Here is a 72,089-nt window from a genome sequence, read left to right as displayed (position 1 = left end):
CACTCTCAAATATTCAGAACTGAAAAAAAATTCCAGAGAAATCTTAAAACCAGAATTAAAGTCATTCTAGATGTTTTCTGTAGTAAAGTCAGAAGTGAGGATAGACCTCCAAATCTCTCCCTACCACAGTAGAAAACAGAAATACCACTTCCTGGATGATAGTAACTAGGTGTTGTGACACAGGCATGCAAAGAATGGGGGAGCACAAATCTTGGCCCATTCTTCCAACATTAAAGCCAGCAGAGAACCATCTTTATCTGACTCTGCTGCCCTCTGCCTCCCTCTATTTTCATCTACTTTAGTCACATGGTCTTCTTTTCTGTGTCAAATCTGTCTCCCCCATACAAGGAGACCTGTGATTTCATTTAGTGCACACTCAGGTAATACAGGATAATCTCTCCTTAAGATCCTTAACTTAATCACATCTGATAAGTCTCTTTTTGCCATATAAGGTAACATTCACAGTTTGTAGGGATTAGGATCTCAATATATTGGGGAGGGGGCATTATTCAAACTCTCACACTGTTCAAGACACTTTTAGAATTATTAGCCAATGTTTAAGCCAATAGCAAGTTAAGTTTGAGTCAGTTCTTCAGTTCTCATAATAATGCCAATCCAAGTAGTCTGAGATGATCAAAATTAACATATTTCATGAATCTCTTAGATGATCCTAAATCTGATTTATTTATTTTTCAAAAAAGTTCTATTTACTTCAACTATCACTTACTTAAGTATCCTGCAGTTCATGTCTTAAACCGGTGACTTGAACTGATCCATCTTTAGGAAAGCAAAAAAAAAAAGCTTGTTAATAATTTTTCTACATTCTAGAAAGAAATTAGCAGTCATGGTTACATTCATTAACCAAGTGGTAAAATAATACTGGAGAAAATATTACCAGCTTTCCCTCCTTTATCATTTGAACACTTTTTGCTGATTTAATACCTTTTAGAATAGCCATTGACATGTCTTAATTAGCAATGTGGAGAGAAATTTACAAAATGAATATGAAGTTATGTTAAACATAAATCAAACTGCTACCAGCTGTGTAATCACCCTCAAATATGCTACATAACATGTAAATATATTATAAAGAAGACATCTACATGCATAGGCTCAAGAATTTTAACTTCCTGGAGTACAGAGCCTTGTATAATCTAGATACTATGACTGTAATAGTGGTTGGTACTGTGTTGAACATGGCGTTACAAAGTAAATTGCTGCGGCAAAGTGCCTTGCTATAGAAGATAGACAGACAATACTCTTTTTAATTAAAAAAAAATTCCCTTTGCTTCCAAGAGCTTGTTAAAATTCCCATAGGGCAATTACCGCAAATCATCTTACCTAGGAAAGAACATACATAAATTTTATTTCACAAAATTATCTATCCTTTTTGAAAGTAGCCTGGGAATGAATTGAATCATTTTGTATCATTATCCATTCTCTATTATAGAAATCTGAGATCTGGAGTCACAAGTTTTTTCTTATTCAGTGTCTCTACTATATTTATAATAAATGTATATGTGGTAATAACATTTTAATAGAAGTACAACATATCACAAATTCTGGAGAACAAATATTTTCTCAGTTAAGCATCATATGAAAATAAATTTGCTCTGAGGCAAAATAGTGCAATGGGAAGAACTAATATATATATGTATATATGTATGAGGTTTTAGTACTGATACCTCCAATTAGGAGTTATTTCAGCTTTGGGAAAATACTTGAAAATTCTCACAAATATCTAGAAGGGGAAAGGCACATTTGTGCCCAGGTCAGGACTATCTGTGCTACAAGCACCAGTTATTGGAGGCAATTTGCATTTGTTCATTCATTTATTGAATATATGGTTTCGTATTTATTAAATTACTTCTATGAACCAAACATTGTTCTAGGAACTGAGAATACTTCCATAAAAAACATACAAACAGGGCTTCCCTGGTGGCACAGTGGTTGAGAGTCAGCCTGCCGATGCAGGGGATGCAGGTTTGTGACCCGGTCCGGGAAGATCCCACATGCCGCGGAGCGGCTAGGCCTGTGAGCCATGGCCGCTGAGCCTGCGCGTCCAGAGCCTGTGCTCCACAATGGGAGAGGCCACAACAATGAGAGGCCCACGTACTGCAAAAAACCCCAAAAAAACAAAAAGAAAAAAACATACAAACATACAAAAATTCCAGACAATGGTAGCTAGAGCTCACGTTCTATCCTGTATCTGAGAGGATAGGGGAGAATAGTAGATAAATTAAATAAAGAAAAGAATAGTATATTAGAAAGTATAACTGTTATGGAGGAAAATACAGCAGAACAGGAAGACAAGGAGATAGGAAACCCAAGTGTAGGGAGGAGTAGTGCAATATTTCAAAAGGAGAAAGAGCAGGCCTTAAGGATATAACACTTTCGTCAAGTCTTACAGAAGGAAAAGGAGCAACCTATATAGATATCTGGGGAAAGTGCATTCAGTTCAAAGGGTATCAAGTAGACCACATAGGAGCAAATAAAGATAAAGGAATGATGATAAGATTTTACCAGGTTGGAGCCAAAAGAAAGTGAGAAAGGCACAAAAGAATTGAAAGCATGTGCAAGGAAGTGATTACAATGTTTGTGATTTCCTGCAAAATTTATCTTGACAAGGAGGAGTTAAATACCTGAGGAGGCTGAAGGAGCATGAAATATTGGTAAGGTTAATGGATTGGCAGTCCCTGTGGGGCTGAACGATTGTTAGAATCTTGTGCCAGAAGTGATTAGCTTAATAAGAAAGGACATGGTGGTCAGAGAGCAGGATAATTGAATTTGAGTGCATGGAGAGGTAATGGTACATATTGGTAATGGGGCATATTCAGTGAGTGACTGGCTGAGGTAGGTGGTAAGACAATAATAAACACAAGAATAGGGAAAGAAGTTCAAGGGAATATAGGCCAGGCTGTTGGTGTGATCCTAACTCTAGATATAGAAATCATCAGGAATTAGGACAGGAGTAGTGTTGAGGAATATGATAGTATGACAGGAGTTAAAACCTTGAATAAGTGAGAGAGATAACCTGTGTGTGTGTAGATGACTAAAAAAAAAAAAAACAAACAAAAGCTCGTATTATCTTAGCAACAAAGAGTCAGTGCTGGGAGTATTTGTACAAGAGGGAAGAAGAGTAGTTTGGAAGAGGAAACATGAAGCAAGAAAGACTCCTAGCTCACTTTAAGGCTCATGGCTGGAGGAGAAAAAAATCACCACAATTTTAAAAGGCTACAGGGGAATCAGTATGCTTAAAGGAGATCAGAGCTTGGTCTTAAGAAAGTTAAAAAAAAAAAAAAGAAGAAAAAAAAACCCAAACAACAACAACAAAAAAAACTTCCAGAGAAGAGAATGAGGATATACTTTCTGCTGTTGTCAGACTATTTGCTTGAAAGGCAAGAGGGGCTTCTAGAAATGTTATGAAAGATGGGGACAGAATAAAGGATAAAAAGAGCCAGAAGGAAATTAGAATGCAAGGTATGAATTCTAAGATTCATAATCTAAGATGAGAATCCTAGGAATGTGTGGCTTCTTCTAGGGAGTGGCAAAATTAGGAATGAAGGAGATAGAAAAATTATCTGTTAATTTCAAGGTAGATAGTATCAGCATAGCTCTGAGTGTTAGAGATAGAGATAGAGGGGTGCCTGGAGCCTTCACTTCTAATTTAAGAGCTGTGTGAGTACTACTGGGACTTAGAGTATGTAGGGTTCTATCTAGTTCACTAGAGATAGAGGTCTAAGGTCTGGGAAATGAGGGTCCAATCTGAGTACACAGTCATCCTCTCGTCAGTAGGTAATACGTAGTGGAGGCACCTCATAAAATATTAAACAGTTAAAAGCAACAGATAAGACACATGCAGAGTAATATTAGTAGGTACTAAAATTAGAGTATTTAGTGAAAATAGTAAGAAATCAAATTAAACATTAAATAATACCATTTCTACAAATTAAAAACACCTAAAACAAAATAACAATACAGAGAAATAAACATAGGATAATTTTTTCAAACAAAGAGATCTTAGACATGAAACACATGAAAATAATAAATTAGGCTTCACAAAAATTGAAATCTCTACTTTTTAAAAAAACATTGGTAAGAAACTGAAAAAGTAAACTAATTTATTGGAAATATACACATGTGATATGGGACTAGCATACAGAAAAAGAGCTATTACATCTCAATAAGAAAACAAGTAATTTATTAAAAACTGACAAAAGATGAATAGAGATGTCACAAAAGAAGATATGCTTATAAGTACATGAAAGATGGTCAACATCAAAGTCATCTGGTAAATATAAATTAAGAAAAATAAGATACCACTAACTACCCATCAGAATGGCTAAATTAAAAAAAAAACCAAAAAACTGAAATACAAATGTATGGAATTCTCACACATTGCTGGTGATTCAGTCACTTTGGAAACTGTTGATATTTTCTTAGAAAGTTAAAAAACACTGTATGACACAAGAATTACACTCCTAAACATTTACCTGAAATAAATGAAAATATTTTTACACGTTAAAACTTCTACATGAATGTTTATAGAAGGTTTACTCACGATACTTACACCCTGGAAAGAACCTAAAAGTCCAACAGGTGAGTGGATAAAGAAATTTTGGCCTATTCATATAATGAAATACTGCTCAGCAGTAAGAAGTGAAAAGAAAAACAAAAACTAAAATAAAAGCCTACTAATACAGACAACAAGATGAATGAATCTTAAAAGCATTATGTTAATCAAAGGAAGCCCAAAATAAACACATTATAATGCCACTTATTTGATATTCTGGAATAGGCAAAACCAGTCTATAGTGACAGAAAAATGGTTGCCCAGGGTAAGAGGCATATTTCTCAAAAGGGCAAAAAAGAACTTCCTGGAGTGAATGAAATGTTCTACAACTGAATTTTTTAATAAATTTATTTATTTTTATTTTATTTATTTTATTTTTGGCTGCGTTGGGTTTTTGTTGCTGCGCATGGGCTTTTCCCTGGTTGCAGCGAGCAGGGGTTACGCTTCCTTGCAGTGCATGGGCTTCTCATTGTGGTGGATTCTCTTGTTGTGGAGCACGGACCCTAGGCATGTGGGCTTCAGTAGTTGTGGCCCACGGGCTCTAGAGCACAGGCTCAGTAGCTGTGGCGCATGGGCTTTGTTGCTCCGCGGCATGTGGGATCTTCCCGGACCAGGGCTCGAACCCATGTCCCCTGCATTGGCAGGCGGATTCTTAACCACTGTGCCACCAGGGAAACCCCTACAACTGGATTTTTGTGGTGATTATGTGTTTTATAAAAATTTATTCACTGTGCATTAAAAATGGATTCCTCTTATTATAAGTCAATTATATCTTGAGAGAATTGATTTTAAAAAACCTAACCCTTCAGAATAGCAAAGCAAACATATGAAATATATAGATATATAAATGGGAAAAAAATATTTGCAACCTATATTAAAAGGACTAATCTTTTTTTAAAATTTATTTATTTTATTTATTTTTATTTTTTGCTGTGTTGGGTCTTTGTTGCTGAGCGTGGGCTTTGTCTAGTTGCAGCAAGTGGGGACTACTCTTTGTTGTGGTGCGTGGGCTTCTCATTGTGGTGGCTTCTCTTGTTACAGAGCATAGGCTCTAGGTGTGCAGGCTTCAGTAGTTGTGGCTCGCGGGCTCTAGAGAACAGGCTCAGTAGCTGTGGGGCACAGGCTTAATTGCTCTGCAGTATGTGGGATCTTCCTGGACCAGGGCTCAAACCCATGTCCCCTGCACTGGCAGGCAGAGTCTTAACCACTGCGCCACAAGAGAAGCCCAAAAGGACTAATCTTTTTAATGTATGAGTCCCACTAGGAATTGTAAAGAAAAAAAATCCAACAAGGAAAGCAAAAAATGGGCAAAGAAAATGAATGGATAATTCACACACACACACACACACACACACACACACACAAAATGTGTGGTTGGGAATGGAATGAGAATAGAATTAGCTTTTAAAATTTTAAAAAGTGTTCTTTATCATTCATAAATAGAAAAATGTATGTTTAAGGTATCCAGATGTAACACTATTTATCAAATTGTCACAAATCCAAGTTAGAAAACACTTTGTCAATAGATAGCTAGTGGAATGCAGCCTCGCAGCACAGGGAGATCAGCCCGGTGCTTTGTAAACACCTAGAGGGGTGGGATAGGGAGGGTGGGAGGGAGACGCAAGAGGGAGGAGATATAGGAATATATGTATATGTATAGCCGATTCACTTTGTTATAAAGCAGAAACTAACACACAATTGTAAAGCAATTTTACTCCAATAAAGATGTTAAAAAAAAAAAAAGAAAACACTTTGTCTAGGGAAACTGTGGAGAAAGTAGATAATCTCATACATTGCCAATGGGAGTGTAAATGGTATGCTAGTTTTGTAACAATTTGAAAATATCTACCAGAAATAAAAATATCTTTTGAACCAGAATTCCCAATCTAGGGACTTTTTCTTGGAGATATATTCATACACATGGGAAATAATATGTACAAGATTATTATTAACATTAATCATAATAGCATAGAACATTAATATAGGACATTAAGATTAATCAATAGAGCACTGCTTATGTAAGTTTTGGTACATCTATAAAATATTCAAAGAAAATCAGGAAACCCTCATGCTCCATTGAAATTGGAAATATACACTGACAGGAATAAAAGACAGCTATGTTAACAATATGTTTAGTATCCTTGTCCTATAGTCAGATGGAAAGAAAACACTGGGAAGATAAGAGATAGAGGGAGACAGAGGAATACTATTCACAATATAACTTTCTCATGCTTTTCATTTTTTGATCCATAGATATGTTGAACCACTGTAAAAAGTAAGCATATTCATTTTAAATTAATTGTCAAAATGACTATTTTTTCTATCTGAATTATTTTTACAGATAGACAAAATCAATTGTACTTTATCTCATATCTTACTTCAGTGAAATATTTATATAATGTGCTTGACAGTCATTAAAGATTTGCTCATCTCCCCATTTAACTGAGATATGACATTTATGTGTGCTTTGGTTTTTCATAGATTGCAAGAGTATTTTTAGCACAGATTTCAGATAATGTATGTAGCCAATTTCACAAAAATATTGTAAGGATTAGTACAAGGAAAAATTGTGAAAAAGGTATAATTTTATTTCATTATCGAACAATTGAAAAAAAATAAAACAATAGTAAAATAAAGTTATAGACACGGTACCATCCAAGGTCAATAAAAACATGTTAAACAAATATTATTTCATCAAAGTATGAAGATATTTCTGCCTACGTTGTTACTGTTCATTTCCCCTGCTGATAGCTGGTCTTAGTATTCTGAAATACTGTATTGTGAAAACCACAAGCTAAGACATCAGCAATCAGCTAATGATATAAACAGGGTTCTTTTTTATTAATTTTAATATTATTTTGGATAAAATAATTGACTTACAACATTGTGTTAGTTTCAGGTGTACAGAAAAGTGATTTAGTTATACATATATCTATTCTTTTTCAGATTTTTTCCCATATATGTTATTACAAAGTATTGAGTAGATTTCCCTGTGCTGTATAGCAGGTCTTTGTTGATTATCTATTTTATATCTAGTAGTGTGTATGTTAATCCCAACCTCCTAATTTATCCTTCCCCCTACCTTTCCCCTTTGGTAACCAGAAGTTTGTTTCCTAAGTCCGTGAGTCTGTTTCTGATAAACTGTTTTCTTCTGATTGGTATCAATCTGCACTTGAAAGCCAGAGTGATTTGTTCCCTTCAGTCCACCTTAATATTTGGGGTTTTAAATTCATCTCTTGTGGTGCATTTGTAACAGGACATTTGTAACAGTAAAAGACTGGGGAGGAATTATCAACGAGCAGGACTATGTTTATCTGTGAATTAAAAAAATTTTTTTTCAGTCTCTCTTTCAAAAGTACTAACCGAGTTAATGTTCATCAAGCTGCTGCAGCAGAAACTAGTTGAGAAGAATAGGCCTTATTCAGCCCTATTCTTTCCACCCATTCAATCAGTCTCCTACTGATGTTTTTCCCCCTCTCTTTCTTGCTTACTTGCCCTCTGAAAATGATTGCCCTCTAGCTAAAGTTGTTCTATGCACCTGATGTTTACTTTTCCAAAACAACACTCCTTAACACTCCTTTCCTTTGTAAGCATTCTTCATCCCAGAAGGGTCATGGAACAATAACCTCGAGGACCACCAGAACCTATTCCGGAACCACCTGACTCCAGCCCTAATGATCTCAATGCCTCCAGGAGGAAAGAAGAATGCAAGACTACACGGCCCTGATCCTTATCTATAGCCCTGTTTTCCGCTCTGAAACTATAAGACCCTTCCATTTCCCAGGAAGGGGGGCACAGTCTTGAGAGTGTTAGCTTGCTGTGGCCCCCTTTGCCTGGCAAAGCTACTCCTTCCTTCTCCTCCAAAGTTCTGTCTCCGCATTTCTGTTCAGCACCGGTGGACAGAGGCTGGGTGTTTCGGCAACAAGTCATCCTTGCTAGAGACTAATGATTGTTTCGCACAAGAAGAGTAGTTAAAACTTACAAATTAATTGCCTATAACCTAAATTCATATTTTGTCCCAGCAGGCATGATAAACAAAGCATTTTCAAACAATTTTTTTTAACCTCTGTAATAGTTAGACTTACTGTTATTGATTTAAAATAGGTCAGTGTTGCCAAGTACTGTATGCTATCTATCACAGTGGAAAAGAATGACCTACTATATAGCAGTCACCCAAACAATGCAGAAGCTTGTATATTTATATCATTGGCTCCTAAAACACAATTAATTTGTGCATGTTTTCCTAGCAGCAATTAGTAGCAGGCAGGAGTTTTAATGAAATAAAGTTGAGATTCCCACAGGGACTATTTATAATGAACATTACAAAACAAGAGCTTCAAACTATTTATGTTAAGAATCGATTAATAACAAAGCCATTAAGCTACATATTTGGTTACATATTGTGCCAATTTAAGGAATACTGCTAATTAAGTAATCATAATCATTTGCATGTGCCATATCTAATTAACTTTTTATATCTCTTTAAGTTTTTTCTTTAGGACCAACAGCATTCAAGTGGCATTAGCAAAAGGAACATTTAAGCCATTTCTTGTAATATTGTTTTCCAATAAAGTAGATTTCTATGAAAACACTAAGAGAGTTTAATCAGAGTAAGTGGCTTCTCATAACAATTACTTTGGGCTGCACCAAGTTTACTCTTGAGGGAATGAATTAACATTAGGTTAAGTGAGATTTTAAAATGTTACTATGTAAATTAAGTTTGGAAAGTAGTTTTAAAAATTCTGAAAAAGTTTATCACTAGAGTGTTAATGCCTAAAAGGATTATACTGATCTGTTTTCTATGTGTATTATTTAAAGAATGCTATATATGCATCCAGGAAGAGTCCTAAAGATTTTTGATCTTGGTATTAAGGGAAGGTTTAGACTTTTCTTCAGTATCTGCGTCATAGAAAATTATACCTTCAAAATAGTTCCACCTTTACAAATACATTTTAGGATCTGTCTCTATTCAAACTAATTTCAAACTAATTTTAAAGTATTATTCATCATCAAACAATAGCTTCTAGAATTAGTTTAATTTTCAACATCCTCAAAATTTTATAAGATATTACTGGTTCTTAAACTTATTAATCATATAAAATTTTACACTGAATGACACAATCCAGAATATTGTTCACAATTAAGTAGAATGGTAGATTTGATTGTTGACATTATCAAATCAATTAAAAGTTAAAACTAAATTTGTTGTTCTTGATGGTGCATTCTTCTCATAACTATGTTAGGGGAAACACTGATTGAAACCTCATACCCTGGCCGGCACCACAGTAACCATTTGCATGAGTTATTTTATGACAGGAGGTTCTGGTAAGGAACACAGAACGAAGGAGCACAGAACTAACAAGCCACCACCAACCAGAAGGATTCCGGAAAGGTCAAAAGGAGACGCCAGTCCGTATGTCCTACCAACCTCCCAGAATCCTCCTTGCTGGAATCCATCTTGGCTGAGTGATGAGCAAGCCACCAGGAAGGACCCTGAGTCAGAGTGATTGGCCTGAGACAATCCCACCATAAAGCCCTAGACTGTGAGCCACGTGGCAGAGCAGTCCTCCTGGGTTCCCTTACCCTCCTGCTCTCCACCCTTCCCAATAAAACCTCTTGCTTTGTCAGCACGTGTGTCTCCTTGGACAATTAATTTCTGAGTATTAGACAACAGCCCACTTTCAGGCCCTGGAAGGGGTCCCCCTTCCTGCAACAGCTACACTTCTGCATTGAATTGCCCGGAATTTTACTACCAACCTACCAGAAGTTCAACTATAATAACTGTGCAAGACATTGAATGCTTACTATGTTCAAAGTACTATGCTATGTCTTAATACAGATTAATATAGCTAATACTTAATCTTGTAAGTAGGTTTTAACATCATCATTTTGCAGATGAGAAACTGAGTGAAATGTTAAGTAACTTTTCTAACTCAAAGAACTAGCAAATGGCAGATCCAGTGTAGGGGGGAAAATTTGCCCCACCAAAATGTCTCTTTGGCATGTGGATTATTTTGAACAATCAAGGCCCAAAAGACTCAGGAAGAACCTTTGACCTTCTCCCTAGGTGCCTAAAGAATGTAGATGGAGAACCCATTCAAGGAAGGCAGCCATCACCATAGATAACTATTGTATGAATTAGGTGCTATTGACAGGGAGGAACCTCGCAAAGATCTTTTATTAAAATTCCTTTCTGTCCCATTGTCTCTGCATGGCTCAGCCAACATTTGTTTACCAAACATTTGTTTTTCCATCTCCATGTCAATTGCCTTCCTCCTCTTTGAGTTTCCAAACCACTACCCCCCAATATCCTCTTTTGTCTTTAGTGGAAGATGATATTTAAAGTGAGGGGTTTCAGCCATTTTGGCGAGTTACTCAGTTTTCCTAGGTCTCTCCCGTGTATACATGTTACTAAGTTTTGTTGGATTTTCTCCTGTTGGTCTGTTTTATGCCAATTTAATTCTTAGACTGGTCAGGAAAACTTTGCAGGGTAGAAGAAAATGTCTTCTTCCCAACACCAGGATATCAACCCAGACCTGTTTAGCTCCAAAGCCTCATCAAACATTACCTTCTCCAGGTAATCTATCTTTTCAGTTCTCAAATCTTCAACAAACTGCAGCCACAGTTTTCCTATTTACAATAGTGAAAATTCTTCTGAATATGTTATTGAAACCCTATCTTTTCTATGTGAATGTTGTGGCTGATTAAAAATGTTCATAAAATTATTTGACACTCATTTTGAACTTGAGTGTGCCCTCTTTTGGCCAATAGAATATGACAGAAACAACACTGTACCAGTTTCTGGGACCACTTTCTATCCTTTGGAACCTCTCTTTGGGAGTTATGGACTGACTTATAAGAATTCCAAATACCCTGAGATCACCATGCTGAATAGGTCATGACAAGGCATACCATCAACAGTTCCAACTGAGCCCAGACTTCCTGATATTACTATCACAGCTTCAGACCTTCACTGAACCTGTTTTGGACCCTCCATATCAGTTCATCTAAATGTAGAATTCCACCAAGTGACCTCAGTTCAAGCTCAGTGGAGTAGAAAAACCACCTAACTGGGACTTCTCTGGTGGTGCAGTGGTTAAGAATCTACCTGCCAATGCAGGGTACATGGGTTTGAGCCCTGGTCCAGGAAGGTCCCACATGCTGCAGAGCAACTAAGCCCGTGTGCCACAACTATTGAGCCTGCACTCTAGAGCCCATGAGCCACAACTACTGAAACCCGCGTACCTAGAGCCCATGCTCTGTAACAAGAGAAGCCACTGCAATGAGAAGCCTGTGAATGGCAACGAAGACCCAATGCAGCCAATAAATAAATGAAGTTAATTAATTCATTAATTAATTTTAAAAAAGAGAGAAAAACCACCTAAGCTCTGTCCAAATTCCTGACTTACACAACTGTGAAATAGCATAAACTCAACTTGATTTGGTTGAGAAGATCTGAGCTCTATGGTATAGCAGTATAATATTGTACTTTTGAAAGCATCCTTGGGGATAGTTTATTTTGCATGGGGAAGGAGAGCAATTTACTGAAAGGATCCATTAATAAAGGCTCTTAATAAGAATTTTTTATATTTCTTTATCATTCAAAAAGTAGTGATTAGTGATGTCACAATACTCCCATAGGGTTAACGAAGACCGCTAGGAAACTGAGGTTTTTCATTTTGTTTCATTTTTTGATTTTTATTTTGTTTTGGTTTGTTTTTAATACATTTAAACTCTTGGAAAAGGCTCATATATGTAGACATCAATTGCATAATAACTCTGAAATTTCTTGGAGGAGACAGTCAAGGCAAAAGAACAGAGAGGAAGAAAAATGAAGCAAAACAATCTACAGTGGGATATTTCCCACATTTTGTGATAACTTTCTGCATTTCTTTACAATAAGGTAATTTACATTAAATCATGTCATTGGTGACCAAAATATAGTCATAGATACAAGTAGTGAGAAATAAATATCTAAAACCATAGCTTGTTCAAAATTTTGTGTATTGCATGCGATCTTCAACAACAACAAAAAAATTTATTATTTGACTTTAACTTCTTTATGAAAAACATTCAATAACACTCAATCATATTAATTTTAGCATAAAATTCATATTGAAATTTTGTTTTTAAATAATATTTTCAAGATTGGAAGTATTTGTTTCTTCATGTTGAAAATATAGTAGGAAAAACTTTTATTAACATACTGCCATTGTTTTTGCAGACTTATTCTTAAATTTTATTTCATGCATGTAAAAGAAGTCAAGAAAAACTGAGAAAAAGTCATAAGCATCAGAATTTCCATGCATGCTAAAATATTTAGAATGTCAGTTGTAATGAGTCAAAGTAATTAAGTACAAATGGAGTAAATCATAAAACTACTCATTATCAGTATGTTACTTCCCACCCAAACCTTCTCATATCTTTAGATCTGTTTTAAATTTTCTATTTATATGTAGTTGATGAAATTGTGATTTCTGATTGCTCACTTTTCATTAGATACATATTCGGGTGCACAATTATTACATTTAAAAAGAATTTCTGCAAAATATATTAAAATGCAAGAGGATGTTTAAACAGGTCTGGCATCAATTCCAATGTTCCCGGGGGTGTGGGGCTATGGGGGGTTTCCCCACACCAAAAAGCAATTCTTGGGATAGCAGCTGGGAGTCCTACAGTTCACCTCAATTCTGACACTATTGTAAGCTTCAATTAAATAGAATTGGGAGACCAGAAAGGGGAAGTTCTTAGGCCCTGGAGCAGTAGCAGAACGGAAGAGGAAGAAGAAAGACTCTGCTTCTTTCCTGGCAAGGACTTGGCCAATGAAAGCCATGGATTCTTTGTTTACTGTAGCCCTCTCAACCTCCTTTTCTCCTCCATAAAGGTGTTCTTCTTCCCTTGCCATGCAGGAACTTGAAAATTGCAATTCTATGCTGATTCCAAATAAACCCATCTTTGCTGGAGAAATATCTGGCAGTCTATTGGTTTCAGAACAACATTTTGGTGGCATGTAAAGGGACCAGAGAAGACTCCTGAGGACTCCAGCTCTGCTGAGGTACCCATAATCCAGCCCTGTGTTGCCCACCACTTTTCTCATGGAAGCTGGAGTTTGAAGGTATGTCTTTCTCCTGGATCTGAACTTGCAGCCTCTTTCCATTTGAAGCTCTCCAGGCTTTATTTTGGATCTTTTTAAAGGTTTTGTCTTTCTGGTTAAGGCCTTGTTCTATATGCAAGTACTCATTTGGCACTAGTGTTGGATTTGGGATCAGACTGTTTCACCAAAACTGGCTAGCTTTTGGCCTATTCCCTTTGGGACAGGGACTACTTCTCCTGAAGCTCGCTAGCCTTTGACCCATTCTTTCAGGAATGGGGTTGTTTCTCTGAAGCAGTGCCACCTGTCTCCTGGAGGCTGGCTAAAAGAAAAAAAAACGTCAGCCTATTTCCTCTGGGACCAAGCTGCCTCTTTAAGACTGGTTGGGATTGGCTTGCAAACTATTTGAATTTAGCCATCAGGGCAATAAACTATTTAAGCTGCTTAAAAATTGTTTTTCTCTAGAGGAAAAATCTCTAGAGAATGGAATCCCAGTTATCTAAGTACTTTGAGGGTGCCCCACCATTACAGGGACTCCAGCCAACTTTAAAAACCACTGCACTTCCTCTTGTGTATTTCTAACTAAATGGACTGACCTGACCAAAGGCAGTTTAGAACATTAATGGCCATTATGGGGAATTTTTGAAGTCTCCAAATTTAATCTCTTTAAAACTGAATTGCATTATAATAGCTCAAAATTTTCTAGGACTGAGTAGAATGCTTATTTTAATTGGTATTTTAAGGCTAACAAATGTTATCAGGAGTCTAAAATTGCCCCTCTGCAAAATAAGATTTTAAGATTAGCTGGGGCAAACAGATGATTAATGGTAGATAAAATGGCATCAAAGCCTTAAGTTCTTCCTTGGCTTCTTTGCCTCAGGCTCCACCTCTGGTGCCATCTTGTCTCTGTCCCTGGGCTCCTTGAGGCCAGACTCTATCTCCAATACCATCTGCTCCCTTCCCTTCTATGCTGCCTACACCTCCACCCTCCCCTCAAATCCCCCATACTAAGTCTCTCACCAAACTTTCCCTTTTCTCTCAAACTCTTCCCATGTACTTTTCCTCTGAGCTTGTCAGAACTTTTCTCTTTAAAATTAAGATTTCTGAGGATTCAGAAGCTAAACCCTTAATTTCTTATACTCCCTGGACTAAAGCTGAGCTATGAGCCATAGTCAAAATTTTTCCCAAAATAACAAAAGACCCTCACAGACTTGCTGAGGTATTTAATATAATCATTCAAACTTAACCTGGTTTCTCTGACTTATAGTTCATATGCTTATCGGTGAAGGTCAGTCTGAGCACTGGATGAAAATTGTCAATTGGGAAAGTCCTGAAAACTTTCTAGAATTACAGCTCAGAGAGCAACCCACTAACTTATTATATGATTGGGCTTGGGCAATTGTTAGGCAAATTCATTGAGCAATTTCTAGGGTTTCTCCAAAGCCTGCTGATTGGAACAAAATTCAGGCTTGCACACAACAATCTGATGAACCTGTTCATGAATACTACTTCAATATTTTAAAAAAAAATTCTGCTTTTCCTTCAGTTGTTGATTCCACCCAAGTAGCTTTTAACTCTATGTTTATTAATGGGCTACACCGGGACATTTCCTTTCTAGTAAAAAGGATCAGAATGAAACGGGAAACTATGTCCACACCAGATTTAGTTAATCTGGCAAACAAGCTCTCTCATACTGTAGATGAGCCACCCCCAAGGAAGACCGCCAAAATTCTTAATCTTCAACTCCAGCAATTGAAGCCTCCTTATCAATGCACTCCATTGATTTATGCGGTGCATTCTTTGGTATTCCACTTGATGAAGCTAGCCAATAGCTCTTTACCTTCACTTAAGAAGAAAAACAATTCACCTGGACTGTAATGTCTCAAGATTATATTGAGAGTCCTTCTTATTTCTCATAAATCCTGAAGGTTGATCTGGATGACATAAAGTTCCCTAGAGATTCTCCTCTTACGTCAGCTTGTACTTTAGACAAGAACAAAACTACAAGTATTTATATTGATAGTAGATAAGATTTTGGAGTAGCTTCTGGTTTTGGAATGCTGTGGAAGCAACTTGGCTTCCTTATTTTCAGTGGAGATAAAGTTAAAAATGGTCCCTATGCTGAGGAATTATTGAATGCAATACTTTTACATGCCACTTCAGCTATTATTAAGATTCTGGGCATTCTGAACTTGACTCTCTGAAAGGGGAAATCACCTTGCTGATAATTCTGCAAGGAATGCTGCCCTTAAAGGGACCAACGGCAGCCAATTTGCTAGAGTTGCTCACAGAACTCAGAGAATCATTTTATTACTAGATTACTAGTTTATTATAAAAGGATATAACTCAGGAACAGCCAGACGGAGGACATGCATAGGGTAAGGTATGGGGGAAGGACACAGAGCTTCCAGGCCCTCTCCAGGAGCACCACTCTTCCAGCTCCTCTGTGTGTTCATCAACCTGGGAGCTCTCAGCACCCTGTCCCTTTGGGTTTTTATGGAGACTTCATTACTTGTCTTTATTAATTAAATCATTGGCCATTGTTGATTTATTCAACCTCCATCCCCCTCTGGGTGGGTAGGGTACTGAAAGCATCAACCCTATAATCAAGAAGTTGGTTCCCCTGGCAACAAGTCCCCATCCTTAAGTTACCTAAAGGCTTTCTAAAAGTCACCATATTAACATAAAAAAAAAACACCTTTATAGCTTTTATAACAGGAAATTCCAAGGGTTTTAGGTACTCTTAAGTCAAGAAAGGGATAGAAGACCAAATATATATTTCTCTTTATAAATCACAATATTACAAATTTTCATTATAATTAGATAATGGGTTGTAAATCATATTTCCATTAAGTCAGAAAAGTGCAGCAATAGACCTTTGGTAAAATGCCTATAGTTACAATAGGTTGTGAAGTGGGTAGATAAGGTAATTAATTTCAAACTTTCTCCTGATCTTATGATAAACTGTGTTCCTACACAAACTCCAGAGAAAAAAAAGAGTTGACTTTAGGGAAAACAGAAACATAAAAAAATGACTTTGTAGAAACTAGTTACTGATGGGATTATGTATATTTTTAGATTTATGGTATGTATTTTTTGTTGTACAATTACATTTTCAGGAAATGCCCAATTATAATTTACTAGTGGAAAAGCAGGATGGGAGAGATCTAAGTTGTCTGTCATTGTAGAAAAAATATTTGGAAGGCCACATACTATTGTTTTGTTTTATATAGTATACTGTTAAAGAGAAAAACCACAGACCCAAAATGCCATCACTTCTGCTATAGCCCATGATGCTCCTGGTGAATTTGAGGTTCTTGCTTCGTCATGAAAGAATTCAGAGAGGAAGTGATAGGTAAGACGTGGCTTTATTTAGAGAGAAACACTCTCCACAGACAGAGTGTGGGCCATCCCAGAAAGCAAAAGGCAAGAGGCCTCAAAATATGGTATGGTTAATTTCTATGGGCTGGTAATTTTGTAGGCTAATGGGTGGGAGGATTATTCCAACTATTTCGGGGAAAGGGTGTGGATTTCCAGGAATTGGGCAACCGCTCACTTTTTGACCTCTTGTGGTTGGCCTCAGAACTGTCATGGCGCTGGTGGGTGTGTCATTTAGCACATGCTAATACATCTAGCATGCTAATGTATTACAATGAGTGTATAATGAGGCTCAAGGTCTACTGGAAGTGGAATCTTCCGCCATTTGGACCCAGATGGTTCTAACAAGTCTTTGTAATGTTCTATGGCTAAAACATTCTTTTAAAGGTTACGCCCCGCCCCCTTCCCTCCTGTTTCAATGATATCAAACCTAGATTTAATACTTAACCTAACTGCAGTTTGACTTTGCCCAGAAATAATATTAATCAATTATTTTGGGAATTTTAAAGGGAGGCAATCTGCATGATAAAACTCATGCCATCTCATTATTTTTAGGTCAGGACCCCCAAAAATGTCCTGACCTAAAAATAATCCTTTTTTTCTTTTGCTAATAGAAAGCTTCCCCTACCCTTCTCCCTATAAAAACCATCCATTTTGTATAACCCCTCAGAGGGTTCTTTCAGTTGCTAGAAGAGATGCTGCCTTATTTATGAATCATTGAATAAAGCCAATTAGATCTTCAAATTTACTTGGTTGAATTTTGTTTTTTAGCAATATAATAATTTGAAGATTATATACTTTACAAGAGCATTTTGTTTCTTTTTTATTTTATAACTATATTTTTATTGGAGTATAATTGCTTTACAATATTGTGTTAGTTTCTGCTGTACAATGAAGTGAATCAACTGTATATCCCCTCCCTCTTGGACCTCCCTCTCACCGCCCCCATCCCACCCATCTAGGTCATCACCGAGCTGAGCTTCCTGTGCTTTACAGCAGGTTCCCACTAGCTATCTATTTTGTTTCTTAAACAGATTAAAGCTGTGCATTATTTATGTAACAAGGATATTTCTCAAAATTTGCATATAAACAATTGAGAATTTTGTCACTTAAAACTTATTTTGGATAGTCCAGAAGATATTACTACTTAAATAAACCCTATTTTGTAAATTGGTAAGAGTTATACACTTATTTTATATTGAATGAAGTGCCAATGATTTTTCCCCTTCTATACCTTAAATTTCTAGGTTCAGGATTATTTTTAGAGTATGTATCTCCATTTCATATTTTTATCACTCATCTTTAAATGTGCCTTCAGCCCTTGAAGTTAAAAAAATTTTAGTGATTTGTTAAAATAACCTAGTTATAAACTTGTAAATAATAATCTAGGCATCTTGTGTTGCTCTCCATTATGTCTCTGAGCCCTTTCAGTCAGTCCTACGTACTGATGACTTTCAAATCAGTTCTCCATGTTTCAGTACCCCTTCCTCCACCCGATATGCAGACCTCTATTTCCAGCAGCCTCCTAGACATCTCCACTGGAATAACCTGGAGCAATCTCACAATCAACATGTTCAATACTACACTCATTTTATCATCCACATACCTCTACTTGCTCTTCTCTTACATATCTTTCTTTCCATTCCCACCAACACTGACTTAGTTTACTATATAATAATTTCTTCCCATCTGAGTTATAGCAATAGCTTTTTCTCTTACTGTCCTTATTACCATCATAGTTGTGTTCTTATACAGCACATCCTTTAACCATAATGGAATAATTCTCAATCCTAAAAAAGCTTCTGTGTCTTTAAACATAAATCTTTGGAATGCCCAATCTCCTCCCTTCCAGGAAATACCTAATTATCATTTAAGGTTCAGCTCATTTTTAATATCAGTGAAGCATTTCCTAAAAGGGGGTGAGGGGAAATTAATTACTTACTTCATTGCATTCTTAGAGGATTTAACATCTGTACAATGCCTTTTGCAATTAAACAGTTTCAAAAGTAGAGGTTATTTTCACTATAGCTATTTAAAAACATGAACTTCAAGATCAAACAAATCTAAGTTTAAATAATGCCTCTGTCATGTCCATTGGAAAAGTATTTAACATTTTGGAAAACTTCAGCTTCCTCCAATACAATGAAAAATAGTATCTATCTAAAAGGTTATTTTTAGTATTAAATAAGGTAATGTATATAATCACCAAGGAGAGTGTCTATCAGGTTGGAAAGACTCAAAAATGGTAGTTGTTTTTATGAATTACATTAAAATTATCTTTGCATGTATTTTTTTTAACCTCCTAAGGGCATAAACTGTATTCTGCTATTTATTGTATCATAATTCCAAGCACATCACTTGACATTCAGTAGTAGACGCTAAGAATATGCATTCAATAAGTATTACATTGGCTCGAACTACAATTTAGAGTTAAAATGCTAATCACATTTATTATCAATAAGATCAATAAGAACACTTTCTCATAGTAATTTGAAAATATTGAGTGTAGTGGGTTTTTTTTTGTTGTTTTGTTTTTTTTTGCGGTATGCGGGCCTCTCACTGTTGTGGCCTCTCCCGCTGAGGAGCACAGGCTCCGGGCGCGCAGGATCAGCGGCCATGGCTCACGGGCCCAGCCGCTCTGCAGCATGTGGGATCTTCCCGGACCGGGGCACGAACCTGTGTCCCTGCATTGGCAGGCGGACTCTTAACCACTGCGCCACCAGGGAAGCCCCGAGTGTAGTGTTTTAATAGTATAATTATTATTACAAATAGGAGAAACAAAATTCTGAAAGCTTTCTGTCATGAGTGAACATATGAATTTTATATCTTTATAAAGTGATATTAATGAAAATATTTTAGAGTGAAAGAATTCAGATAGTGAAAGAATGATTTTCCATCTCTGAATTGAATAAGATGAATTATCTCTCAAGAATTAGTCATTTTTCTCCTAGGTATGCCTACAAAAAGTATGTTACTTTGGAGATCTCACCAAATCTGCTTTTGACAAAATATGCTTATAGCTTCTTCATACTAGAACAAAACGTTTTTAAATGATTATTACTGCACTGCCCTTGGTTACATCTTTTATCTAGGATATATTTTTTTATTCTGTTGGCTTACAGCTACAAACTGTAAATTACTTTGTTCTCCTATGAGAGAATTTCACCATTTTGTCAATGATTCATTTCTCCATGCAAACTAAGGGGGAAACAGGATATAATGAAATACCCTTAGGGAAAAATTATACTCGGTATATAGTTGTTCAATATCCTACAGATACGGCACCATGAAAGACATTATCCCAGTCCTTTAGGTGTGAATAACACTCCATAGTTGAGGGAAAACATGAAAATGAGAGACGTTCTTTTTAATGGTATCACTATTACATTTTAAAGTGGTTACAATATACACCAGTATTTGACTTGATGTTGAAATGTGTTGGCCCTTTGTACTCTGAAATATAGAGAAGCAGAATGTAATGGTGCCAGGAAATAGTTTTAATTCCATGATTTCAGTTCATCCATTCTGCAATTTGTCTAGGTCAACAAGAGATAACTTATATATCACTGGAGAGTTGGGGAGGAGTGTTAGTATAGCCTCTCTGCATTCTATAAGGATTCCATACCTCTTACTTGATGACACGTTAATTCACTGTTTACAAAATTATAGTCACCACAGTTAACACTGAAGCACATATATCCCTTGTTAATGTTCTGGGCATTGTATGAATTCGGTTGAAAGTCAACTTATATGTTATTTGCAAATGTACATTTTATATCATCGGTTAGTTGATAGATAGCCAATGGCTATCTATTTAACCATATATTCATCTATCTATATTTTGATTTTTTTTATTAAGCAATCTATTCCCAGGTATTTCAAGATAACAAGAGTTATATCAGTCTAAAGGGACTCACACATGAAAGAATTTTAATCAAATGCTCTGAAGAAAAGAGGATGAAATTATTATTGTCTAAGTAATAAGATTTGCAGATTTTTTTTTTTGCTTCTCACTATATACAATTTTATTTTATTTTATTTTTTTAACATCTTTATTGGAGTATAATTGCTTTACAATGGTGTATTAGTTTCTGCTTTTTAACAAAGTGAATCAGCTATACATATACATATATCCCCATATCTCCTTCCTCTTGTGTCTCCCTCCCACCCTCCCTATCTCACCCCTCTAGGTGGACACAAAGCACTGGGCTGATCTCCCTGTGCTATGTGGCTGCTTCCCACTAGCTATCTATTTTACATTTGGTAGTGTATATAAGTCCATGCCACTCTCTCACTTTGTCCCAGCTTACCCTTCCCCCTCCCCATGCCCTCAAGTCCTTTCTCTACGTCTGCATCTTCATTCCTGTCCTGCTCCTAGGTTCTTCAGAAACACTTTGTTTTCTTTTTTTAGATCCCATATATATGTTAGCATGCAGTATTTGTTTTTCTCTTTCTGACTTACTTCACTCTGTATAACAGACTCTAGGTCCATCCACCTCACTACATGCAGACTCATTTTTATGATGTTCTGTGTTCCATTTACATTATGGGCTACTAAAGACATTAGAACAGCATGAACAATATGGAAGCTACTAGCTACATGTGGCTATTGAGCATTTGAAACTGGCCACTATGATTTATGATGTGCTTTAAGTATAAATGTACACTGGATTTTGGAGACAGTATGAAAAATAGAGTGTAAAATATGTCATTAATAATTTTATATTGATTACATATTGAAATGATAATATTTTGGCTAAATAGTTAAATATATTATTAAAAGTAATTTATTTCTTCTTACTTATTTTGAGTACTAGAAAATTAAAAAGTCTGCATGTAGCTCACATTACATTTATATTGAAAAGCGCTGGGTTAGAAACTTTGAAATTCACATAGCTAAGGTCAGGTAAATTTCAAAGAAAAATGGAGGAGGATTAGTAGAAAACATATTAAACTAACTCTGTATCTTCTAAACAGCATTCACTGTGTGAAATCTTCCTTAAGATTAGACCTAAGCGAGCTGTTCTGATACTGTTACTTGTGATAAAAGTGATGGGCACATTTCCCTGGTGACTTTAGAGTTCAAGTAAAGCCTCATTCCCAGGCTATGGAATTCTTCCTTGCGCTGAAATACTGCTAATATTTACGTGAGTCCAAAATTTATTTGGAAAGCTGAGGCTATGAAATAAATAAGCACTCTTTATGGCCAAATTATCTTGATAAATTGATTCTAAAATTCATTAATATTCTATCTTTAAAGGATGCCAGGAAATAAGGTACAGTTGAGGAACAGATGAACAGTGAGCTCTGTTATCTTTAGTTTTCACACATTCCTTATTTCCATCCTATTTTCCAATATCAGATTATATATGTTGTTGTAATGAGAATTTATGACAGATTGAGCTTTCTGTTTCTAATTTTCAAGCCATATATATACACCCCATATATTTTCATATCCACACTTAAGACATATATTGCACATTGCATTGTCTGTGTTACTTGTGGCAGAATGGAGTTAGTCATATTAATTCATTGTGATAATGCTAGATTGCTTTTTTTGTATGCTGCCTCTGATGTACTTTGTTTTTTTATTTAAACATTTTAAAAAATATAAAATTCTACATAATACAGAATTCTAAAAATACTTCTTAAAGCATTTATTATTTTTTATCTGAATGAACACAATACTGTAACTGATCTAACATAATGTGTATAAATACTCATTAAAGATCATAAACTGTGCATTCATTATTATTCAGTTATTAAGAATGTGATTGTTATTAGTAGAATGACTGTTTATATACAAGTTATAAATTATGACTTTTAAAAAATAATTATTTGACCTATATAGAATTTACCAAATTAACCAGTTTTAACTACTGGAGCATATCATATGCTGGTCTTAAATCACACAATCACTGTTTGTCCTAGCCAAGTGAATAAATAAAAAAGAAAGAAATAGCATAAGACGTTTTGAGGGAAAGAAACTGTAGTGACATTCCCCACCTAAGGCAGATCCGATATGAAAACTGTAAAGTAAGCAAAGGTGTTTTATTTAAACTTCTTTTGATCCCTTATAGCAAATCTCCAGCCAAGGGAGGGATTCCCAGGTCTGGCTGCATATTACAACCTAATGGTAAAGACTTTTAACACCTAAGGCTGCTTGGCTCACCAGAGATGGATTCAATCAACACCTGGTCCAGGAGAGGGGCACACCTCTGTATTGTTTAAAAGTTCCCAAGGTGGCTCTAATGCGGACCAGTTAGAGAACTCTGAATCAAAGGCAAACAGAAATGTCATATTCCCCCTCAATTTTCCACCATCTGTTACTGAAGCCTAAATCCTCTGCTTCATCTGAAGCCTAAATCCTTTGGAAGGATCTAATACTCTGTACCTCGCCCTGCTGATTTCACATTGCTAAAGTTACCTCTAATATGTTTATATCTTCAAAGTCTCATTAGGTTACTGGCCTTCTAATTACATATCCCAATTCATAATAAAGCACTAATAATTGAAAATGATTTAATATGTGCTATGTTTCTAATTAATGAATTTGCTTTTAAATAACATACCTAAGGCATGAATGGGTAAATAAAATATGAATTTTAGTCATTCCCACACACCCATATAAAAATACTTTAACTCTGATGGGACATTCAACATTCCTTGAGTATTTCCACACAAGGATGATTTTAATGGAAGCTCACTGTTCTGCTGCAGTTATTAACGCAAAACAACAGAGAAAGGAGATGGTAGGATGAATATGAGGTGAGAATATTTAAAGGGAATATCATGAGCAGTAAGTAAGTTGAAAATTCAGGTAATGTAATAAAGGAATCTGTGCTTGTCACTACAAGCGTTTTCAAACCCTGATACTACTATATTTAAAACCATTTTGATTGCCTATTCATGAATAACACAGTGGCGGATAAAATGCGCAGTCTTTTTCCTTAAAGAGTATGGAGTCTTTGTAGAAAAGTAAGAAATTTTTAAATAACCATATAAATTTATAAGACAGTGCTAGAAAAGTCAAAATATACTATATGATCCAAGGTCAAATAAATAATATTCAGTTCATTGATGGGATTATTTAGTCACAAAAGGGATGGACCCTGAATCTGGACAAAAGTATAGAAAGTGTCATTCTCATTAAAAAAAAAATCATACAAATAAATGAAATTAATCCCTTTTAAAAAATGTTCTCATAGTCATGCTATCATAAAAGTAGAATTTTATGATGCCACGCTAACAGTTATTAGGAAGACTACATTTTAAAAATTAATTAGTGTATGTTAGTGAGCATGATTAGATATTTTAAGGGGAATTGATGATGGATGATGCGATGAAGGAGGTTTTTACTCATTTCTAAGAATGACTGGAAAAGAAAGTAAGGACATTATTAAGTCAATAGGCTGTTTCCACTACAGTTAAGAAAAAAAGTTGGCCGTTAATTGTATTAAATGCAATTGTATGAGAATAAATTTGATATCAACCAAGATTAGGGATATCCCAAACCAAAATTTTCTTAGGAAGTGAAGTGGTGATGTGATTTTGAATGTGGACCCAAAGTTATAGTTCCTGGTTCCAAATACTGGGTCCATCATTTATACGTATTGAATAGTTGACCTGGAGCAGGTGACTGTTCTATGCCTCAATATATTTGGCCATAAAATGGGAATTGTGTTTGTATTTACCTCACTGGTTTGTATTTAGAAGGAAGGAGTTTAAATGAGTTAATGTAAGTAAAATCCTTAAAAAGTGCCTGAGACACAGTAAACAATACATAGATATTAAATATTATTATTACTAAATAAATATGTGAAACTGTATAGGTTTTTAAAATCTATAGTTGTGTCTATACACATGAAACTGTGGTCTTCAATTGCCAATCTCTCTCTAACAAAAAATAACTGGATTACTGTTCAGTTTCCCAAGCCTTTTTTCCTTGACCTGTGCTAAGGCATTGCAGTATTTTGTTAACTCAGCTTGAATCAATTTGCCTTGTCCCATTGTATTGATCTGATATTGTCTGTTGATTGGAGTTATAATATCTCTGTCTCTCTGGATAACCCACCTGTCAGCCTTTGAAAGTCTTGTTACTACAGCTTATTTGATGTCTAATCCATGAAGTTAAGTGTTTATTGGTGGGTATTTTTATATTTACCCTATGTTAATCCTTAAAAATACATGATTGGATAAGTATACGCTCCTTTTGTAGAAGGGTAAACTGGGCTTAAGGGTTAAATAATTAACCACAAATTACACTATTCGTTAGATATCTGAGTCAGAATTCAAACTCAGACAGACCTCTCCCATTCCAAAGTTTATACTCTGTTGCCTTGACCCTCTCAGGTTTTCTCTCAGTGTTCTAATTTCCCACCACAGTGTTCTTAGTTTGCTTTCCCATTCAGATGTTTTCTCCCCAGCTTTCACATTTAGTTGCAAGTATGAAGTGATATAAAATCTTAGCTATGGGGCTTCCCTGGTGGCGCAGTGGTTGAGAGTCTGCCTGCCGATGCAGGGGACACGGGTTCGTGCCCTAGTCCGGGAGGATCCCACATGTCGCGCAGAGCGGCTGGGCCCATGAGCCATGGCCGCTGAGTCTGCGCGTCCGGGGCCTGTGCTCCGCAATGGGAGAGGCCGCAACAGTGAGAGGCCCGCGTACCACAAAAAAAAAAATTTAGCTAGACAAATATATAGATTGGCTTACATCAATATTTTATTTCATTTCGAAATACTATTGTCTTATTACTTGTCTGTAACATGATGTAGATCATGGAGCTGTAGTTTCTGCCTAGTAATTTAGTCAACAAGAATTGTGGAGAACTGGCAACCACTTCTGAGAAAATCAATTGATTAAGAGATGTTTGGAGCAAAGAACGTTCTATTGAAATACATGAGTGTATGAGGACTTATTTTTAAATGAGTTATTTTTTTTTTTTTATGGTATGATCTACCGGTCACATCTGCTTTAAAGGCAACATAATGGTGTAAGTATTAGCAATTTTTTTCTAGCTGTGGCAGTTTTAAAACATGACTGTATATTGTCTGACACCCCTCATTGAGTGGTGTTGTCTAGGTCTGCTCCCCTTGTATCTAGGTGGGCTTATGCCTACTTCAATCAATAGATTATGGCTGAAATGACACTATGTGATGTCCTAAATGAGGCCATGCAGCCTCTGCTTTCTTTATGAGAACACTCACTCTTGGAGCCCTGTGAAAACTCTGTCTAGGCTGAGGATGCCATGCTGGAGAAGTCCCATGGAAAGACCATGTAAAGATGCCTTGATGCTAACTACAAAGAGAGAGTTATGCTCAACAAGCCCTCTTCTGTTCAGTTCCTCCCAGTTGAGGCCCCAGATACCATGAACCAAAGATTATTCACCTTCCCCTGGCCCTGTCTAAATTCTTGACTCACAGAATTCACAAGCACAATTATTTTATACCACTAGATTTTAGATGGGTTGTTACACCACAATAGATAAATAGAATATTAGCTTATTTATTTGTGTAGTGTATATTTGGATTATCAACACAGTTTTTGCCTTGTAATTGGGACTATTCTATTACCTTTACTCTCTCATTACCTTTATTACCATTGTCCTTCTAATGGTTCCCTGCTAACTCAAACCAGTTGAATGGAACTCAGTTCAAACCAATAACCTGAGTTCTTGGTTTTTGCACACTGATTACTGAACATTTTAATTTTTAAAAATTACATAACGCTTACAATTTGACAGTTGCCAATTTTTCCACAAGCCCTTCAGTACTACTTATATACCTTCCTACATGGGACAGGTCAGTGTTTTCTCCTTATGTCTTCTTTCCCTCTTGCTATTCTCTTTGACCAAGCTCATCTGCCAACTTCCTATCACTCTACACCTTGGCTTTAGATGACCTTGGCTCATTAGATGACCTTGGCCTCTATTTCACAGAAAAAAGTCATGGTCATCAGGTAAGGATTCCATCTTTCTCTCTGCCATAACCTTCAGAGGGATTGTCATCTATCGCTAACCAATCTTCCTTCTGTTTTCTCTCCTTCACTTCTCTTTCTTTTCTTTTCCTTTTTTTAATCCTAATTTAGTTGTAAAATAAGCTTCTTCCCACCTAAGGCTAATCTCTATTCAACTTCATATTAAATGTGCTAGTGAGTAAGACAGATTTGCAATAAGGAAAAAGAAGAAATAAAGGGCATTTAAGTTAGAAAAAGAGAAGTAAAACTGTATCTATTTGCAGAAGACATGATTTTCTATACAGATAATCACAAAGAATCTAAAAAGGGCTCCAAGAAATTCAAATATGAGTGATTCATTTTATGTCAATGATACTTTAATAAAGTTTTTAAAAAATACAAGCTAACAAAGCATATTAACTTGCTATATGGAGTTGCTTAATAATGACTTCTTTTTAAAAAATTTTATTTGTTTAATTTATTTATTTTTGGCTGCATTGGGTCTTTGTTGCTGCACGTGGGCTTTCTCTAGTTGTGGCGAGCAGGGGCTTCTCTTTGTTGCGGTGCGCGGACTTCTCATTGCAGTGCCTTCTCTTGTGGTGGAGCACAGGCTCTGGGTGCCCGGGCTTCAGTAGTTGTGGCACATGAGCTCAGTAGTTGTGGCTGGCGGGCTTAGTTGCTCTGCGGCATGTGGGATCTTCCTGGACCGGGGCTCGAACCCGTGTCCCCTGCATTGGCAGGTGGGTTCTTAACCACTGCACCACCAGGGAAGTCCCAATAATGACTTCTTAAATTTTAAAATATACCACCTAAAAACAACTACTTTTATTTTTTTCCTTAAGAATATTGATTTATTTTTTTCTTCACAAGGGATAGATTTCAGAATTCTTTGTAACTAATCAGTAAAATTTTGTGATTAGTTTCTAGGAGTATACTTACCTTCTTACTTTCTCTAGAGTGGGCCTGGTATCTAACTAAAGGCAGTGTCCCTCCATGAAGACAAGCATTTGAAATGAAGAGTTCTGGGCTTCCCTGGTGGCGTAGTAGTTGAGAGTCCGCCTGCCGATGCAGGGGACACGGGTTCGTGCCCTGGGCCGGGAAGATACCACATGCCGCAGAGCGGCTAGGCCCGTGAGCCATGGCCGCTGAGCCTGCATGTCCGGAGCCTGTGCTCCGCAACAGGAGAGGCCACAACAGTGAGAGGCCCGCATACCGCAAAAAAAAAAAAAATGAAATGAAGAGTTCTCAACTATATTTCAATTCTTTTTGCATGATTCTATTTCAATGTAATCATTTTTTAAAGAATGACCCTAATTTTGCTTATAAATTTTCTCAAGATATCACTGACTTTAGTAATTTCATATTCATTTTTTCATTTGTATACAGATTTTTGGGGGGATTTGCCTTATGATTGCATTCCTCCTGTTATAATTGTTTCAATATGATTTAGTCCCTTTTCCATTAAGTACGGGGAGTAATTTTGTGCATAATGCTCTAACCTTTAGTAATACCTTCCACCAGGATTTGCTTAAGGATACAAAGAGGTTAGGAAATCACCTTTGCATTTGAATACCCAAGTTAATAACACTGACATCAATAGGATTGCTTTAGAGCATGTGTCCCATAAAGACATTGTCCATTCTCCTCACTAATAATATGAGTTTGTAAAGGTCTATGTTTATTTTTGTAAAATTTAATTTAATTTAATTTTTTAGGGGTCTATGTTTCTTAAGAAAAAGTGTTAGTAAATAATGTTTACATCTTCTTAAAATGATTTCAACACTACTACTCCAGATGTTTTCACTCAGTAGTTATTCCAGGGCTCTCTGAACTTCCTAACAGAGCATAGAAACATGTAATTTTTAAGAAAGTAACAAAATATGGACAAATATCAGTACACTATAAGTAAAAGTGAATTGAAGGATATATCCCTTGCTAATTGTATTGAAATGTACAGGAATTCAAGTGTTTTCCACAAGTTGTCTAAACCTAATTTTGTAGTGACTGGCCGTCTATTGTCTGTTACATGAAGGAACACTTTAGGGTCACTGCAATTATTAGAATACTGTTTCCTGGAGTGGCTGAGCTCACCTTCTTTCTTTGAACATAATCTACTTGGTCAGGGGAGTAAATACAATTCTCATTGTGTATATAATAATTTTATAGACTTAAAGCAACCTAATTTGAAATAAATTGTTGGATTTAGGGGAATGGATATTTCATGTCTACTGAATTTTTACTTTATTGTGAACTGTAGGTACGGCCTGTAGAATCATATTCCCCTCAGTACCTAAAACATTGTCTTTCACAATAAATGAACACTGAATAAAAATAGAGTTGGTCCTTGCTCCCACATAAGAGAACTCTTCTACTTTGTTTTCAAAGTACATTTTTTCTGTTGTTATCAACTAAGACCAGCGACTCAAAATAGGTGCTTCTCTCATCAGGGAAAATATCAGCAATTGTGAAACCATATCTTTAGCTCACAGTTATGGGGTAGTAAACCTGAAAGAAGTGCAACACATTTATTCTTCCAGATCTTCTAAATTTTAAGTTTAGTTACTTTTAAACTAAATATTTAAAAGCTAGATGTTTTATTCCTTTGATAAAATTGGTTTTACAGAACTGTGACAGCATCTGTTTAGCTTACGCAGAGAACTATAACAAAGATGTTATATTTACTCTCAATATTTTAGCAAATCAATTATGTAAATCAATACACATTCACTGAATAACTTCTGTGGGACAGGCAATGATGCTATTCATCACATACACATACTATATTCTGGGGAACTCCTGGGGAGTAGATTTTTCTCAGCAGGTTTCAGGGCCTGAAAATAATTCCTATATAGAATACATGGTGCGCTTCATGGCTGAATCTCATCTGATTAATATAGCTGATTTTGTTTCATTCTTTTCAATGCTGTGATTTGTAACTTACCTCTGGCTAGTGTGAAGACTGTGACAGTATATATTTGTATAGTGATCTTACCCACTGGCTTTATTGTTATTTATTTATTTATGCACTCTTGTTTTTCTTACATCCTAAGTACCTTTATTCACTCAGAACCTAAGGCACCTCTAAGTTGCCTGGTAATAGTGCTATTCCTTCACTTCAAAATACTGACAGTAAAATTTTGAGATGGTGTCAATGTGGCATGTATCAAGCTTAGAATAAACAGCAGGGATTGCTACCAGGAGTCTCAAGTAAACAGCGGAGAGGATTGGCAAACACTGTGATGGAGACTCTCATGATCATGCACAACCACCCAAGCTGCCTTCAAATAAAGAGTAGAGGGGTTGCTGCTCCTTCATTCTGCTGGTGTAGCTGATCCTAGATTTACCATGTTTTCATTATTTTTCTGTTCATGTTTTAGTACACACTGGTGTGGTCTGGGAAAGAAGCCCCCTCAGGGAGTAAGTGCCTAAAACCTAAAACCTTTAATGACCGCATTTCCTACACTATCAAATATAAACTCCCCAGAAAAATTCTTAATACCCTTGACAATGCAGCTAGTTGTTTTCACCAAAACTGGTTCACCTTTATTTTTAGCAACCTTGTAATTATTGCATGCTCATTTACTCCACCAATCAGTCTCTTATTTATTCATCCATTTATTCAATTAACGTCTTTTAATATTTATTAGTTGTATAAGGTAAATGGTTATAAAGAACCTGCCACTGTGTATATAAATATAATGTTGGTAGCAGCATCCCTCTTCTACAGTATTAATTAGTATAAAACAAGTTCACTTCCTGAGAAAACCAGTGCCTAATTCCCAGAGGACAAGCTGATTGTAATCCCAAAGTCCAAATTAAATTAATTTTATTTTTATGCTGGTGAGATAGGATAAAAAAGAGCCCAGGAAATGCCAATGTATTTAATTTATAAAGATTTTTTATAATGTTGCCACTTAGAATGCATTTTAGTTCAAACAGCTTTGAAGAATTGGAGTGAAAGTTCATTAAAACATTACTCTGGGGATACACTAATAACTCAATATTATCTTTGCTATATTGAACTGCATTGATAACCAGAACCCACACTTCCAGTAACTTAGGCCATACTGTTCTATTATGTGAAGATGTCTGAATCCTCATGTCAAGATGAGGGAACTCAGAAAAGTTAAAAAAATAAAAACACACTAATTAGCCTCAATAAGTCCAAGGTAAGATAGGAGCAGCTGAGTGAAATGATTATTCATGGGAGCAGCTAGGAAATTTTAAAAAGTAATAGAGAGCTCTGCAACTCAAGCTGTGATGCATTCTAATGACATCATCTGGAAGCATGAGGAACATGAACACTCCTCCTCCCTACTGAATCAGAATGCATTTTTATCAGGATCCCCAAGTAATTTGCATGCACATTAAAGTTTGAGAAACACTGCTATAGATGCTATGGAGACTAAGACAGAGATTGTTAGCCTTCCAGCAAGGACAGATGGAACAGTCACAGGGGTAATTGAAGAAATGTTATTGAAGTGACTTGTTATGTATGGGCTGTTATTGTGTCCCTCCTCTCACTCTGAAATTTATATGCTGAAGCCCTGAACCCCTAGTACCTCAGGATGTGTCTATATTTGGCAACAGAGTTTTTAAAGAGGTAATAAGTTAAAATGAGTTCATTAGAGTTAGTCCTAATTCAATATGGCTTCAATATTCCTTATAAGAAGAAAATTTAGACACAAATGGGTAGAGAGAGAAGATGTGAAGACACAATGAGAAGATGAACATCTACAAACCAAGGAGAGAGACATCAGAATAAAGCAACCCTGCCAACAACTTGATGTCAGACTTCTAAGCTTCAGAATCATGAGAAAATAGATTTCTGTTGTTTGAGCCACTCAGTCTATGGTTCTTGTTCTGGCCCGAGCACTCTCATGCAACTTGATTCATGAATGTGTGAACAGAGATAAAGATGGTAGCATACTTCAAGACTAACAAAGCAGAGAACTGTTCCTGCATTTAGGTCCAAAGGCAGCTGTAACTGTTGGAAAAGTGTCCTTGTAGAAGCTATGGTCTTAAGAAGTTGAATGCAGCTGCCAAAGAATTGCAGGCTGGCAGGAAAAAAGAGCATGGGGAACAAATACCACTTACTTCAGACCACTTATGACTTCTGTCCTTCAATTTTCTTATTCCCCCCCATTGACTACATCCAATTTACAGCTGGAAGGTAAGAGTGTTTCTGATGATGCAGTTTGTGTAAGTCAGCATCCCAGTAAAAAACAAAGTAGACAATGATGGGAAGTAGATTGGAAGAGCAAATAGAAATTATTCAGCAGAGTTGCTTATCTTTCTTTCTTTTTTAGTAACTGATCTCCATTTTTGTTCAGAGTAGTGATACATCCAGCTAAAAGACTTATTTTCCTAATGTCCCTTGCACCTATTTGTGCAAAACCGCATGATTAACTTCCTTTTTAGATATAAATGGACATTGTAGGGTGAAACTTCAAGGCATGCTCGCTCAAGGCACACAGCTAGCTGGAATGTGTCTTTTGCCTTCTCTTCCTTCTTGCTGAATTTTCAATGTATCTGACTGTTGCTCTGACAGCCATGTTGGACCATGGAGTGAATTTGCATTTGGAAGTCAGTGCTAAGAGCAGATATATGGAAGGGACATGTGTCTCTGATAATTGTGAAGCACCTCAAAATTCCTGAAGTAACAAAATTCCTGAAGTATATAATAAATTTTTATGTATTTAAGCCACAGTTATTTTGTTTTATATTGTTTGACATTATATTGACAGCGTTCAGTATATGCCACCCCATAACATGCCACTCTGGAATAAGTATTATTTTGATCTGAATGCAACTGAAAATCAACAGATGCAGGAAGAGTTCTCTGCCTTCCCTTATTTGCCCCAAAACTGGACATGAATTTCCTTTTAAGGAAATCCCGTACCAGAGAGAAGAGTGACTCATCATCTCAGCTGAGGAGTTTATACCAACATGAGTTTGCATAAACAGCTTTTACTAAAATAATTCTTATCTTCAAATATTTTCTAGTTACTTTCCCACAATTTATCATTACTTAAAGCCCAAACCCTCTTTCCTTTGTTAAAAAGGTATACAAGCCCCCAAGTCTAACTGCTTCTTTGAGTATCACTTCTGTTCCGTGAACTCCCATGCATATAAATATTAATAAAAATTGTGTGTCTTTTCTTCTCTTGATCTGTCTTTTATTAGTTTAATTCCCAGCCCCCCAGTCACTAAATCTAAGATGGCAGAGGAAAAGTATTTTCTCCTGACAATATAAAGCTGGACCTAATTCAAACTGATGCAAAGGTAAAGGTAAGGTACAACTATTCAAGAAGCTCCACAAAATAATGAATACATTAATTTCTTAAGAATTAAAGAATGTCTTGGAAGATTTTCTGAGGTAGAACCATCTCATCAACCTTCTGTGTGGCCCCAATAAAATTACAGAATTGTTCTGTCTCATATTTCTTACCTGTAAAATTAGTTTAATAATAATATCCCTGGTACACTTAATTAGTTGGAAAATATGAAAGTACTTGATAAGTAAAATCTGAAGAAGAAAATAAGATTGAGAATCAGAATTTGATGATCCAGTCCTAGTTCTTCAATTGTCTGAACCTGAATAGTTATTCTTTTTAGTTGATAGTTTTCTCTATCATAGGCTAAGTTGGTTTAAATAATTTAAAACTCTCTTGGAATTTAAGAATTTTTGACAATTATATGTATTAGTTTTATTTATTAAGGATTGTGATATAGGTTTACATCCAATCTATGAACTTTAATATCCACATAGAATCTAGCTACATACAAGAATACTAAATGCAATGTGATGTTAAATCCATATTAAATAAGCTATTTAAACATGGGCTTCTACTATATCCCCACCTGGTTTGCAATATCCAAAGAAAACATGTTGCAGTTATTTATAATTTCTATTCCTTTTATATGCCACTAATTTTTAGGAGATGTACCATGATTCTGAGGAAGTATGGATTAGACTAGAGTTCTAAACTTGTAAGAATAAAAGAGCTACCTCCTGTGACTCTCTTTGAGGATAATATTTTTCCAGGAACTATTATTCAAGATAAAAATATCATTGTTAAATTGATATTTTCTTCTATACTATGTGCCATTCTAGACATGTTACATACGTTTCTGATTGTCCATAAAGAGCTCAATTGTGTTCTTTCCTTAAAATGCATGTGTGTGTGTATGTGTGTGTGTGTATGTGTGTGTGTAATATTGAAAATTGAGAAGGAAGTACCCAGAGAATATAATTCAGGAAACTGTAATGAAAGGATAGGGGAAAAATCAGATTTTCAGAAGGAAAAATTCCCAGTTATGTCAATAATTACGTGAAAAAAGGTAAGAAGGATTATTGTCAGGAATTGTATTATGCTTCTAATATTGGAAGGCCGTTAAGGATGGAGATTATAACAATCTCTGTTTACATTAAAAAGCGTTGGTAAGACACACAAAAAGGATCACAAGTTTAGATAATAAGCAATAATTCATCATTGTGTTTAGAAACCATAAGAGTAAAGCTTCTGATAATGCTCTGCTGAATTTTATCATGTTTGCAATAGATTGGTAAATATTTTAAATTCACAATTGATAAATCAAATTCACTTACTGAATATTTATTACACAGACAATGGATTAGGTTGTTGAGCGTAAAAATGTCAAATCTATTTTGGTTACTATAATCATTTCAATGATGTAATTACCATGTATCCATAGCTTCTTTATCCATTATAACATAGAAACAAAACAGTAAAAGCAGAACAAAAACACTTGGAAAACAAACAAACCAGAGCCAAAAATCTTTGGGGTAAAGAAAGGTGTTATTCCAGCACCTTCCTCCTAGGAGATAAGATACTAAGATTCTTGACTCATATTTCCCTTTTCTTTCCTCCAAGTTTGCATAGAATTTTCAATCCAATAGAACTGGAGTGGTCTTTTGGAGTGCTCCAAGACTTTTATTCTTTGTTCTCTGCCTGTGCTCTATGATTGCCTCTCTGATTTCCACTGGAGAGGGATTAATAAACAAGCAGTATCTTTTTCTTTACTTTGACAGAAAGGTTTTAAAATCATAGAATTACAGAAACTTGTATGTGGAAGAGACTAAGATTATACAGTACAAGTCTCAGTTGCATTTGCAAATCCTCTCCTACAGTATTTATCATAAACTGTCATCAAACCACTAGTTCCACCCTTTTGTGATATTACGAGTATTTCTTTGATTGAGCCAAAATCAGTCTTTGTTTTCTGTCTAGCTACTCTACATATTTCTGCTGTCCCAAATCTCCCCTCAAAAGCAAAGCAGTCCTCAGTGTGTGTTTGTGTCTGTGTGTGTGTGTGTGTGTGTGTGTGTGTGTGCGCATGCAGAGAGAGAGATTTGGGGGCACTAAATTATTCTTTTAAATTTTTTATTAATACAACAGGTTCTTATTAGTCATCAATTTTACACACATCAGTGTATACATGTCAATCCCAATCTCCCAATTCATTACATCCCCACCCCCACCCCCCGACCGCTTTCCCCGCTTGGTGTCCATACGTTTCTTCTCTACATATGTGTCTCTATTTCTGCCCTGCAAACCGGTTCATCTGTACCATATTTTTAGGTTCCACATATATGCGTTAGTATACAATATTTGTTTTTCTCTTTCTGACTTACTTCACTTTATATGACAGTCTCTAGATCCATCCACATCTCTAAAAATGACCCAATTTCGTTCCTTTTTATGGCTGAGTAATATTCCATTGTATATAAGTACCACATCTTCTTTATCCATTCGTCTGTTGATGGACATTTAGGTTGCTTCCATGACCTGGCTATTGTAAATAGTGCTGCAATGAACATTGGGGTGCATGTGTCTTTTTGCATTATGGTTTTCTCTGGGTATATGCCCAGTAGTGGGACTGCTGGGTCTTATGGTAATTCTATTTTTAGCTTTTTAAGGAACCTCCATACTGTTCTCCACAGTGGCTGTATCAGTTTATATTCCCACCAACAGTGCAAGGGGTTCCCTTTCCTCCACACTCTCTCCAGCATTTGTTGTTTGTAGATTTTCTGAGGATGCTCATTCTAACTGGTGTGAGGTGACACCTCATTGTACTTTTGATTTGCATTTCTCTAACAATTAGTGATGTTGAGCAGCTTTTCATGTGCTTCTTGGCCATCTATATGTCTTCTTTGGACGAATGTCTATTTAGGTCTTCTGCCCATTTATTGATTGGGTTGTTTGCTTTTTTAATATTGAGCTGCATGAGCTGTTTATATATTTTGGAGATTAATCCTTTGTCTGTTGGTTCATTTGCAAATATTTTCTCCCATTCTTAGAGTTGTCTTTTTGTGTTGTTCGTAGATTCCTTTGCTATGCAAACGTTTTTAAGTTTCATTAGGTCCCATTTATTTATTTTTGTTTTTATTTCCATTACTCTAGGAGGTGGATCAAAAAAGATCTTGCTGTGATTTATGTAAAAGAGTGTTCTTCCTATGGTTTCCTCTAAGAGTTTTATAGTGTCCGGTCTTACATTTAGGTCTGTAATACATTTTGAGTTAATTTTTGTGTATGGTGTTAGGGAGTGTTCTAATTTCATTCTTTTACATGTAGCTGTCCAGTTTTCCCAGCGCCACTTATTGAAGAGACAGTCTTTTCTCCATTGTATATCCTTGCCTCCTTTGTCATAGATTAGTTGCTCATAGGTGCGTGAGTTTATCTCTGGGCTTTCTATCTTGTTCCATTGATCTATGTTTCTGTTTTTGTGCCAGTACCATATTGTATTGATTACTGTAGCTTTGTAGGATAACCAGAAGTCAGGCAGTCTGATTCCTCCAGCTCCATTTTTTCCCCTCAAGACTGCTTTGGCTATTCGGGGTCTTTTGTGTCTCCATACAAATTTTAAGATTTTGTACTAGTTCCATAAAAAAATGCCATTGGTAATTTGATAGGGATTGCATTGAATCTGTAGATTGCTTTGGGTAGTATAGTCATTTTCACAATATTGATTCTTCCAGTCCAAGAACATGGTATATCTCTCCATTTGTTGGTATCATCTTTAATTTCTTTCATCAGTGTCTTATAGTTTTCCGCATACAGGTCTTTTGTCTCTCTAGGTAGGTTCATTCCTAGGTATTTTATTCTTTTTGTTGCAATGGTAAATGGGAGTGTTTCCTTAATTTCTCTTTCTGATTTTTCATCATTAGTGTATAGGAATGCAAGAGATTTCTGTGCATTAATTTTGTATCCTGCAACTTTATCAAACTCATTGACTAGCTCTAATAGTTTTCTGGTGGCATCTTTAGGATTCTCCATGCATAGTATCATGTCATCTGCAAACAGTGACAGTTTTACTTCTTTTTTTCCAATTTGTATTCTTTTTATTTCTTTTTCTTCTCTGATTACTGTGGCTAGGACTTCTAAAACTATGTTGAATAATAGTGGCAAGGGTGGACATCCTTGTCTTGTTCCTGATCTTAGAGGAAATGCTTTCAGTTTTTCACCATTGAGAATGATGTTTACTGTGAGTTTGTCATATATGGCCTTTTTTATATTGAGGTAGGTTCCCTCTATGCTTAGTTTCTGGAGAGTTTTTATCATAATGGGTGTTGAATTTTGTCAAAAGCTTTTTCTCCATCCATTGAGATGATCATATGGTTTTTATTCTTCAATTTGTTAATATGGTGTATCACATTGATTGATTTGCGTATATTGAAGAATCATTGCACCCCTGGGATGAATCCCACTTGGTCATGTTGTATGATCCTTTTAATGCGTCGTTGGATTCTGTTTGCTAGCATTTTGTTGAGGACTTTTGCATCTATATTCATCAGTGATATTGGTCTGTAATTTTCTTTTTTTGTAGTATCTTTGTCTGGTTTTGGTATCTGGGTGATGGTGGCCTCATAGAATGAGTTTGGGAGTGTTCCTTCCTCTGCAATTTTTTGGAAGAGTTTGAGAAGGGTAGGTGTTAGCTCTTCTCTAAATGTTAGATAGAATTCACCTGTGAAGCCTTCTGGTCCTGGACTTATGTTTGTTGGAAGATTTTTAATCACAGTTTCAATTTCATTACTTGTGATTAGTCTGTTCATATTTTCTATTTCTTCCTGGTTCATTCTTGGAAGGTTATACCTTTCTAAGAATTTGTCCATTTCTTCCATGTTGTCCATTTTATTGGCATAGAGCTGCTTGTAGTAGTCTCTTAGGATGCTTTGTATTTCTGTGGTGTCTGTTGTAACCTCTCCTTTTTCATTTCTAATTCTATTGATTTGAGTCCTCTCCCTCTTTTTCTTGATGAATAATTTTATTGATTTGAGTCTGCTCCCTCTTTTTCTTGATGAGTCTGGCTAATGGTTTATCAATTTTGTTTATCTTCTCAAAGAACCAGCTTTTAGTTTTATTGATCTTTGCTATTGTTTCTTTGTTTCTATTTCATTTTTTTCTGCTCTGATCTTTATGATTTCTTTCCTTCTGCTAACTTTGGGTTTTGTTTGTTCTTCCTTCTCTAGTTCCTTTAGGTGTAAGGTTAGATTGTTTATTTGAGATTTTTCTTGTTTTTTGAGGTAGGCTTGTATAGATATAAACTTCCCTCTTAGAACTGCTTTTGCTTCATCCCATAGGTTTTGGATCATTGTGTTTTCATTGTCACTTGTCTCCAAGTCTTTTTTGATTTCTTCTTTGATTTCATCAGTGATGTCTTGGTTATTTAGTAATGTATTGTTTAGCCTCCACGTATTTTTGTTTTTTATGTTTTTTTCCCTGTAATTGATTTCTAATCTCATAGTGTTGCCGTCAGAAAAGATGCTTGATATAATTTCAATTTTCTTAAATTTACTGAGGCTTGATTTGTGACCCAAGACGTGATCTATCTTGGAGAACGTTCCACTTGAGAAGAAAGTGTAATCTGCTGTTTTTGGATGGCATATCCTGTAAATATTAATTAAATCTATCTGGTGTATTGTATCATTTAAAGCTTGTGTTTCCTTACTAATTTTCTCTTTGGATGTTCTGTCCATTGGTGTAAGTGAGGTGTTAAAGTCCCCCACTATTATTGTGTTACTGTCATTTTCCTCTTTTATAAGTTGTTAGCAATTGCCTTATGTATTGAGGTGTTCCTATGTTGAGAGCATTATATATTTATAATTGTTATATCTTCTTGGATTGATCCCTTGATCATTATGTAGTGTCCTTCCTTGTGTCTTATAACATTCTTCATTTTAAAGTCTATTTTATCTGATATGAGTATTACTACTCTAGCTTTCTTTTGATTCCCATTTGCATGGAATATCTTTTTCCATCCCCTCACTTTCAGTCTGTATGTGTCCCTAGGTCTGAAGTGGGCCTCTTGTAGACAGCATACAGATGGGTCTTGTTTTTGTATCCATTCAGCAAGCCTGTGTCTTTTGGTTAGAGCATTTAATCCATTCACACTTAAGGTAATTATCGATATGTATGTTCCTATGACCATTTTCTTAATTGTTTTGGGTTTGTTTTTGCAGGTCCTTTTCTTCTCTTGTGTTTCCCACTTAGAGAAGTTCCTTTAGCATTTGTTGTAGAGCTGGTTTGGTGGTTCTGAATTCTCTTAGCTTTTGCTTGTCTGTAAAGCTTTTGATTTCTCCATCGAATCTGAATGAGATCCTTGCCGGTTAGAGTAATCTTGGATGTAGGTTCTTCCCTTTCATCACTTTAAGTATATCATGCCACTCCCTTCTGGCTTGTAGAGTTTCTGCTGAGAAATCAGCTGTTAAGCTTGTGGGTGTTCCCTTGTATGTTATTTGTCATTTTTCCCTTGCTGCTTTCAATAATTTTTCTTTGTCTTTAATTTTTGCCAGTTTGATTACTATGTGTCGGCATGTTTCTCCTTGGGTTTATCCTGTATGGGACTCTCTGTGCTTCCTGGGCTTGGGTGGCTATTTCCTTTCCCATATTAGGGAAGTTTTTGACTATAATCTCTTCAAATATTTATTGGGTCCTTTCTCTCTCTCTTCTCCTTCTGGGACCCCTATAATGTAAATGTTGTTGCATTTAATGTTGTACCAGATGTCTGTTAGGCTGTCTTCATTTCTTTTCATTCTTTTTTCTTTATTCTGTTCTGCATCAGTGAATTCCACCATTCTGTCTTCCAGTTCACTTATCCATTCTTCTGCCTCAGTTACTCTGCTACTGATTCCTTCGAGTGTAGTTTTCATTTCAGTTATTGTATTTTTCATCTCTGTTTGTTTGTTCTTTAATTCTTCTAGCTCTTTATTAAACATTTCTTGCATCTTCTTGATCTTTGCCTCCATTCTTTTTCCAAGGTCCTGGATCATCTTCACTATCATTATTCTGAATTCTTTTTCTGGAAGGTTGCCTATCTCCACTTCATTTAGTTGTTTTTCTCGGGTTTTATCTTGTTCCTTCATCTGGTACATAGCCCTCTGCCTTTTCATCTTGTCTATCTTTCTGTGAATGTGGTTTCTGTTCCACAGGGTGCAGGATTGTAGTTCTTCTTGCCTCTGCTGTCTGCACTCTGATGGATGAGGCTATCTAAGAGACTTGAGCAAGTTTCCTGATGGGAGAGACTGGTGGTGGGTAGAGCTGGATGTTACTCTGCTGGGACACTAAATTATTTATCCTACATTTTATGTATTAAAATTTTTTTGGTTTTGTATTTTTTATTGAGGTCTATAAGTCATATGAAGTAAAATACACCTGTTTAATTAATTAATTAATTAATATTTAAATACACCCATTTTAATGTATCATTTTATGAGTGTTAACAAATACTTATAGCTGTGTAAGCACTACCAAAATCAGGATACAGAACAGTCCTATTACCCCTGATGTTTCCTAAAGTTCCTTTGTAGTCAGCCATTCCCACTGCTTCCTAGCACTTGATAATGGAGAAGACTCTGTCTTTGATCACACTTTACCCAAGCTCCTTCGAGTCCTTTTCTTGACTAGACCTCATCCTTGGGTTTCCATGTCCATCCTTGCACAGTCCAGTTTTAGCAAAAATCCTCCTAAGTCAGTTTAGAGAAAAGCCTCCCACCTTTGGTAGGTGATCACCCTGGAATGGCTTCAACAAGAATCCTGTTAGTCAGTTTAGCAAGACCTTTCCTTCCCCTTGACGTCTCCTCTTAGTAATTTTCCATCCACTGACCCACCTTCCGAACCTACTCCTTGGCTGTAAATCCCCCCTGTTTTTGTTGTATTTAGAGTTGAGCTTCATCTCTTTCCCCTATTGTAAATGCCTGACACTTATACCTATCACAATGGTCCCGAATAAAATCTTCCTTACCATTTAAACCAGTGTCAAAATAGTTCTTTCTTTAATATCATGCAGAGATGACTGTTCTGAGCAGATAACTGTTCTGTCCAGATAACTGGACTCTCACAGGTTTTCTTTTTTAAATACTCAGATATATGCTAATTCTTTATACATTTTATGTCCTGTATTCCATGCCATCCTTAACCTGCCTTTTCACTCTACTATATATGGTAAATATATTTCAATAACAATGTTCTTACCACCTTCTTTATTAATTATTTACATAATCTCTAGCAAAATTAATTCATGCATTCTTTCATGATTCCATATACTTATATTTCTTACTTAATTTCATTTTAACCAGTAATATAATTATTGTCACATGATTGATTCTAATATTAAATTGTAAATTCTTTGAAGACAAAGACTGAACATTTTCAACTTTATATCTCACAGAGCAAAGCTAAAAACATCATAATTATGACTCAGACTGAAAGGGTGGAGTTGAAAACAATCTTCTTTTAACCCTGTACTGAAGCCTCATTAGAATGCTATTTTTAAAGAGTGAAGATCACAGGGAAGCCTGTTATTACAGCGCTAAAAGAAAGTGGATTTTTTCAAGCATTCCAAATTAGCCTTTATTATTAATCTAGTACAACTTTCATAGAAAAAGGAACTAAGCCTCAGAGAATTGAAGTGTTGTATCCAGGTCAATTCAATGGTTATTGACCCAATCCAAATTGAAATTAACAAAGAATATTGCAAAATTTTGTTTTATGTATATATACATTTTTTTTTTAGTGGAGAGTGTTCATACACCCACACATACTAGATCTAAAACCTCAGAACACTTAGAGAACCACTGATCCATATTATTCCAAACATTTTCTAACCTATAGATAAGCCATACATTTTTGTTGTTTGCTTGTTTTATTTTGTTTCTCAAATGACCTCATGTTGACCAGCAAGGTCTCTGGATAGAGGCAAAGTAATGTCAAATTTTGCAGTCTTAAATTTAATTTTGTGATGTTTTCCTGTCTGTGAATTACACATTTTTTCATATTTTTAACTGCTTATTCCAAAGAATTATTTCTTTAATATATGAACTATATGTACCTATATTTATTTTTAATCTGTGAAGGCATAGCAGTTTAATAATTTTAAATAGCTGAAAAGCACACTTAAGCCTTAAATGTTACATGTAAGTATCTGATTTTGTCTCTGTGTTCCTCTGGAAGGAAATATGCCTTACTTTGCTTGCACAAGTTCTCAAATTATTCCTGACTCTTACTAATGCAGAAGCATTTGTCTGGCATCTTCTGTGACTGGGATTGCAGCCGGTTATCTATGGCCTGAAGGGCTCAAACTTGCAAGCTATCATTCATGTCTTATAATTGTAAAGCACTTTGGTCTGGGTAGAAGTATTTATTATGCAACAATGCTCATCAAAGGTTGGTTATAATTATAAATTAAAGAATTGAGACAAGTTTTCCAGATATTTTGACACTTTGAACTGAGTTATCTGAACACTTAAAATTTGAATTACCTAAATAGTTATCCAAATTTCTCACTCACTAGCATGAGTACATAGAGAAAAAGGGTACTTAAGATAAATCATTTGGGAAGTGTGAAAGGCCTTAGAAATCATCTAGGTCAATACTTCTTAACCATCTGGGAGGTGATGAGTCCCCTTGAGCAAATGAAGAAATGATAACACTATTATTTAAATTAAGTTAGCATCAAAATTGTTTAATGCATGCCACCCAACTAGTTACTTAGGTAAAAACTTAATTTCTCTGAACCTCAAATTCCGTCTCAATAAAATGAGAGCGTTGGATTAAATAAAACTTTAGTGTCTCATGCTTTCTGATAATCTATGTTTATAAGTAATATAACATTAACTGACCAAATATCAGAAAATACCTAAAGATATGCTAATGAAGAAAATTTATGAAAAGTATTTAAGACTAGACAATAAATACAATCCCAATTTATTATTTTCAAATCACTCTATTAGACTTTGAGAAAGAGTTCAAAAGTTAACCCTTATATTCAAGGAATTTCCTATATAATAGGCAATGCATTGCATAAATATATAAAAAGAGATAAAAGGTATGAGACTTAAACATATTTAAGAAAAACAATACAAGTAACAAGTAGTCTGTTATTATCTAAATAGTAAGCTAAAATGTTACTGGTGCTAGGATTTTGGATAAAGTTAATCCCGGGCTGAAGAGAAAGTTTAATATAGTAAGAGGTGAAGGACAGGAATAGAATGAATGCTGTATCAAAATATAAACATTTGAATGTAAGCATTGTTAGGGGTGGTCTTAATGGCTCATCCTAGCATCATGATTCAGTTTTGCTATCCCCCCTCAGCCTCAGTGACTGCTGCTTAGGTAGAGGAAAATTTGACAGTTAAGTGTGGACCTCAGTGCCTCGTTGAAACTGGATCAATGCAATTCCACTTCCAAATGTTGTGAGTTGCAACTAGGACACAGACATTTTTATGTGTCTAGTACGGGTGCTGGGCATTGAAGGAGTCTTACCTCCCATTGTTCCAACTTCTCCAAAGTTGCAATATCAGAAATTAGATTTACATTTCTTCATTTGTTTACTTTTAAAATGTATACAAATAGGATTAATTTATTATTGGTTCAATTTCTTTAATTATTAATTCAAATTTATGGATTAAAATAGCAAACGATAAAAATGTATTATATTCTTATGGCTAGGCTTTAACAAGAGAATTTTGAAAATTATCTGAGTCTGTGCTCCTGGGAGACAGTGATGGTTGAGAAATCCTGCCATCATTTTGCATCCAAGAAATGGCATATTTCAAAGAATCATTCTTTCCTGCCTGATTAGGTAAGACCTGCAGATGGTCCCCTGATTTACCTATGACAAGGCCAGATAAAAATCCTTCAAATTCCCATATTTTTGTCTCGTAGCCAAATTGTTTGTCCCTACTTACTAGTCTGAACAAAATACCCACTGACTGTGACTTGACTAAACTTTCCTTCCCCCAGGTCCCTGAATTTTGGGGTACTATTGATTTTAAGCAAGTATTGGGAGACTAAGCAAGTGTTGGAACATGGAGCAATCCCTATTTTCTGCTCAAAATGTCCTGTCATACTATCTGCTTAGCCCATCCCCCCAAAACCTATCCTTTCCATCTTTATTTACTCTGCCTTTTCTGCCTGACTTGTGAGATGCTTACAGATCTTTCCATAGCGACATTGTCCCTAATACAGCAGTCCACTTCCCCCTCTTACAGTCATCTTTTGGAATAAAATCTCTCCTTATTTAAGTTTTTTTTTTTTTTTTTTTTGCCGTACGCGGGCCTCTCACTGTTGTGGCCTCTCACTGATGTGGCCTCTCGCGGAGAACATGCTCCGGATGCGCAGGCTCAGCTGCCATGACCCATGGGCCCAGCCGCTCTGCGGCATGCGGGATCTTCCCGGCCCGGGGCACGAACCTGTATCCCCTGCATCGGCAGGCGGACTCTCAACCACTGCGCCACCAGGGAAGCCCTCTCCTTATTTAAGTTTAACTTTGTTTTCTACTTACCGAACATAACATCTTTTGTCCATTTCACTAGCTATTCAAAACAAATGAACTTTATGCTTAATAGATAAAGATAGGAAGTATGGCTTTTATATTTCAAAGAAAAAAATCAATATTTTCTTTTTTAGAAAATCCTACCTACAGGACCTTTTGTGAACAAGGTAACTTGATATAAACTTATAATCAAGGATAGATTGGGTTCACCAAGCCAAGCTTAATATATCTGTCAGCTTTATTAAACTTTAGACAGGCTCCTTCCTGACTCTAGACCCTGACTTCCCTTTTCTCAAATGTTTTTTTTTTTTTGGAGTATAATTGTTTTACAATGTTTTGTTAGTTTCTGCTACAAAACGAAGTGAATCAGTTATATGTATACATATATCCCCTCCCTCTTGGACCTCCCTCTGCCCCCATCCAGCCCATCTAGGTCATCACAGAGCACCGAACTGAGCTCCCTGTGCTGTACAGCAAGTTCCCACCAGCTATTTTACACATGGTAGTGTATTTATGTCAAACCTAATCTCCCAATGCATTCCATCCTCCCCTTCTTCCACTGTGTTCACACATCCGTTCTCTACATCTGTGTTCTATGACCGTTTTTTTAGAAGACTTTGGTTGTAAATTCTTTCTCTGCCCCTTTGATATATATGTGTTTTTTTTTTAAAGCTTCTTGCCAGAAATAAAACCAAGAAATGTCTTCTTCAAAAACCTAGGAGCCATCCCTTTGAAATATAAAAATCAAATAAGAGAAGTCCTCTATTACCTAGTCTCTGTGGGAGGGTAGGAATCTAACTTCCATAGGTGCTAAATAACAAACAGAGATGCTTTAATCACTGAGAAAAATATATACAAAATCAGAAATAACTCAATGGGCTTCGCACATCCCATGGGTTATCCTCCCTCAACAATGTACCTCAATACTTTTTCACAACCACATCCTATCATTTAACCCCCCCCACCACCTTTTATTTCAATGGCATTGGGTTCAGACTGTATTCTATTCTATCTCCTCTATTGCAATAGCCTTGAATAAAGTCTTCCTTGCCTGTTTGACTTTACCCAGTATAATTTCAGCCTTGGCAAGAATTTTAAATATTTTAAAATAAAAAGACAAATTGAAGCAGATACCATATGGAATCAGCCCTTCTTCTTTTGGCTGTAATAGATAAATCAAGCCACCCAAATTATAAAGCTAGATTTCCTTATTTCCAATTACATTCAAAGTTAAATATTACTCTATTAATTATACTCAGCCTTTGGCATAGTTTTTTGGTATATTTTGATATATTTAGTAAATTTATAATATTTACAAGGACAACAAGGGTTATGGAAAACTGGAATTTTTTTTAAACTGATTATCTTACTCTTTAAAGCACAAAGCATTAAAGAGAAAATATTATTTTCTCTTTAAAATGTGCTTTGATTCCTTACTTACTTGACTACTTGTTAATTGTGTTTCTAGGCTCATCACAGTGAAACCTACCCAATATGGGATAGACGTTTCTTGATGCGCATACCCTCCATATATATACTTTGATCATAAAACTTTATTCCCTGTATTATGATCATTTCCATTCTTGATTCTTCTTTCCCTCACTTGTTATCAATTGTCAAATCCTCCTCTATAGCTTCCACTCTGGGTTAAATGCTCTCATCATGTCCTGTATACTGTCATCACATAGGTTGGAGCAGGTTATCCCCGCACAGGGGCAGGCACATGGTAGAGAGGGACTGAAATGCAGCCTACAATTCACTCATCAAGCTATACTCCATGGTGTTCCACCATGTTCAAGGAAGAAGAGCTGTCTTTTTCTAATTTGCATGAAAATGCCACAGGATACCGATTTCCCTGCTCTATATGCATCATGATAATATTTGTAAAACAGAATTTTAATTTTCTGCTTCCCATTATCCAAATCCTAATAAATTTTAGAGGAGAGTCTATGTGCCTTATTCATATCAGAATCCCAACATTTAGGACAGTGTCTGCAATACAATCTTAAATATATATTGGTTGGATAAATGAATGAATGTAGATCTTTTAAAATATATATATATATGTGTATGTATGTATATTCCTACCTTTTCTCAAACAAACACTGAAATATTTTAACTTTCCTAAGTTTCATCAGTAGAAACAATAATGATTATATTTCATAATACAATAATGCTCTCAGACATATAAAATCTGCTAATGCCTTTCTCTTTTAAAATAATTAATTAGGCTGTGTTGGGTCTTTGTTGCTGTGCATGAGCTTTCTCTAGTTGTGGCGAGCAGGGGCTATTCTTCGTTGCAGTGTGTGGGCTTCTCATTGTGGTGGCTTCTCTTGTTGTGGAGCATGGGCTCTAGGAGCATGGGCTTCAGTAGTTGTGGCACGTGGGCTCAGTAGTTGTGGTTTGTGGGATCTAGAGTACAGGCTCAGTAGTTGTAGCACATGGGCTTCGTTGCTCCATGGCATGTGGGATCTTCCTGGAGCAGGGCTCGAACCCATGTTTGCTGCATTGGCAGGTGGATTCTTAACCACTGCACCACCATGGAAGTCCCTGCCTTCCTTTAATGGTACCAAATATCTCCAATTTGGGGCATGCAGTGTTGTTTTCATAGTATTTTTCCCTTTTCTCTTGCCATCACATTGGCATGTCTCATGGACATCAGTGCACCTACTTATTGCAGCTTCAGTCATTTCTCTAATTTACTTCTAATGTGCTGTAGATTTGGATAACAGAAAATAAAACTGTGAGTGATCTAGGACTTAAGGAATTCTGTCTAATAAGGATGAAGTACAAGAGATTTGATGATAGAATAGTGTGATTTTGAGGGTCATAAGTGAGTTGTCTTAAAGATTTCTTTTTAAAAATATACAGGCATACCTCATTTTATTGTGCTTCCCATTATTGTGCTTCTTAGATATTGCATTTTTTATAAAGTGAAGGTTTGTGGCAACCCTGTTTCGAGCAGATCTATCAGCATCATTTTTTTTTCCAACAGCATTTGTTCATTTCATGCCTCTGTCAAATTTTGGTAATTCTTGTAATATTTCAAACTTTTTCATTATTTATAATTGTTATGGTGATCTGTGATCAGTGATCTTTGATATTACTACTATAACTCACTGAAGACTCAGATGATGGTTAGCAATTTTTAGCAATAAGTAATTTTTTTTCTAACAATAATTTTTAATTAAAGTATGTACATTGCTTTTTCTTACATAATGCTATTGCACACTTAATAGACTACAGTATAGTGTAAACATAACTTTTATATGCACTGGGAAACCAAAGAAAATTGTGTGACTTGCTTTATTGCAACATTCACTTTACTGAAGTGGTATGGAACCAAACCGGCAAAATCTCCAAGGTATGCCTGTTATGTCTTAGTTCTGGCCTTTCCTTGTCTTCTTTGTCCTCCTCATCCCATCCTCATCCTCTCTTTCCCTCTTATGGTTCGTACCCTTATGGTTGTTGAAAAGCTGAGTTGAAGATATGTGAATATTTGAGGCTTTATGTCTATTTTGGTTGTGGAATAAAATGTGTTTCATTAATTATCCTCAATACCAAATAAGGCCACTTTCCAATTATCCTTAACCAATATAAAACCATAAAAGTGTTCCAACAGAAAGCAAGTCTGGTTTATCTATTTCAGTGATACAACAGCTATCTGGCCCTGAATTTATATTCCTATCATCTATTTTATGTGTTCTCAGATGCAGTGCATTCAAATAAATTTAAATTCTCCCTGACAATGCAGGTGACTCCGTATGACTCTATCTATATTTCTGAGAGGGTTTTTCAATCTTCACTGCGTTTATATTACCTTCACAGTGTCTTTTTATTGATATATACATGTACAGTATTACAAATGGGATTGCTCTTTCCTAATCCTTTGAAAGTTGTAGCCAATGAATATACATAATAACAAAATTGCGGGCATGGCTACATCTTACTGAAACACACATCTTTCAAATAAATGACACTGCTATATATGGTTGTTGTGAGTTATAGTCTACCTGAAGAGTCATCATTGAAATGTTTGCTCAGAGCTTATATCTGTTGAAGAATGAATTTCTGAAATTAGTTTTACTTGTCTCTTTAAGAAGTAGTAGAATTGTCCAGAGAAACAGAAATATTCAGAGTTATAGCTTTTGGAATATAGTGTGATATAGTTGAAAGAATATGCATGGATTATATAATTCTGGGTACAAACTCCCAAATTCAACAGTAGCTCTGTGACCTTCAGCAAATCACTTAATCTCTCTGATCTTCAGTTTCTTTATCTTTCAAATGACTCATTTTATTTTATTCACATAGGGACATTTCAGAGTTTCTATGAGAAATAAATGAGATGACCTTTTAAGAACTAACTACATGGTGTGCTCCCAACAATGTTACTTTCCTTCTCTCTCCATTTTTCTTTAAAGGAATCTGTGCACTCTGATGCTATAGAAACATGATTTGCCAACAAAGTTAGACTGGAGTTTTCTTGGTGGCTGGCTCTAAGGATGTGTTTAAAAGTAGACTTTAAGGAACTAAGCTATCTATAGCCTGTGTTTCGGAATTCCCTGTTGCATGATTTAACTTAAGGTAACACTAGATAGCTGCTGACTCAGGCTAAAGGAAGCTCTGCCATATTCAATCTGTGGCTCCTAAGTTCCCCCCTGGGATCAATATCCGCTCACAGATGGAAAAGATAAAGTAAATAAATGACAGATTTGAAAGTTTATTAAGCCTGGAAGTGGTAATCATAACTTCTGCCCATTTACCACTGGCCCCACCAAGAAACAAAGGTGGATGGGAAATGTAGTTACAGCCTGGGAAGCCATTGCTAAGCACCAACTCTACTCCACGGAAGGAGAGAATAAATCATTGATCGAAAGCTAGCCCCCTTTGTCTTCTCAGAGAAGCATTGAGAATTGCTTGGGAAAGCCTGTTATGCCCTATTAAGTGGGAGTAACTGAGTAATGTCATCGAAGGAGCTGCATTCTAGTCTAAGAGGATGAGGATGAACATAACCTTGATCAAGGAGAAGTAATTATTGTTGAAAAGAAAGGATGAGTTTGAGTTTAGATTGATACAAACGGATTAAACTTTTACCTACATCATTCAAGCCTGAAAAAAATTAAAAACCATGTCCAGGTTCTTTAAAAAGAGATTTATAATTACAGTACTAAATGAATGAAGCAAATACATGGATCTATAAATAAATACAACAGCATGAAATATCTATACAGCTCTAGAAGCACCAAACAAACCTACTTTGCAAAACAAAATTGTCAATTAAATGTATAACTTGGCTAATCAAATTTATTTATAAGTAGGTGCTTTTGTTGTTTTTGTACTTTGGGTTTACAGTTATGAGACTATATAATTAAAGTAATTGAATTGCCTAAAACAAATGATAATTTGTAAGTATGTTTACAATATATTTAGAATTTTTATTGCTCAAATTTGCTCTGTCAGCAAATAGCAATTCCTTGACCTCAATAAGAGCTAGAATCCATATGGTAATGATTGGCCTTTTAATAATTTTAGCCCTGATCTCTGAGCTTAAACCAGCTCCTTATCCATTTCCTTAGGATATTTTCATTAGGAATTTTACTGGCATTCCCAACTCAACATACAATAACCAGCACAACCAAACCTCAAAGTGTGTGCTAGGCTAGAGTGTACATCTTCTTCAACATTCATTTCTAATATTCCATACATCTTTTATATCTCAGGAAACTATCTTTCCCTCTGCACTCACTCTGTCCATTGTCTTAGATCAAATTGTCCTTATCAATAAAACCAATTAATGTGTATGTTTTATTTTCTGCTTTCCACTCTTGCCCTCTCCAAATCAGGGTTGTTATCCAAATCATGGTACAGAAATCGGATCCAATTGGATTAATCATTAACCTGGTCATGCCACATTCTGCTCTTTTTATTAAAGCTATTCAATGATCTCCAGTGTTTATAGGATAAACTTCAATCTTCTAAGCAAGCTAGACAAAGATTTACATTCTAGCCTCTGTTTGTCTCTCAAACCTCATCTTTACATAATCACAACAATTATAATAGCTATTTTCTACCAAACGAAACTTCAAGAAGTCTGTAAGTATTTGAAATTGTGAACTTGTTGTGAAAATGTTACACAATCTTTTATGGAAAAAATATTTTGGAGTATAATTATATATATATAAGGAAAAATGTGAAGGTGATATCTGTTTAGGAATGTATATCACACAGGCAATAAAATAGTGAAATGAAAGAATAGAACCTTGTTAAGATTATGTATGTAACCTGATTTTATTTCCATTTTGAACAGAGAGTATAGAAAAAGAGTTAAAAAAATAATTAAGCAAATTTGATGTACAAAATTGTGGGAAAGAGTTCAGAACATGCCACTCCAAAATATGCCACTTTGGCATATTTGTTATTTTCAGCTAAAGGCACTTGAAAAATAGCAGATACAGAAAGGTGCTTTCTGGCCTCCCTTTTCTTCCTAATAATATGTCATAAAATTTCCCATGAAAAAGGTGGCTTACCTTTAGCAGAAAGAGAAGAAACGTTCTTATCACAAGACTGGGAGTGGATGCTGAAATGGATTTGTACTAAAATAATCCTTATCTTCCATTAGATTCCACCATATATTTCCTAGTCCCTGTCTCAAAATTTACTGCCCCTAGTGCAAGCCCCTAGGTATTGTCACATCCCCACAATTTATCACTTTGAGCTCTTGAGCCTAATAGCTTCTTCAAGTCTTCATTTTCCTTTAGAAGGCTCCTTTGTGCATATAAAAATGTTAAACAAAATTTGTATGCTTTCCTTCTGTTAATCTGTCTTATGTCAGTTTAATTCTTGGGCCCAGCACAGAACCTAGGAGGGTAGAAGGCAGATTTTTCTGCCTTACTGGGCATATCAATGAACAGTGTTAAGAAATGCAAACTCTGAAACTCAGGAATAAACGACTGCATGGCTGCATTAATTTACATGATGCCTTATTTTCCAAGACATACGTAGATAATGGGCCTCCTGCATAGGTAGGGAAAAGGGACCTTATTCTCTATGGATCTTCTCCCTGAGATGACCCCATTGCTGCATATAGATGCAAGGAAATGAGGCCAGTTATCGTCACGTTTACCTTTAACAGCTGGACAATGAGCTGAGTTTCTTCACCTGTCACTAGTCATATACATCTAAGTTTGTGACCCTGAATCTCTGTGTACACAACTTTAATTTAAAAAAATGGATTAAAAATTATTGGCAAGATTGATGTGCAAATCCAGTAAAATAATATAATGGCAATATAACATAATATAAAATTTTTGATGCTTTAAAGCATGATACTAGTTAGCATTATCCATATGACCAAGCTATTATTCTTATCACAAAATTATTTAACCATCTCCTTAAATAAAGAACTATAAGGCATTATATGTTTTTAATATTATGGAGAAATTAAAAATAATATTCCTGTGATTCTTTCCTCACCATGGAATGGTAGCCATTTGACTGCTATAGTAGAGACAGTAGTGTAAAAGTAGGGTTAAGTGCTTTCTTTGAATATACTAGTGTTGCTAACATTTCCAAAATATATCCAGATATCATTTTGCCACATATAGATTATATATTTTAAGAGAGAGAGAAGAGTGAAACCAATATTTGGCTAATAGATTACAAGTATAATTTCAATAGAGGATTAAAAAGTGGAAAACTTCGAGTATCTATAACAATGGATAGATTGTTATGGTTTGACTTGAAAATTATTGAATCAATTTACAATCCAGACAATATTTCCAAGGACAGAAGAAATCTGTAGGGAATATAGGGAAAATCTGCAATAAATTATGCTTGTACTAGAGATTTAATTAGAAAATTTTATCTAAAATCTATTGGAGTTTTGCCAGTTAGTCATTAGGCTTTATCCTTCTTGGAAGCCATCCTAAAACATAATGCTCTGATCCCCTGCAAGATACAGAGTGACATTCTGAATGTAGAATATTAGAGTGAACATCAGGATTTCAAGCACATTTTTCAGGTTTTAAGAACTTTGTAAATTTCTCTGAATAGTTATCAAATTGATGTCAAAACCAGTCTTCTTTAGTCCCTTTTTTACTACAACCCACTCCCAATTTATCATCCTATTCCTAGCAAAAGTATCATTCTACATTGCTAAAACAGATCTCATCTATGCTTTACACGGAACACTTCATATGTTCCCCGGTACAGGATGAACTCAAGACAGTGAATGTTGTGTCCAAGGCATGCCACTATCTATTGCCTATTTAATAAAAGAGGAATCTTTTTTTAGGTGTGTTGCAAGAATTTTATGTCCCCACTCTAGAACTATTACGTTAGAATACCTCAGGTTGCCTAAGACTCTTCAGTTTCAAAAAATTCTCCCTGCCTTTTCAACATTCCCATGGAGATTTAACATTTCTTTCCTATGAGTTTCCAATGCTTTTCATGTATGTAATATCAATTGTATTTTCATTATTTGTTTACATGGCTTTATCTATTTTTGCAGTGTCAATTGTATTGCAATTATTTGTTTATACAGCACTTACTGGTTTATGGCTTACCTAGTAGACTGTGAGATATGTCACAGTAATATAATAATTATATTAGTATAAGTAATTATACTAATTTATGAATATTTGAAATAGAGCAAACCTAGGTGTGAAACAAAGTGTGCTTGTTGAAAGACAGAATGGACCTAATACAAACATGGATGTGTAAAGAATGACTGGAAAAAAAAGAGATGCGTTTGAGGACCACAACATATAAAATATTGTACAAGTGGTTAAAAGAATAATATACAAATAATATTATAAGCAAAACTCATTACATTGTATTAGAAAATCTATGTTGAGAGAATAATGGGAAATATGCTTGGAATGATGGGCAGCGTTAAGTGAGATCAGAAAAAGTTTTGAATGCAAGCTTGAAGAATTTTAACTTTGACCTACACAGTAAGAAACTACTGAGGGGAAAATAATAGATTGAAAACAGTATTTTAGGGAAAAATAGCTAGTGTAGCAAAATATATATAGTGTGATAGTGTGGGATAAGTTGGACACTGAAGAAAACTTAGAAACTACCATAATAAAAATTACTCTTATCATCTTGTATCATCTTATCAAGTGATTGACCATTCAGAAAACAGCTACAAAATTATATTATGATCTCATATATATGTCATAAGAGCACTTTAAACAAAATACTATCAACTTTTAAAGAGTTAGAAGAAGAGAAATTGCTATCAATTTGTAAGCTTAAAGAAACTTCTTGCAAGGGATCTTGAAGGGTTGAAAATATTTTTAATTAATATTAGAATAATGTTTCATCATTTGACTTATGCATAGTCATTATGAAAACATTGGAAAATTCAAAAAAAGTGTTTTCCATAGGAAGCAAGAAAAATAATCACCCATACTCTTGTGAAATTGACTAGGGAGATAAGGTCTTTATTTACTTAGGTCCTGTTGATAAATTTGAACATTATGTAACTGTATTTTCAGCAAGAATGTGAGTACTATCAGAAGGGGGAAGGGACTATCTCTTTTGTTTATATCCCAAGAGTTGTAAAACAGATGGCTAAATGTATGAAAGAAGTTACAGTTCATGAAGAGACTAAAGATGTAAATTAAAAGGAATGTGAACAAATGAAATAACAAGGTCCTAGAGGAGATGGGAACAGAGATTAGCAGAGTAAAAGAATGAGCTTTAATAAGTAGAAGGAATTTTTCCTTCTTTTATATGAAAGGAAGAGAGGCATTTTTAATAGTATTGAGTGTGCTTTATTGAAATGAGTGGATAAGTAATCAAATGACAACAAAATAAATGATAGACCAGTAGAAAAAGGGTTAAGAAGCAGGAGTACTTCTTTGAAAGTATTTTGGAAATGGAGATAATATACTGATTTTAAATGTTGGACATGGAACAGATTCAGATGAGTGCTGGCTCTCATGTGTTGTTCCCCTGTAACTGACTAAATTGGGACGAATCTAAAGTCGAGGTTAAAGAGGTAAGAGGCCAAGAGATTAACGGTATAGCGTCGTTTATCAAGTTATATAAGTTAGAAATGTCTGTAGGCAACTATCCTTTTAACCTATTTTGGTGAACAGAATATTTTATCAGACCTGAAAATTACCTTAAATATCACTTAGTCTGCCATACATACAAATTGAATTAGCTTCCTGCTCATAAGATTTTCCCAGAGGCCAACCTGTGCAAACTTCCTGTCCAAGTGGGCATAACTGATTGATCTAGGGCCAGAGATCCTTGACTCAAGAAAGGCAGGACAACCTCTTGAGAACTTGTCTTTAATGATGGAACATAAAGATTCAGTAACTTATAGACCTGAAAAAGTTAATGATAGTACTTGAGGAGGATGTCTATGAACACTGACTGATAAAGCCAGGGGATGTTTGTTATTTGCAGCCAAAAGAGCTGTAACTAGTAATCATTTATGTCTGAAGCTATCTAAGAATAAAATATGAAGAGATTTGCCCAATTCCATAAATTGCCTGGGTGACAAAGCTACAAATTTATAATGTTAAAATGGCCATTAGAAATTATTATAAATCATTTTACATAAGCGAATTTTGGAAAAGACTAACAATAAGTAGCAACTGGATTAGATCTGCTTTTTAGATTATTGCCATTTTGTGAAACTTAAATAATTCATCCAGATTTGGTCTCTCCTTTGGGATCCATAACCCAGCTGGAATACTTAATATTCATTGAACCAGAACACCCATAAAAATATGTAATCAATATTGCTAATAAAATTTATATATTATCATTTATTTTACCAATGGAATTGATATGTCAATAATCAGATGGAAACAGAATGTATGTAAAAGTTTATATAGAGGAGAACTAGCATTTATTAAGGGTTTATGAATACCAGGTTGCCTACTACGTTTTAACAGTAACTGACTAAGCCTCTGTGTTTTCTTTTGCACATTACTCAGAAGGATTCTGGAAATTTATTTATCATCATTTAAAAGAAGTCATTTAGTAGTTTTAGTGTGACAAATATCACTCATTGACAACAATGTTTATTTTTAAGTTGAGCTATATGTTGGTTACTTTTTAAATAATGCATCTCTTGAAAAATATCTATATTTGAGGCAGTTATGTGTATATATGTATATTTATCAGCCTTTCTATTTATCTAAGTATAATACATAACATGAGCTTGTGTTATGATGAGAAAAGTAGAAATAAAATCTAGTTTTGAAGCTTTAAGCATGGAAACTGTATCATACTGTCCAGTGGACTGTTGACACGCAGCTTGCTGGTTGGCACAAGGATAGTTATGGATCTGTTGGAGCAGAAGCTCCTTCAGATGAACCCATTGAGCTGAATTTTCAACTGTAAAGGTGTTTAGGCTGTTTCATATAGAGTACAGGGTATCAGTGAAAGATTTGCAGCTATAAGGATTATCTAGGAGTCAGAATTCTGAGCACATAGAATGGGTACTAAATGAAACTTTGAGACATAGCGAGTTGTTAACTAACAGGATGAAGACAAAAAATAAAAATCCAAAACCTGAAGGACAATTAGATGAAGAAATGTCAGTTAGTTCAGAGGTAATATGTAAGATTTGCTCTTTGAGGAAATGGACAACTGCTTCTGTACACGAAGTACAGCCTAGCAAATGAAAATCACTCAAGTAAGACAACCAGAGTTTGAATTATGTTTCCTGGGTAACCTAATTAATTTTCAAGTCATGCCTCAGGGGATTGTTGTGAGGATTAAAGGAAATAATATGTGAAAATTTGTTGGCATATTAAATATTTTAAAATACTAACTATTGTTATTATAATTGTTTTCATTGTTATTATTATTAGCTGCCTCATCTTGTTTTCAATAAGACAACTCTTAGTGGAGCATGTATAAAGGATGTGACTTTCCATTATAATCCTCAGTTAAATAATTAACAATGATATTTCTACTTATTTCTTTCACACACTTAGTATTCCTCATGAGGAAATGGAAAGAGCGGTGGACTAGAAAACTGAATAAAAGCTCTTCAAATAAACAAAATAGTGAATTGTTTTTCAAAGATCTCAACTAGATTCTTCCTGTCCATAACACTTAAACCACAGCCTTTAATTGAATGATGACATATGGCTGGTGGTAGCTCAATAACAAAAGCATTGAAATACATGCCTTATTAAGACAGTCTTTATCCTAAGAACCTCATTTATTATAATTCATCTAAAAACCTCTGCAAAAATAAATTATTAAATTTTCTATAAATAAAGAGTATTTTTGTCACACTATACTCTGAAATTCTTGAGACAATATTTCATAGACTTTTTTTTTTTCTGTATGATGATGGAGATCAACACCAGAAAACAAAGGAGCATGGGGGACAAATGCATTTTTAAAAGTAATGTGGATGAAATGACCAGATGGGTATAACTATAAGGCATTACATTCTTCCTACATAAAATGACCTTCGATTGAAACGAATGGTACAGTCCTTGAATTCGTTAGCACTAATAAAACCAGCACTAAATAATACTAAATTTGACACTGTTTGGCTGTATTTTTTTGGGATAGCCCCTTTAAGCTTTCTTTTTCTTTTTCTTGTCTTGTTGTTTTGATGATTCTCAACCACAACTCTCACTTCCAGTTTCTAGTCTACTAATACTAATGCACAATTACATAAATTGTTCCAGTTTACATGTATTGATGTCCTTTATAAATAATGTGTTGAACCAAAGGAGAAACTCTAATAGTGGGAATATCGATTTCTATGAAGAACCTTTAGGATGTGAGGTTGTTCTTATTAGCACCCCTCAACTTACTGCATTTTGGTAGCTGTTGATCGTTTCATCTCCCTAGCATTGTTCTTATCTACCATTTTGGAGTAGATTATAGACCCTTCTCAGATGGCCAGAGATGCCATAGTCATTGCTTTAAGATGTTGTTTATTTTATTTGTATCATACACTCTAAGAATTTAGTATGTCCTAATGTTTATCAACCAATTTGTCATCTATAATTTGTATTAAAGTGTTCAGTGTTCATGGTCTCCTCATTTTTCCTTATGTAATGAAAATAGTCAATTATGAAATTTGTGAATTTTTTCTACAATACAAAGTTTGGGAAAAGCTATTTCAAATTGTTTGGTGGGAAAAAAGAATTAAGAGGAGTTTTTATTCATTGGTAAAAGATATGAGTAAGAAATAGCAAATAATGCATAAAAAACATATTTGATAAGCTAACCACAGATACTGAGCTCCTAGTTTGCTTTGTTTTTTAGAATGCTGATTAGTTGGAAAATAAAATGAGACCTGAACCAATAAGATGAAGTAATATGGTACTGGTATAGGAGTATAATTTTGCCTATTTAAATAGAAATAAGAGTTATTATTAGAGCAAGGAAAATGCAAGGGCACTGCTACTACTGAAGTTACCATTAGCCTTATCTGTATCTTTAGAAATAACGTAAGGGTGCAGAAGAAAATAGATGTGATTTAATAAACCATTATCAACATTCTAAACAAGCTTAACCTCCTTATCTTAGTACTTCTAATCCCCAGTGCTGTTCCAGAAGAGATGATACAATTTGATATATTGCGGTTGCAGTTGTAAAATAATTTTAAGCAAAAATGTCATAGATTAAGTCTGTAAATCTAAGATCAATGATCTCTATATCATGCATGCCATTGGGAAGTCAAGTCTCCTGGGATTCACATTTACCAGGTTCTTCTCTTTTAGACAGTTTCATTTGTCCCCTTTTGAGTCCAAGACCATCCTTGGGAACCCAAATGTCTCTATTTCTCAGTAAACTTTACTTAACCTGCAGTGAATTGAGATGGGTTGGCATTCCCATACAATAACATTGTTGCCCCTCTCTGTATCCATATCACAGCAGAAAATAATTAATACACACAAAATGGGTAAGTTGAGGAGAGTATACTGAAAGGATTATCCCTATATGGGCTAGTTATAGTAAAACCAAGCAAGAGAGTGCAATATGAGTTCTAGTAAGCAGAGAAAAAGGGCCACAGTTATACTCATGCCAAAAGTGGAAATGGAAGGTTGAGGTTATCAGAACCTGAAAATAGGAATTCTTGTGGAGAGGGGGGTCCTAAATGGAAAGAAGACCTTGGGATGAATAATGCAGTCAGCCCAGGGGACCCCAGAAGAAAAGATGGTAGACCTAAAGGAAAAGCTCAGAAAAAGGAAAGAGGAAGCAATCGCCATACTGGTTTAAATAAAAATTTCTCAGACCAGCGCTAAACATCAGATTTTTCTTAAATGATGAATTATGTATCAATTTTTAAAAACTTCTGATATTCAAAGACACTAATAAAAAGGAATAAGCAATCCATAGATTGGGAGAAAACATTTTTCAGTGTTTATATTTGACAGTTTTCATCCCAAATACGTAGACTTCTTAAATCTCAATAACAAGGTAAATCATTCATTAAAAAATGGGCAAAATATTTAAACAGACACTTGACAAAAGAAGATGGCTGATAAGTGCATGAAAAGATGATCAACAGCATATGTTTGTAGGGAAATGAAATTAAAACTGCAATGAGATACTGTTACACATTTGCAATACCAAGTACTGGTGAGGATGTGAGACATCTGAAACTGATAGGAATGCAAAATGGTATAACTATTTAGGAAAATAATTCGGCAGTTCCTTATAAGATTAAAATTTATTATATGATCCAAGAGACATTTACTATATACATTACTATATTTACCTAAGAGAAATAAAACATGTCACACAATGCCTTTGCATAAGTGTTTACAGCAGTGCTATTCATGAACACCTCAAACTGGAAACAGTTAAGATGTTCATCAAGTGAATGGATAAACAGATTGTGACATATCTACACAATAGAATACTACCCAGCAGTAAAAAAGAGCAAACTACTCATACACAGAAAAGCACTGATGAATCTCTGAAATGTACTGAGCAAAAGAAACCCAAACCAAAAGAGTCCTGTGACTGTGAAAATATGTATACAAAATCTTTTTTACCCTCCTCCTACTAAAAGATGTGGTCTAATTCCAGCTAACAGCCAGCATTAACCACCAGGCCTGTGAATGAGAGAATGTTCTGCCATATCTACTTCTGTAGAAGAAAAATTTATGTCGCTGCCACCACTGTGCTAGATGTTCTCTGGTTTTGGCCAAGTCGTACCTTCTCCTTTATGCTACTGTATATTTTTTCCGCATTGGCTTTTAGTCACCAATGTTAGAGTGACCAGCCTTCCTGGTTTTCCTTGATGTGTGGTTTTCAGTGCTAAAACCATCAAAGTTCTAGGCAGACTGGGATATCTGGTCACCCTAATACACTTAAACTGGAAATTTACCATTCATAGCCCTGGTTCTGGATGACCTGTCTGAGGTCATTCCACAAATTGTACATGATTATACTTAATTTCTTATTCCTGATTAGTGATGGTAGGACTCCTTTTCCAATTTATATTTTTTACACATGGTTTATAGTTGATGTTGATTTCCTTTTCTAAGCCACTGTCTTGCCACCCATCCTTACTCCTTCCCAATTCTGACTCAGAGAAATATCACTTCCTGATCAAAGTGAATATGAGGCCCTTCAACCTGATGCCACTGTAGTAGGTATTACTCCTCCCTTGAGTGAGAACTGAGTCACTTCAGACTCTGGTTCCATTCAACTACTTTTGTGTCAGCTCCTGCTTTCACAAATACCAATATTCCACCAAAGCCCTAAAATTTGGTCCTGCTCTACATTTCCAACTATCTCCACCACCTCAGTAACTCTTAGATCTGCTTGACAATTCCATGACTGTTTTCACCTGGGTCTCATTTTCCCACCACTTTGCTTGTAGAGTGCTTTAAAAGTATTCAAACAAAATTACCCTTGTTCTTTCTATTCCAGTATGCCTCACAAAAGCATGATTCTCTGGACTCTCCTGGGCATTTCAGAGCCTCTTTGGGGACTCTTAAATGCAGCTACTTTCCTTTAAATAGCTCTATTTGTTGTTGCTGATGCTGTTAAATGCCACATGGTTTGCTGGCTAAAAGGTGTCTGTCTTGTCCTTTGCAAAACACCCATTGCAGAAACGTCTTCCATTTTAGGTTATTATACCACTTCAAATCAATAGTAAACTGAATGTCAACATAAAAATGACGCCTTTCAGAATATTTTCTGGATTTAAAAAGCTATTTTAATAGCAAAGTCAATGTATAAATCAGGCTATCATAAAAATTATAAACACAATTCAGTATCAACATTTATTGAATATTTATCATGGGGCAGACATAGTTTTATATATATATATACACACACATAAATGTATATGTATACATGCATATATATACATGCATTATCTGTTACAGATTTCAGATTTTAGCATCACCTTATGAGAAAGTACTAGTAATGTCTCTATTTTTTAGTTGAGGTAAATAAAGCATGAAGATAGATTGAGAAGACAGAACATGGAGTTTGAGTTTACATTCTGATACCATTACCAACCTATTAAATATACCTATTATAAATTTGATCTCTTTGAATAAGATTTCTCTTTTCCATCCTTTCAGAACTTAATTTAGTCAAAATCTATGCCAGTTTCTTTAATCAAAGTCCACATTTGTGTAAATTTGCCAGGAGGCAGAGTAGTACAATATTAAAAATATTCTACAGCAGATATTTTAGAGTGAGCTGATTTTAAATTCTGGTTCTTTCACTAACCAGCTGTGAAACATCGGGGAAATTATTTAACATTTGAAGGGATCAGAGTGGCTTCATCAGCAAAACAGAATTGACTTGAGGAATTTTTGTGAGGATTAAGTAAATAATTATATTTAATACATATATTTTATATGCACACATGTATAAATATATTTATATGTGCATGTGTCTCACAATATTATTCTAAACTTCAGTCCAACCTGTAAGAATAGAAGGATTTTAATAATAAGCTGCATGCAGTTTGGTCAATTGATCGTACACCATTGATTTCTTTCGAATTATTAACAAAATTTAATTGTATTCCTCCAAAGGAAGACTCATAGAATTACACTGAATTATTTTAAATTTTAGAAAACATTTATTGAAGATATCATTTTAAGTTTTAATTTGAAATTTTATTAACTTTATTATGTGAAAGAAACAGTATGAGACATTATAATTATATAAATGATTCAGACATAATCTCTAAAATTCTATAAACTTATATAGTAGAACTTTTCTTATGGCTTTATTATTATAAGATATAACCTTAAAATCACTACATAAAAAGTTGAAACACAGAAATTCAGTAATTTTCACAAATTCATACAATGATTAAAAGGTAAAAACCTGACTTCAAATTCATACAACACTTCTCAGCCCATGCACAAGTAACTCAGTCTAATTTTGATTTGTGTGTTATAAATATAGCATTTTATAATATCCATATTTAAAATGAGGATACTGAATCTCAATTGTATTGACACCACCCAAGGTCATAGGATTTCTCCTCTGTTTTCTTACTTGAACAAATAAATGATAGCCTGAAATAAAAGGACTTTTTTTGTTAAAGAAATTTAGGAAACATTTTAGAGTCTATTTGTTGACTCCAATTTAATCCTGTAAGGGTGGTTCAATGTGTTAAATCTAAGGGACATCCCTTTACTTCTGAAGGCTGAGTCAAGAGCTGGACTGTGAGACATGTTTAGAATCTTGAACTTGGAATCTGCTGGCAAGGAGGAGGTTAGTTTCCTCTGACCTAAATGTCTTGCACTTTGCCAGTCCAAACAGAAGCTTATCTTTGGGAAACACCAAAATATAACATTAAACTAACTTTATAGCTCTACCTCAGGAATCATGAATGCACTGTTTACTGGTATATTTAAATTACTGTATTAAAAATAAATTTAGTTAGAAATACATTTATTTTATAATTTCCCTTAATGTCTAAGACCACTGATAATGAAGTTTTAACCATGAGGCTGGAGAGCATCATATGTTACCAGAGAATTTATTGGAACTTCAAAAAGTAAAAATTGCTAATATTATTATAAAGATTTTTTAAATTCTTACTTTTGTTTCCTCATTGTCTATTTCTCTCATTCTAAAAGTTAGTCACCTTTTAATCTGTGGGATCATTTAAGCTTGCAGAACTAATTTAATCATGGTCTACAATCTATAGGACATATGTAGACCTACCTGTAATCCTGAAATCAAAATGTTATGTGATTCCAATCATAGGAATGTGAAGACACTTTGCTATGTTGCAAATTGGAAAAGAAGGAATAACATTCACAACTAGGTGTATAAAGAAGCCGGTTTCCAAATGATGCTGTCTTGAAAAATTAAATCTCAAAATGTTTCACTTGTAAAAGAAGAATGCATTTCAATGTGCTGCCTTTTTCTATTAATAATAATGAGAAAGAAAATTAAGGTTATTTAGGATATAATTTCAACTTTAAAAGATTGAGACAGAGAAGACTTTTATTTGTATAATAAAGTTGGTATGAACTCATTTAGATACACCGTAGAGGATAAAGGTAAAGTTATTTCAGCAAAGGTCATTGTAATATCTGAAATCCTTAAAAAAAGTGTGTTGGAATTTATTAAGCTCTTGAGAATGGTGTTTTATATTCTGACTTAAAGCAACTAAAAAGATGTGGTTGTGACAGTACAGAAGTATGTTTTCAAACCGGACAGTAGTCTAGGGAATGAGAACATTTGATTGGCTAAGAGACCCAACCTAAGGGAAATTAAATTGGTTTTTGGCAGGTATTTCAATTAATTAATTAATAGCTCATATAATAAAGGGCTCTAAACTTTATGTATAATAAAGGACTCTAGACTTTATGTATTTATAAGACCAGTCACAAAACTATATTAACACTATCTTTACAATATATTTGATTTTCTTGTTTTGATCCTATTCACTTCAACTAAATTCTTCTGAAATATTCTGTTGTGCCAGAAAGGAATATGAGGAATATTAAATATTTAAGATAGGTGAGTAAATTTATTAGAGAATATATACTTTGTCACATCAATACACAATGCTTCAACTATTTTGTTATATTAAGAGCTGACTTTCTTACAGTCATGAATAACCCAATTTCAACTGTGTTTTTTCCATTCCAGTGCTCACACAGTTCTTTTCTTGAAAAGGTGGTAAAGTAACATTGTCTGCTAGTTCTCTCCCACAGTAAAATCACAGAAAGATTGGTGTCATTTGGGGGAGAATTGTATACTCATTTTCATATTTCTTCACCACTAAAAGGCAAAAAAAAAAAAAAAAAAGGGAATTACAGCTAAGAGCCAGCAGAGGGCACTAATAATCAACTGGAACAGGAATCAAATAACCAACAGGTGCAGCAAGAGGTCTCTCCTCAGTTCTTCATTCACAGTCTATGTGTTGGTGATCACAAACAAGCATTATAGTTCTTAGGAAAAAGCAGAATCCAAGAAAGACGAATATGAAGGTTCCCTAAATGTCATCCTTCCTAAACTCAAGTTGGGAGACACAACTGTAGCCTAGGAGCATATAAAAGGTTATAAAAGGAAGGCTAAAAACAAGAACTCTATAACAGATGAAGCTATGAATGGACCATGTAGTAGTAAAAATACTAATTATACCATGTCTTACAAAGTTTGTTCCAATTAATATATAGAGTTGCTCAATTTTCTTTTTTGTAATCATTTTTTTAAATAATTATTTTTTCCTAAATCAGATGTTATTAAGGAATAATTTACATAACTTAAAATGCATCATATTTAGATGTACAACTAAGTTTTGACAAATGTATACAGTTAAGAACCCATAATACAATCAAGATAAAACAGTCCCATCACATTAAAAAGATTCTTTCTGCTACTTTGTAGTGAATTTCTTTTCCCCACTCTTAGCCCTTGTTAACCACTGATCTGGTTTCCCTTCCGTTAGTTTTGCATTAAGCAGTATGTCCTTTTCTCTCGGGCTTCAATCACATAGCATAATGCTATTGATATTCATCTATATTGTTGCGTGAATCAGTAATTCAATACTTTCATTGCTGAATAGTATTCCACTGTATGCATATGCCACAGTTTATCTGTTTACTGCTTGACAGACATCTGAGTTGTTTGCAGTTTTGAGTTATTATAAACAAAACTTCTATAAATATTCAGGAACAGGTATTCATGTGGGTACATGTTTTCATTTCGCTTCAGTAAATACCTGGAGTGGGACAGGTGAATTTGCAAGTGTACAAGTGAACATTTAACCTTATAAGAAACTGCAAGATTGTCTTCCAAAGTAGCTCTGCCATTTTACATTCCAACCAGCAGTAAATACCAGTTCCAGTTGCTTGTTTGGGTTTGCTGTTTTAATTTAAGCCATCCTAGTAGGTCTGTGATGGTATCCATTGTGGTTTTGATGTGCATTATCTTAATAACAATGCTAAATATTTTTAATGTGCATATTTGCCTTTTGTATTTATTCTTGGATGAAGTGTATGTGCAAATATTTTTCCACTTTATTATGGCTTCTTGTCTTTTTATTATTGAGTTTCAAGATTCTTTATCTATTCTGGCTGCAAGAACTTTATCAGATATATGCTTTGCAAATATCTTTTCCCAGTCTGTGGCTTGTTTGTTAACTTTCTTTAGAACATCTTTTGCATAACATATATTTTATTATGATGATGAAATCCAAATTATCATTTTTTTTCTTTTCGGACACATTTCGGACACATGGTTTCTTATACTGAAAATGTTTGCCTAACCCAGAATCACAAAGATTTTTCTCCTGTTTTCTCCAAGGAGATTTATATTTGTAGATTTTTACATTTAGGGTGACTTTCAAGTTACTTTGTATGTTTGCATATGGTGCCAGGTATGTGTTGAGGTGTTTTTCATTGTTTTGTATAAAACACCTAATTGTTCCAGCACCATTTGTTGAAAGCACTATTATTTTTCCATTGAACTACCTTCACAACTTAGTTGGGAATTAATCAATCATATATAAATGGAAACACACAGTATGGACCCTTTCTGCCTGGCTTTTTATCAATTTAGCATAATCTCATTAATAGTCAATGCTATTACATAAATCAATATTTCAGTACCTTTATATGGCTGAATAATATTTCATTGTATGAATATGTAATTGTATGGATTGCACCACAATGTACACAAGGGGTGGTTCTACTTATCAACTCTCCATTTCAGTTCCATTGATCTATATGTTAATTCTTGTACCGATGCCCCACTAGATTGATTTAACTTTATATTGCACCTTGAGATCAGTAGTGTTAATTCTCCCAATGTGTTCTTCTTTTCCAAAATTGTTTTGGCTGTCTAGATCTTTTGTTTCTCTTTATAAATTTTTGAATCAGCTTGAATCTATAAAAAAGTTGCTGAGATTTTTATTGTTATTATATGTACAGATCCATTTGAAGAGATTTGATATCTTAACAATACTCTCTTCCAATTCTTGAACAAAATCTCTCTCCATTTATTTAGAGTGTTTTTAATTTCTCTTATAAATATCATAATTTTAGCACATATTGCACATATTTCATTAGATTTATCTTTAAGATTTTATGTTTTTGATACTACTGTAAATGGTATTCTATTTTAACTTGTTTCTAATTACCCATTGCTAGCATGTAACAATACATTTGATTTTAGTATAATGACCTTTTATTCTGCAACATAGCTAAACTCACATATTCATTCTAGTGACATTTGATTAGTTCTTTTGGTTTTCCTATAGACAATTCATGTATTTTCCTCCTTTTCATTCTCTATGCTATATATTGTATTTTTGTCATATTACAATGTCTAGGGTAATAGTGTCATATAAATTATGTCTTTGCCCTATTACGCTGCCATATTACACCTGTTCAGTAAAAGTTGAACAGAAGTGTTGAGCATGTACATTCTTGAAAAGTTCCTGATTTTAGGAAGACGGTATTTCTTTAATCACAAAAAATAATATCAGATGCCAAGACTCACTTTGTCAGTTCAAAGAAGTTCCCTTCTATTCCTAGTTTAACAGTTTTTTAAAAAAAATCTGGAAGAGTTAACTTTTGTTGAATGTATTTTTCTGCTTCTGTTGAGATAATCATATTGATATCCCCTTAGTCTGTAAACATGGTGAATTACATTAATTGGTTTTTGAACATTGAACCAACTTCAGATTCCTCAGATACATTGCACATGGTTATGAAGTAGTGCCCTTTTATATATGTCTGCAGTTAACTTGCTAGTATTTTGTTAAAGAGTTTTGGTCTATATATTCATGAGAGCTACTGGTCTGCAGCTTTCCATTACCTTTTGTTTTGAGGTATAAAAAGTGTTGTTTTTTTTTTTTACCACTTTAAAAATTGAAGTATGGTTAATTTACAAGGTTGTGTTAGTTTCAGGTGTACAGCAATGTGATTCAGTCATATATATATGTATATATATATATTCTTTCTCAAATTATTTTCCATTATAGGTTATTCAAGATACTGAGTATAATACCCTGTGCTTTGCAGTAGGTCCTTGTTGTTTATCTTTTTTATATGTTTATCGTTTAATATATGTGTATATATTAATCTCAAACTTCTAATTTATCACTCCCCCTACCCCCTGCTATACCCTTTGGTAACCATAAGTTTGTTTTCTATGTCTGTGAGTCTATTTCTGCGTTGAAATTATGTTCATTTGTATCATTATTTTTAATTCCACATGTAGGTGATATTATATGCTATTTGTTTTTCTCTGTCTGACTTACTTCACTTAGTATGATCATCTCTAGGTCCATCCATGTTGCTGCAAATGGCATTATTTCATTCTTTTTATGGCTGAGTAATATTCCATTGTATCTATTTATCTATCTATAGATAGATAGATAGATCTCACATCTTCTTTATCAATTCATCTGTTGATGGACATTCAGAATATTTCTATGTATTGACTATCGTAAATAGTGCTGCTGTGAACATTGGGGTACACGTATCTTTGCGAATTAGAGTTTTCTCCAGATATATGCCCAGGAGTGGGATTGTAGGATCATACGGTAGCTCTATTTTTAGTTTTTTAAGGAACCTCCATGCTGTTCTCCATACAGACTGCACCAATTTACATTCCCACCAACAATGTAGGAGGTTTCTTTTACTTTTAATAATATTAGATTTTAATATTAAGGTAATGCTGGTCTCATAAGTGGGAAGTGTTTCGTCCTTTGTTATTTACTTGTTTGCTTTTATTACAGTTTGATATTTGTAACTCTTTTCTATAGATTGATAGATATTGAACTGCCTACCCAACAAACTTATTAAGAGTTTTCATCTGTTTTTTCTATGAAAATCTGCCAAGTTGAATAATTTCCCAGTTGTGAATGAGCCCATTCTTCTCTAGGTTGATTGTGAAACTTCTATTTTATACTCCCTCCACAAAGTGCTCCCTGATCAACTGTACATCTTTTGTCAACATCTATCAAAAGTATTGGTTTCAGTTCTTTGATATGTTTCCAAGACATAGATTGATAAATATAATCATTAGGTTGAATGAATTTCTTAGATATTTGCAAATATCACCTGATATTTTTGTATGATTTTTTGGTATCCTTTAAGATATTGACAAGAAGAGATTGATAAATACTACACTTATTACAAAACTTTGTTTCACAGAATTTCTATATCATTCACTTCAGTGTTTTACCACTATGGATTAGAATTGATATGATATATTCGAATAGCCAAACTTGATTCATTGCAACCAGATTCAAGGACTATCAATTGTATAGTGAAAAACTCCTCCATATTTTCATTCTCCTGATGAGTACTGATGTGCTTGGTGTGAAATTTTCCAATTTTTCATAAGGCAATTTTTATTCTGGATCACATGCTTTCTTAATGTATAAAACAACTTTCATGCTAAGAAAATAGGATTTCCACAGAAAAGAGCTAAACAAAAACAAATACAGAGAACATTTTAAAATATGTTGACACTGACATAAATCTTCACTCTTAGAAAAGTGGAAATCTAGTTCAATTCTCAAGTTAATATTTTAAGCAAATACAATGATTATTGACATTTAGGATGGTAACCAAGAATATATCATTATGACTAAAAACAGGAATAAACTTGGCAAAGAACAAAACCTATTACTGTATCTTTAATAATTGAGATATTCTTTTCCATACACTTTACCTCTTTCCATGATTCTAATATCCCAAAGAATTGTGTATAGTGACTTATATTTCATCAGAATAGCAGGTATGCTTACAAAAATCCTAAGAAATAGCAAAGCCCATTCTTGTTCAACAAAGACAATTTACTTTCATAAGATTTACTTGAGATTTATTGTTCAGTAAGTCAGCTACACTTACAATGTGCAAAAAGCTGTTCATTAGAACTGACAAATTAGCAGCATGTATTTCTCATAATCATAATATACCTAAAAGCAATAGTCATCTTCCTATGTTCCATCTTGTGGCCAAGATGCACTTAGATCTCTGGCACTCCCAAATCCTCATAAGCAGACTAGTACACTTGTAAAATAAATTATTTGAAGCTATGAACAATAATATGTATTCATATATATTTAATAACAGGCAAAGTCAAGCTTACAAAATAATAAAATATACAATATATGCCTTTGTAGATCATGATACAACATGTAGAGTTCGGAATGAAAACACCACTAGAATTGCAGCAAGTCTAAATTTTGCATTAATTTTATGAATAATGGACAGAATTCTCCATTTGAAATGCCTAAAACTATCAACCAACAGAATATATGAGCTTTCCTCCCATTAATATTATATGGCTTGAGAAGGTGTTCCTCTCTATGCATATTTAAACAATATAACACATTTTAACAATATAACATGCTCAATGCACTATAGTTCTTGAAACAAGTATACTAATTTTCCAAAGGATATGGTGTATAAAATATATACATCATTGTATTACACACATTTTAGAGAGCTCACCACTGAAATTAGTTTGTCTATGATAATATAGATAGTGACAGAGTGACACAGTGCAAATTTGATTCCAGGTTTCTTAACTCCAAGTCTAGCATTTTTACCATTATAGCTCGATTTTGAGAGGAAAATATGTCATGAAAACACTTCCATGAAGCATTTGCAAAATAGAAACAAGCTGAGTATAAAGTTCACCGTGCAATATCAACTCACTTTAGGAATTCTTGTTTGTATATCCAAATGAGTCGCTTAATAGTTAACTGTGGTAGAAATAAAACTTGGATACATTTAAATTCTTCCTCTTAAATGACTTATATACACAAAAGCTCCTGACATGTCTTTAAAGCTCTATAGTATATGGGAAAAGAAATTTCAAAATTATGTGACAAGAAAAAAAATCACACCTCAAGCAAATGATTCCTGTAGGTCATTCACACTATGAGTTTGTTTTCAAATAATAGACTTTAAATGCTAGGTGAAAATATCTTTGGATGAGTTAAGTTTTTTTCCAAGTATTATTTAGGACAGATAAAAAGATTCTTACCCAAGCTTCAGGAAGTCTTGTTTTAAAAATAATACATCCTCTTTAAATTCTGAATTGAATTCAGAAATGAAACTATGAAGATGTGAATAAATAAGTCTACATGATTATGCATTACTACAGGGTTATATAATTAATGGCCTGGGATGGACTGGAGTACATCTGATCAAGCTTTCTGTGTTTGTGCAATAATGTAAATTTTGTGATGGCATTACTTCTCTTTGTTCCTCTGCCACTATGTCCTGTGTTTCCTTTTCTAATTCTTCCTTCTCTGCCCTTGCCACACTATTGCAAGTCTCCTCCCCAAAGCCCCCACCACTCTCAATAATTTGTATCTTGACATCCTTATCCAGTCACATAATTTTCATTACTATTTATATGTTGATTATTCCAAAGCTATACACAGGTTTCATGCCCTGGTTTCCCGCCCATCTGAAAGTAGAGTGTGCCTAAGAAACTTGCATAAGTCAAAAAAGCATAAAGTGAAGAAGCACTTACTTTAGGACACCTCTTGCTAAAGGATGCACAAAATAAATAGAAATAAAGCACAGATGCTCACAGAAACAGTTCAAAGCTATGGTGGCCTGATGCATTGCTTATAACTGCTTGCTGCAAAATGAATGCTGAATGCTATTTCTGCTTTTTGCCTTTTTTTCATAAATCCTTTTTAGATTTATTTTGGTTAACAAAAACAGGAACTAATGTAGGTCTTTCATAAAAGTCAAGTGGAATAAAGCTAACTTTCAAAAAGCAGGGGATACCTATACCCCATGGTAGAATGTATCCCTAAACTTCAGACTCATAGTGTTTCTGAAACATATTTACCCTGATGCCTTGCAAATATCTCCAACTTAGTGTCTGAAATTATTTTATTTCCTTTCTAACCAAAACTGCTGTTTCTTTTTTCTTCCAAGTCTGCAATCTGGCTTCTAAATCAACTACTCCCTTATATCTTCACAAGCGCCAGATGCTCTGTTAATTTTACCACCTTAATACCTCAAATCATTTTACTTTTCTCTCACTTGTTTCAAGTTTCAATTGTTTTATCTTGTTTTTTTTTTGGTTATTTATTCACATTTTTAACCAGCTTTGTAAATTTCTATTGGCTTCAGAAATTGTGGATCAATGAAGGCAGAAGGGATAAACCCTTCTGAAAGGTTTAATTTTAATGCTGGCACTCAAATGGGGTGCTGGCAGAACACATTTTTCTGAGGAGGCTTGGCTTCAGGCTATGATAGGACTGGTCCATTTCAAGTTTGTGTAGTTTTTTTTCCGAAGGTCCAGTCACCACTCTTTAGGTGAGTGCATAACCATTATGAGATGTCAACTTTAAGTCCAGTGTATTTACTAAAGTTCATCAAGCTTGGCTGGGTCTGAACTCTCACTTCTCTCTCGCCAATCCAAGAAGTTTCTGAAAATGGATACTCAGCTCTTTTAGCCTCCCGGCTCTGTGGTCTGTTGGATTTATTGGAATCTTGTCCTGACACATAAGCTAGGAGCCAGCCAATGACATGAAGGGAAATTGGACACACATGTTTAGGCTCATTTCTCTGTAATTTCCTCCTCTCTGGAATAAATGAACACATTTTCTCTCAAGGGAAAAGGGGATGGAACAGAGGCCAGCTTCTCCCCCATTCTCTTCAAATTCAACTATTGAATAAGTCATTCAACTTATCCTAAAGCAGAGGGAGATAAAGTGAAGAGAAAGGCCAATCATGTTACATTAATTGAGTTCTCTCCATGGGGATGGAAGAACAGGAAGTGAAAAGAAGTGCTTCTTTCAGCAGAGCTTATAGTTATGATGTAGGGTGAGCAATGTTATAATGTATATACAGGCCACA

This window comes from Delphinapterus leucas, chromosome 1 (assembly GCF_059928025.1).
Source record: "Delphinapterus leucas isolate spDelLeu-1000000601 "Yukka" chromosome 1, BTC_Dleu_Yukka2, whole genome shotgun sequence".
Taxonomy (NCBI): domain Eukaryota; kingdom Metazoa; phylum Chordata; class Mammalia; order Artiodactyla; family Monodontidae; genus Delphinapterus; species Delphinapterus leucas.
Note: the sequence above shows the minus strand (reverse complement) of the source record.